This window comes from Aotus nancymaae, unplaced genomic scaffold (genome assembly GCF_030222135.1).
Source record: "Aotus nancymaae isolate 86718 unplaced genomic scaffold, 86718_ANA_hifiasm-v0.15.2.pri h1tg000014l, whole genome shotgun sequence".
In the NCBI taxonomy this organism is placed as follows: domain Eukaryota; kingdom Metazoa; phylum Chordata; class Mammalia; order Primates; family Aotidae; genus Aotus; species Aotus nancymaae.
Window position 1 is genome coordinate 84,799,446 of NW_026988425.1, and position 72,089 is coordinate 84,871,534.

At 34.5% G+C, this 72,089-nt stretch overlaps 1 long non-coding RNA gene across 2 annotated transcripts; it reads right to left on the reverse strand.

Moving 5' to 3' along the window:
- Positions 1 to 6,933: 6,933 nt before the first annotated feature.
- On the reverse strand, positions 6,934 to 57,544 carry LOC105734711 (uncharacterized). Of its 2 annotated transcripts, none has more exons than XR_001111600.2 (5): positions 57,458 to 57,544; positions 53,971 to 54,017; positions 49,711 to 49,796; positions 43,674 to 43,813; positions 6,934 to 10,055 (listed from the first exon to the last, which is right to left on the reverse strand). It is a non-coding gene; the product is annotated as an uncharacterized LOC105734711 (long non-coding RNA). The 2 variants fall into 2 exon arrangements; XR_001111601.2 differs by lacking the exon at positions 6,934 to 10,055 and adding an exon at positions 42,238 to 42,563.
- Positions 57,545 to 72,089: the final 14,545 nt, after the last annotated feature.

A 72,089-nucleotide genomic window follows, 5' to 3' on the forward strand; every position in this document is an offset into this window, starting at 1 on the left:
ATGGTACACTAGGAAACTGAAAATTCCAATACGTTTTGTCTTTGTAGGTTCACAACTGAGTCCAACAATAGGAAACATAGCTGGAAATATAAAGAACCAGCCTATCTGTATTCTAATTTGTGGTTTTAGATACAGTACCTCACACCTAGTAGCTCTTTGTTTTGTCTGTAAATATCCTGAATTTAAAACCCTCACTGTATTTATTGAGTTAAATAGCACAGAAACCTTCCATTTAATACTTTTGGAACCCCATCTCATGTTTATTTCTTTAGGAGTATACATAGTGCTATAAAATTGGTATTTTTACTGTCTAATTTTATCTGCTCTCCAAGTTCTAAAAGGTGCAGAAAAGATAAAGAGGGAAAAGGAGAGTTTCCTAGAGATGCATTTAAAGGAAAAAAAAGGAAAGAAAACTCTTGGTCATATTTCTCAAAGAGGAATGGAGTGAGAGAGATACATGAGGCCAGAATAGTCACAGAAACAGAAAACGAATTCTGATAGATTGAGAGTGAGTGGGAGAAAGAGAGAGAGTGACAAGAAGTAAGAAATCACTTCCTTGAATTAAGAGTGAGCGATGTAGCTGGAGAAGCAAAGAGACAGATAGATGGAGTTTTCTGCACAGATAAAGAGAGAGTTACACCATGAAAGCAGAGAGACTGTAAAAGCCCATTGCATAATAAAGAAGGCACGTTGCATGCCAAAGGGAACATTCATGGTGATATCTGTGACTTGAACCCATAAAAATCCCAATTATTTTGAAGCTGATGAATACTAACAAAAATAAATGAATGAAAGAAACAAAAATAAAAGACGTGATGGCTCTGAGTTCTAATCTTCACCACTGATTTTTTACCATTATTTATACAAATTTCAATATAACATGTGAACATCAATTCTTCTATTCTTTTCTGTAAAGTAGGATAGGCAAGGAAGTTTTGAAAAATTCTGAAATAGTTGCCAGACTGGCACTTTAATACAACATCTCACTAATTGTGCTGATTATTTAAGAAATCAGAATTCTTCAAAGGTGACAGAGAGGCATGTCTTGCCTATGCAATGAAGGTTGTAAAACAAAACCAGAATTGGCAAGAAGGACAGCTTTCTGGAAGGTGGAAATTTTAGAGCAGGTACTTAAAAGTCCTTGGAAAAGTTTTAGAGATGTTATGGAAGCAAAGTGATTCTCCCAACTCTACTTAAAATGAGCTAGTTTTCCATGCAAAGCTATTTTGGGCCATAAAAAGACAGTAATTCTAATCAAGTATATAGATTCATTAAGGACCATACTAGATCGAGGTCAAATATGTGACCCTCCAATCTGGGCACACTTAGCTGAGGCAATACTATCTCATGATTACTATCTTGAATTTATTGTCCGTGAAATAGGCTGTTGCCTGCTTTTCTATCAAAACAAATATAAAGACTAATCCAGCACGCAAAAATGTAAGTCAGACTATTGAATCTTTTTAGCTGGACTGGATATACTGCAGAGCCAAAGAAGTCTGCATAACATTGTTTTAATGTCGTCCATAAAATAATGTATTTTCTCTCCTAAGGACCTATTGCATACAGTGACTTTCATTAATTTCAGGATATGAAAACCAATCTTTGTATAGCTGCCTTTTCTTAAATGTTGTCTGTGTAGGAAAGTTTTAGAAAGCATCAATATTTTACCTATCCAGATCAAAATTATGCCTGAAAACAAGAACATAGAGTTCTGAGGAAAATATAAAACATTGAAAAATCAATATTGTCAAAAAGAATGAGTGAAAAATTGAATATAAATGATTTGGAGAAAATTTCAGCATATCTTAAAAGAAAATATTTATGATTTTTTCATAAAAGTTTAAGATCAACAACCCTCCTATCAAGTAGACTTCTTTCGACAAATGATGACTAAAAATTAATTCGACACTGATTTAATTAAAATGCTAGGTTTACAGATTTAACATTTTTGGATTTAATGTCTTCATAAGGCATGTATAGAAGGGTAAAAAAAAGAAGTAATTTAAGATAAGTGAAACATTAATTAAATTAAACCAAATCTTTAATTATTCTTAATTTTCTTTTTGCGTGAAGTTTGGCCTTTAAGAAAAACTTTTTGCCCTGTCTGTCACAGGTAAATATTTTTTGCTATAATTCAGACAGCTACAATTTGCTATTGTGCCAGAAAACTGTTCTGGCATTATCTAATAGCTGGTTGCTATTAGATAATGTATTTTACATAGATTAGCCTAAATTAAGAGTCAGAAAGAACATCTTTTTTCCATTTTTTTTTTCTTTTTCTGAATGATGAGTAACTGTCAGTGTGTGGACACCTCTTTCCAAGGAATGTGTGAAGCTGTCACCCTGCTATGTCGGCAGGACAATCCAGATGTTACACAATATTAAATCTGGGGCTCAGCATCGTGATGATTGTCAACTGAGAACAACCTAATCGTATGCCTGAGTCTTGGTAAAATGACAATTTTTGGAGAGTTAAAGGATGTCAATAGCTTTTTATATTTCAAACCAATATCTTTCTTTCTTGTGTTAAGTTTGCAATATTTCCTCCTAGGATAATATTAAAAATATTTCAAAATCTATTTTGGAAGAGAATTGGCTGTAACTCGTGATCAGATTTCATTAGTACTTACAGAATAAAAATTCTGGCATTTTCGAGGTTTTCTCTAATCATAGCTATTGAGTCTGAGGAATTCTGATCTGCAGACAATGTACGTGCCACACTGGCATCAGAACCTGTTTATGCAGGTAATGGCTGGTTTAGGATACCTCTGAACTGTCACGTACCATTTGAATTAATGAGGCCATACAGGTCTAAGGTCCCGAAAAAGGCCTCTGTAGATTAGGGTCTATTAAACCTGCCACAAGCTGCTTAGTGTTATAAAAGTGACAACAGAATCTCTTTGGTTTAGCATTTTTTTCTTTTCTTTTTTTTTTTTTTTCATTTTTTTAAATATTGAAAAAAATAGTTTCCCATTCTATAGTAAACACTCTACTAACCCACAGGAATTTCAGCTCTTATAGGATGAAATTCCTATAGATTTATTAGACACTCAACAAATCTTTTAAGAACATCAATACTCTACACAATAAAATATCAAAAATAAAAATTAGGTAGAAAAGCACATTTAAGAAACTGCACGGTAAGTTAATAAATGAGGCAGTTCATAACTTGCTTTCTTTGGTTTTTAAGATTATTAAAAGTTGCTAAATTTTAGCAAATTAAAATAATAGAAACCTTAACAAATTGGCCTGATTAATCAGGGATAAGCAGAAGCATTATTCGTTATTTCTGTTTAAGCATGATGCAGTATTTAGTTGGAAGAATAAAATATCATGCTACATTCGTGTTAAAAACACCAACATCAACAAATAAAGAAATGATAATTAGCATTCTTTAAAGATCACTGAAGTTAATATCATTCTCCTGATGGTAACTTTATTGTCACAATATTAGGTTCATATTTTGGTGTGCATTCTTTGTTTGCTTCCTGTATGTTTTTCAAACTCTCTTAAATGGCCACAGTTTTTCTGGACCATGAATATTATTCCATTAATAGACTTGTGTTTTTGCTTAGGAAAATTTGAGTGTAAAATCAATTTAATGCTCTCAAACCTATTAGGTGCTTAGTCTTTAATTTGCTGCACATTATCATTAAATGGTCAAAATATGAGGTTATTTTTGGAGTGATTATTATGATGGTGATAAGGCCTGACACTTGCGCCACTTCAAACACGCAACCACCAACAGTTCCATTACAACAAAAGAGCTCCCAGCATAACACATTTTAATAGTCAGAAGAGTTGTGAATTCACAGCTTTGCACAGCAGGTGTGGCTGCACATCTTTGCACCCCTAAATACACTTGCTCATCTAATCTGACAGATTAGACAATGGCACAAAACCCTCATCACCGATGTCTAAACAAAGACTTCATTTCAGAAGAAACAAAGCTTCATGCAGACTGTGTTGCCACTAATAACTTTTCTAAGCAGAAAATAATGTATATTTTACTAATGAAAAACAAATTGCAGCAGGGAAGATGAATGTCTTGGCTTTTCTGACATTTTAAATAATTTGCCCTCCCTTCCCTTTTGTGCCTTTAATATTTACCTTCATATCAATCTTTATGTAATTTTGTTAATTAGCCATGGTGCTGACATCAGAAAAATGGAAAGCATCACAATCACAGGCCAGGACCTTAAAACCCGTGTTGTAAGGGAAAGCCAATTTTGCTATTCTTTATGAGTTAAATATATTAGAAAGCAGCACCTTTCATTAGAATCAGAAGTAACTTGGACTTTGGGGTGCCCACACAATAGTGAAAATACACTCAAAGAGTCGTAACCTGATTTTCTATGCCATGTCATCACAGCTGAACGTTAAAAGTGAGAGTAGAGATGTGCATATTTACCATAAGGACCTAGACTGAGCATTAATGGACTCGGAAGGCTTATTTGGAGGCAGCTGCACTTATCATGAATCAGGAAAAGGAAATAGCAGCCCTGGTGTGCTGTAGGTCAGTCAGAAACGTCGACTTGAGAGATTCGTAAATCTCTAGCATGACTTCAGCCACTGACTTGTAGAACCTCCTTCTAGTGTTTTCCTATAATTTAAAGATTATATAAGGTATATCGTGAGTGTGTTCGATGAAAATATTAATTTAGAGATAAATCCTGTAAGTGCTCTGAAGCCGCGGCTTCGGCCGTGCAGTTACACTTCAAACAGGACAGGCTGCTAGTTTTGTCAACAGTAGGAGGTCATGGAAGGCTGCCAAAGAAAACAAACCTTTTTCAGTAAAATACTTTCAGTTCTAAGTAGTCACACAATGTCTCTTGTACTGTTTTACTGCTGATATTTAAACTTTGATAGATTGTCTTTTGCTGACAATTTCTTGAGTCAGAAATCTTAATCATAAAATGAAGTGTGGAACATACACTAGTGAGACAATTAATCACAGCAAAGTCTGTCTGGCAAGTTCAAATAATTTTTTGGTGTTTTTGCTTTGGCACCAAGAGGGGAGGGTTATGGCAGGAGGGAGTGGTGAAAGTTACAGGGTAAACTATTTCTCCGTCGTCTTTGTTGTTGTTGTTTTTCCCTGAAAGACCCTTGACATATTTTAGTAAGGAAAATCCTGAGCCTTTGAGGAAAATGACAGAATTTTTCCATTGAAGAAACAGTTTTTTTTTAATAATTATAATAAGGTGCAATGTCATTTTTATTGATTAATATGGCATAATTGATCCTAAAATAAAGGTATTCTACATCTGTCTCTGTGTAATTGGATACAAAATTTAAAATATGAGAGGAAATACATAATGTATATTCAGATTTGTCATATACTTGATAACTTAAATTGGAAATTAATTCACTGTAAAATATTGCCCAGGTAAGGAATGGTAAAATTTTATGAAATTGATTTCTAAAACCACCTCTCACCTTTAAGGCAAGCATTCTTCTGGATAATCAGTTACTGCAATTTTCATTTGCATTCTCTGACTCTCTTTGATTTGCAAAGATACCTCTTTTGAAAATAAAAATCCATTAAAGACCTTCTATCCTGTGGTTAGAAAATAAAAAACATGACTATAGTTATAAACACCAAATTCTATTAAATGGGTACAGGGTACTAGCAAGTACATATTCCATTTTCATCACTGTAATTCATAATGAGATTTTTGTTTAACTCTTTAATTTTTACATGTTAGTATTATTCAAGCCCTAAAGATATATAAGAATACGTGCAAATTTAAAATAATGTAAGTGGGGATTTCACATATTCTTAATGATATTCTGGAGTTGTAAGATACAATTAATATAATAGAGTGTACTCCAGGCAGAAACAAAATGAGAATTTAAGTCTCAGTATTACAAGAGTGTTGATGCCAAACTCACGGTTCTCTCTCTCCTTCTTTCTCTCCCTCTTTCTCACTTGCTCCTTATTTTTTTCAGAGTACGGTTCAAGTGTTTTAATACTTATCTTGGTATCTTGACTGGTTTTTAAAGTAACCTGTTCATGGAGAACTCTGACACCTTCTGTGTGGGCATTATCAGCACAGTGCTATCTGTAAGCTATGCATGGCCACCTTTATTGTTTTACTGTTTTAAAAGCTATGTTCTACTTTAAAATTACATTAAGAATATAAATTTCAACCTCAAAATTATGATTCTATACAACAGAGGTAGAATGTATGCTTTGTAGCACAAGATCCCTTTCATTTAATATTAAGCATTCATCCTCTCACATTTTTCTATTTTTGAAAACCATTTGAAATGAATAGACATACACCATAGGATTCTAGACCCTGTAGAATCCTAGGGCCTGTGGCAGACTGAAGCCTAGCAGCCTCTTGTACAGACACTGCCAGCAGAATATTTGAAGTTGATGCAGCTTAGGAAGAGGCTGATCTTCACAGAAAAGCCAGAATTTCTAAAAAAAAAAAAAAAAAAAAAAAAAAATTTTTAAAGCTATTTTACCCCTAATCATAGACAAGCATTAAAGATCTTAAAACATGGCTGTGATCAGGCAATTTTTTTTTCTGGCATACTTTTTAAGTGAAGACTAGTGTCTGCACAATTTAGGATGAAGGCTTGACATTCTCATACATCCCATATGGTCTTCTTTTGAAAGCTATCATCTATATGATGTTCCTGAGTACCAGCCTGTTCTGTTCATTAATATAGCTAACATTAATGGAAAAGCACAAAGATTATTCTGAATTGATGTGAAATATGCCTGGTCCTAGCTGTCTTATGGCTTGACTGAGATTGGCCATCATGTATCCGGATTCATCCCTTCATATTAGTTTACTGACAAACTCTTACTTTTTCTTCTACATTTTTATAAGTATCATTGCTTCTAACCACATATGAGAAAAAAAGTTATCACTAGGTACTAAGGAAACAGAAAGAATGAGAGATATAACATTCTTAACCATTTGTTTTCTTTAATAGAATTAGTTTAGAGCTTTAATTCAAGTTTTAGCTGTGAATCAACTCTACTTAGAATTTCACCATTTGGTCAGCACAAGATATTTAATATAAAGTTCCGATACCATTTATTTAGTGTTAAAGATATTGATTTCACAAATTGAAACTGAATTTTTAGTTGTTTACCATTAAGAAATATTACATTGATGTGACAGAAAATAGAGTTTTTGGATATTTCCCTTAATACAACTATAATACCAAAAATCTTCACTGTAAAAATTTTGCAATTGTTGATTTGGTGGATAATTAGCATTCTATGATTGCTATCATGTGACAGAACAAATATTGGGCCACAAAGAAAGGGATAGCAGAAGGGAAAACTACAGTGTGAGAGTTTGGGGATACAGCTGGCAAAATCAGAAAACAAGGAAGTTTATTTATCTGCTGATACCTGCGAATAAAAATCAATAATTTCTGCTGCCATCCTATCACATAGACGTACATTACCTCATATAGTAAATAGTTGTAGATCATTAATTAGATTTCAGGTACTGTGTTCTCTGCTGAGGTCAGCAGGCCAAGAAAGATATAGTCCTCATCTTCAAGAGAAACTTAGAGTTTAACTAGGAAAATTCACAGCAGTTCCTGGAGCCCCAATAAAGCGTTTATGACCCTCTGTGGTCATGGCCTGCAATCCCAATCAGGTCCACAGGGCTGCCTGAAAGTTCTTTGATTGTTCTGGTCAGCTCTCTCACCCATTCTTTACAACAAATGTTTCAAAGTCAGTCCCCTCTCTTCGAACCATTTACCCTAACCCCAATCCCTCAGCCTCAAGACATAACCTTTACTCCCACTCAGCAGGAAAAATAAAAGTCATCAAGAATCAACTCCTTTCACTTGCTGACATCCAGCAGATACCTATGCCAAGTCCTTTCCCCTCTCTCCTGCCACTTTCATTACTCGACCAAAATTGCTGTCACCAGTGCTGTACATGGATAAGTTTTAGTCTTTCTCTTATTTGACCTCTGTGTAAATTGACACTTGCAAGGACTCCATTGTTGTTGAAACATATTCTTCCCCTTGCCTCCTCCTTTCTCTCAGGCTTTTCTAAATGCTATACTCTTTCTCAAACTGCTTTGCACATTCCTTCTCTGGGAACTTTGCCTGGTTGCTTTCCTTTGCTTGTCTCTTAAATACAGATTTTTTAAAAAGTGTTTCTATCTTTAAAATGTATGAAAGAATTATTATAAAGCCTGGCATAGCAAGAGTGATCAAGATTTTTGTTTGTTTGTTTGTTTGTTAGGGGCTAAACAGACTTTTTTTTAAATCCTGTCACTTTTCCTCATATTTTTCACTGTATTTTAGGCAACCACAATATTTAGTTAATGACCATTGTGTACACAGCATCAAACTATGGAAGAACTTTCATTCCTGTCTACAGGATTAACTCTTTTCTGTGCATTAAGTGTGGCTCACACTAAGCCTTTGCAATCATTATTAGCATGCAAGAGTTCCTACCTGTTGTGCAACAAGGCAACTTTTCATTTAGTACCTTGTGGATCATAATCTGTGCTCTCTTCATACACTTTTTCATAAACCTTCCCAAGTATTATGACATGAGTACATCCACATCCCTCAGTATCAAGGTTAATACCTCAAGGATTTGTACAGATGCTTTGGAAACCATTGGCCCCTAAAGTTTTCCATAAAAACTAAAATATAATGTTACTTATTAAGTTCATTTTATCTGCAAGAGTAGCTTAGTCTGAAAAATATACTGAATATGTGTTAAGTGTCCCTACTTTAATATATGTAGCTTGGCCCTTTTCATTATGTTGAATATTAAAGATGTCACTTCTGTGCATGTTGCAGCCATGCTGCAGTGGCAGTTGGACTGGGCCATGGCATCCTGTAACACAGAAACTACCATAAAAGCTTTACTGAGAATGTTTGCATAATTGATTGTGAAGTATCTTCAGTTGCCATTGGTTTTTTACTTTATTTGTGAAGACAGGAGTTGTTAAATAAGTAAATAAAACCATCGTCTATACAGTAACTATTAAGACAAGGTAGTACAGATTTCAGGTAACATTAACTTTATGCTCAGGGCTTGCACGGCACCCAGGCAGGTTTGCTAAATTAAATAGGTTTTACTCTTTTACTCTTGAAATTTTCTCGATAGATTCATCATCAGGGTTATTTATGCTCCTTTGTGACAGCAAAATATTGAACTGTAAGCGTTAGTGGAAATAACATACATCGAAGAGATCATGAAAATGATGACTGGCTTCTCTACAGAACTAATGTTCTTGTGAATTATTTTCCTTACAGAAAATATTATTTTTCCATTAGTAAATTAAGAAAGGAAAAAATTAAGTTAAATTAAAAATTAATGGGGAATTTGATCTTTTGTAAATCTTTAGAAACGGGAGATTTACCCACTTGCACATGGCCCTCACTTGTTGATGAAGAAAGTCTTACAATTATGTGCTATGACGATGGAGTGAAAGGAAGACTCAGCTAAAATCACTCTACTCAATCACTCTACTCTTTTACAGGCAGTACCTATGTTTTACTCTCCTCATTCACCAGGGCCTGCCAGCAGAGAATGGAGCTGGGGAGGTGGGGGTGGTGGAGAAGTAAAGATATAACCTGCTGGAATGGAGGTATAGACATTAGAGAATGTGTTTTCCTGTCTGTAGTGGCATTTGACAGAAAAATTAGAGCAGGCACCATCTTCACTTTTATCCTTCCCCTCAAATAACCTCTTGTCACACTATCTTCACAGGGTATGGGGACAGAATAAAGAGGATGCAGGATGGTAGTGATGGGGGTTGGACAGGGTCTTGCTAGAGCTCCAGATATCAGCTTCACAGATCTTGCTGCTTTGCCCCCTTTGAAGATCTCTATCGTACAAAAGGCTTGTCAGTATCCCTGATAACTACTAGGTTGATCATTTAACCCTCTTACCACTTAAGAGCTATCTCTTCCTTCAATGCTGAATCATCATAGCGAGCAAGAACAAGACATGCCACGTACATGAAAAGGGGGCACAATAAATATGATGTTTAGAGGAAAGCAGGAAGTCGTAGTTTTCACTGATCTTCAGAGTTAGAACTATAAGCCTGAAAGGAAACAACAGAGATGTGAGAATTCTATTTTAATAGCTGTAAAATTTGAGACGTGATCACGTATTGAACAAGCTCTACTGCGAACTGAGAAATCTACTCTATTAGAAAGAAATTGTTAGGCATAATTTGGCAAATAATCAGCACTCTGGATAATTTAGGGGTTTGTAGATTCAAATTTTAGATTGTTAGAAATTATCTGCGTTCATTATACAAATTAAAAAATTGACTCAAAGAGGCCAAAATCCCAAACTACTCTAACAATTCAATGCCAGAGCTGAGAACACTTTCTCCATCTATCTTAGAACTCAGTCCACCATGTCACATCCCTTGTTTCTAAACCTCAACAAGGTGTCCTCTGAATTAAATCAAAATTATAACCTTTGCTTAGGAATGTATACTTAACCATGACATATTTTACATAGAGTACTAATAAATTATTTCATACAAATATTACTTTTCCTACCTTTTGACAAAATTATTATTGTAAAGTTGAATACCTTCAGAAAGTAGTTTCTTAAAGGCATGAAACCACTAAGCTACCTTTAAAAGTAAAGCGATAACTAGAAATAATTTATTCTTTTGTACAGTGTACTTCTATGTTATGAGATGCTATGAGACTTTGGGAAAAATGATTAGGTTCTACTTAAGAATAATCTATATACAGTGTAAGGGTACTCTAGCAATTTAGAAAAACCCTGGCATGGGGAGAAAGGGCAATGTATCTTACTCCCAGAGTTACTACATAACATGATTATACTAATAAATGTTTAGTTTTAACAACAACAAAAAAAATTGAAAGGCATGCGAAGAAACAGAAAACTGTGGTTCATAGACAGGAAAAAAGTAATCAATAGAAACTGTCTCTCAAAAACGCCCACATATTGGATTTACTAGACAAAGACTTTAAATAAGCGGTTTTAAATATTTTAAATGATCCAAAGGAAACCATGTCTAAGAATTTAATAAAAGTATAATATAAGAATGACATTTCACCAAGTAAAGAATATAAAAGAGATGTAATATATATATTACAATAATATATTACATTATTATATATTATATGATATATAATATATATTTATTATATAAGTAAATTATATAATAAATAAATTATATAATATATATTATTTATGTATGTGTGTATATATATATATACATACATAATACATAAAGAGATTCTAGGGTTAAAAATTACAAAGATTGAAATAAAAAATTGTTTACAGGTGCTCAATAGCAGATTAAAGCCAGCAGCAGAATAAATCAGTGAACGTGAAGATAAGTCAGTTGAAATTATCCATTCTGAAAAACAGAGAAAAAAGAATTTTTTAAAATATGAAAAGAGGTTAAGATACTTGTGGGACATCACCAGGCATAACAAATTATACATGATGTGAGTCCCAGAGAGGAAATAAAAGGGACAGAGTATTTAAATAAAATGATGGATGAAAAACATTAATTTACACATCCAAGAAGTCCAATAAACTCCAAATGTGATATATTGAAAAAGAGTCTCATATCATAATCAAACTCTTAAAGACAAGAAGAAAGAAAGAGTATTAAGAACAGCATGAATGATAAGAGAAGTGACTCAACACATACAAAGGATTATCAATAAGATCAAGAACTGATTTCGGCCAGGCACGGTGACTCACATCTGTAATCCCAGCACTCTGAGAGGCCAAGGTGGGCGGATCACCTGAAGTCAGGAGTTCAAGATCAGCCTGACCAACATGGAGAAACCCTGTCTCTACTAAAAATACAAAAATTAGCCACACATGGTGGTGCATGTCTGTAATCCCAGCTACTCAGGAGACTGAGTCTCAAAAAAAAAAAAAAAAAAAAAAAAATTCTCATCAGAAACCATGGAGGCTAGAAGGCAATGAAGCAACATACTAAAGAATTTCTGGGCTCAAACAGTCCTCCCACTTCAACCTCCTAAATAGCTGAGACTACAGGTGCACACCACTACACAAGGCTAAATTTTAATTTCTGGTAGAACCCAAGTTGGTCTTGAATTCCTTGTCTCAGGCAATCCTCCTGCTTTGGCCTCCCAAAATGCTGGCATTACAAGTATGAGTCATAGCACCCAGCCCAATTCCACTTATAATAGCATCAAAAGAAAAAATATACTTAGGAAAAACTTCAACCAAATAAGTGCAAGATCTGTACATGGAAATTTATAAAACATACGGAAAGATGCCCTTTGTTAGTAAATTGCAAGGCTTACTAAGATGGCAGTAGTCCCCAAATGATATACAGATCCAATGCAATCTTTTTCAAAATTCCGAGTGTCTTTCTTTGCAGAAAGGGACAGGTAATCTAAAAATTTATAATAAAATTCAGGTGATGCTAGATAGCTAAGACAATCTTGAAAAATAAGAATAGTTGGAAGACTCACACTTCCATATTTTGAAACTTACTACAAAGCTAGGTAATCAATACTGTATAGTGCAGGCATAAGGTTGGACATATAAATCAATGGCATAAAATTGAGATTCAAAAAATAAACCCATTCATCTATAGTCAATTAATTTTCTACAGAGGTACCAAGAATATTCAATGAAGAAAAATACATTTTCAACAAATGGTGTTGGAAAAACTGGATACTCCTGTGCAAAAGAATGAATTTGTACCACAACCTAACATAATATACAAAAATTATCTCAAAAAGTCACAGACCTAAATGTAAAGCCTAATATTATAAAATTTTTTAGAATTAATAGGCATACATCCACAGGATTATGGATTTGGCAAAGATTTCTTAGATATGACACCAAAAGCACAATCAACAAAAGAAAAATTAGATAAATTGGACTTCTACCTAAATATAAAAATTTTGTGCATCAGAAGACACCATCAATAAAGCAAAATGACCATAGAAATAGTGAAAATATGTATGTCATCTATCAGATAACAGTCTAATATCCAAAATATAAAAATAACTCTTACAACAGAGTTATATTTGCCCAATTATAAAATTGGCAAAGGACTTGAATAGGCCTTGCTTCAGTGAAGATAGGCAAATAGTCAATAAACACAAAAATGCTTTACATCATTAGTCATTTGGCAAATGCAAATCAAAGCCACAGTGAGATACCACCATACATCTCCAAAGATATGGTCACTTTAAAAAGAGAAAAAAACAATAAGTGTTGGTGAGGATGTAAAGTTGAAACCACCATTGCAGGTGGGAATGTAGAATGATGCAGCTGTGGAAAAGAGTTTGGCAATTCATCAAAAAGTTAACCAGAATTACTATATGTCACAGCTATTCTTTTTCTCTACATATATACCCAAGAGAATTAAAAACATATATGCACAAAAAATATGTACACAAATGCTGGTAGCAGCATTATTTCCAATGTGCAAAAAGTGGAAACAATCCAAATGTCCACCGACTAATTAATGAATAAATAAAATGTGATATATCCATGCAATGAAATATAATTTGGTCAAAATTAATGAAGTACTGATACACGATACAACATGGAGGAACCTTGAATGTATTATACTAAATTAAAGAAGCCAGTCACAAAAGACTACCTACTTTATGATTCTGTCGATATGAAATGTTCAGAATAAGCAAATGCATAGAGACAGGAAGAAAAGAATTGTTTGACAGGGGAGGGGGGAAATTGGGAATTGGGAATCGTTCATCATTGTTAATGGATATAGTGTACCTTTTAGGAGTGAAGGAATTAGTGGTAATGATTGCACAAAATTGCAAATATACTAAAATCCACTAAATTGTATAGTTTAAAATGCTGAATTCCATATTATATGAATGTTTTCTCAATAAAAAATATTTAAAAAGAATTATGGAGCCTTCATCCACCTGGATTCCCAAGTGACTATAAAAATCAAAATCTTCTTGCCAACTACATAAGAGGAAATTAAATTTGTTTTGAGCCACTGAAATTTGGAGTTGTTGTATTATCATAGCATAAATCAGTCTATCTTACTAATATAGCCAATGAGTAGGAAATGTCTACAAATTATTTTAGAAATCCGTGCCCTTGGTGGCATGCACCTATAATCCAGCTACTCAGGAGGTTGAGGCAGGAGAATCATTTGAACCCAGGAGGCAGAGTTTGCAGTGAGCCAAGATTGCTCCATTGCACTCCAGCCTGGGATACACAGCAAGACACAAAACCAGGCCTGGCGCGGTAGCTCAAGCCTGTAATCCCAGCACTGTGGGAGGTCGAGGCGGGCAGATCACAAGGTCAAGAGACTGAGACCATCCTGGCCAACATAGTGAAACCTCATCTCTACTAAAAATACAAAAATTATCTGGCCGTGGTGGCGTGTGCCTATAGTCCCAGCTACTAGGGAGGCTAAGGCAGGAGAATGGCCTGAACCTGGGAGGCCGAGGTTGCAGTGAGCCGAGATTGTGCCACTGCACTCCAGCCTGGCGCCTGGCAATAGAGTGAGATTCTGTGTCAAAAAAAAAAAAAAAGAAAAGACAGAAAACTATTAAAACACAAAAAGAAATCCATGCTGGTTAAAATCTCCAAAGTTTGATCATCTGACAATATATAAGACTACCAATTTGTTTAGCCTTTCAAAATGCAATTCTGGTTTGAGATCAACTGTAAATATTATTGAACATATGTAACTATTTAAAAATACCATAGAACTTAGTGAAGACCTTAAAACCAAAACACAACTAGAAAATATTTGGAAAATAAATCCGTAAGAAAATATTTGTCAGATGTTTCCAAACTTTATTTACTTACTTATTTTTTTATGACTTTACTTTTCTCATCATCTTAGGGGACCAAAGCAGGAAGATTAGATACTGAGTAATTACCTTTTTATACAACAAATCATTTTGCTATTTTGAAAAGTAAAGCTTTCAAATTAATATTAGGGTATTAATCCTAATATCCTTAATATTGATGTATGAATACCACTGTATGACATTTAAAGTGAATAAAATTGACACAAATTGAAATTGCAGCAGGTTGGTGAAAGACTTAATATATACATCTGCTGAACTTCAGTTTTTGCAAATCACTGATTTCAAAATACATCCTTTTTTCTACTTCCAAAATCTTTACCTGGCACAATAGTACTATTAACACATTATTTGTTTAAATTTTCTTAAGAATTATCATAGATGTAAGTGTGTTTATGTTAATTATGTGAGGTTCACTTGAGATTGATTTGTAGCTTAATTTCTTTCTTAAGGCTCACAGGAAGATTTCTTCTTGGACTGTATATATGTAGATGAGGATTCTATGCCTCAAGATGATCAAAATTCTGTCCCAGATTTTTCATATATCCTTGAAATGGCTTTGCCAGTGTCACAATTTTTATTCCCAACAAAGAATAAAATTTTCTTTATCTGCCATTAATATCCTAAATTATTGTTTTTGTAGTCATCTATTTGACAAAGCAACTGTAATGAGATATTTAAATATAAACTTGCAATAAATCAGTTTCTATTACTCTTTTGCTTAAAGCACTTCTACGTGCTTAGACTAATATCCACAAAACTTAACTTGGTCTACCCAAATCTGCGTGTTCTGGATCCTGCCTGTACTTCTGATCTTACTTTTCTCCAGAATCATGAGCTCATTCAGGCCTTAAAGCCATCCCTTTTCTAGTACATTGTTACCTTCATTCCAGATTTCACATTCCTGGCTCTCACCTTTGTTATCACCTTTTCAGAGAAAGAATTTTCTCTCGCAATCCCAGGAAAAATACTCCGATCACTTTAAATAGCATTATACTATTTAATCAGATTAATTTAGTTACATAAATTGCCTGAGTTATTAGTTTACTCATTTATTGTTGGTATTAATATTATGCCTCTAGACTAACATCAATGAGAGCAGATGATGTATACTATGTGCCTAGAAGAGTACTAAAATTGTGGAATGAATAAAATAAACAAATAATGCATTGGATAACTCTGACTTGTCACATTATGCATTAAGTTTGATGCTCCCCACACCACTATCTAACACATGCATAGCCTTACACACAACTTTCTCCAAGTTGTTCAGTAATTCCTTTGTGAAGATTAATCTTCGACATTCTCAGATTAAAGGAACCTCTACAATCCAAGTCACTTCTGAAATATATTAATAACCATTCATTTGTACCATTCATATTGTGCAAATCCTGACCAAAGTCTGATTTTGGACCATGGGTTGTTGCGTGGAATGTGCTTATTTTCCTGGACCTTAGTGAGCATTCCCTATGCTTATCTAAGGGCAGGATTGGCCATGTGTGGTTAGTTGATTACAACAAACATATGGGGAAAATGGCTGAGAATGCTCAAATATTGAAACCATATGTTACTGCATGAGAAACTATGCCTTATTAAAAAACAAAACAAAAATTGAAAATCCAGCTAGAAACATACAGTTCAGAGCTTTTGCTTTCAAAGCTAGTACTAGCACTCAATTTATTAGACTAAAGACTTTCTTTTAGATGGAACAGAATCTTTACATCTCAGACCAGCTACTTGAATAAAAATATTTCCTTTGACTACAGAAGATTACGAAAATCAGACATCTTGCAAAATTTTCAAAACTGTTTAAAAGTGCCTTGAATCCTGTGAGATTTTTAATATTCTATTTTAAATTTCATGAGGACTCCATAGATTTTATATATGCTGTTTATATAAATTGGATGTTTTAACTATTTTCTCAATTACTATGACAGCATCTTCATAAGAAAATGGAGCAGAACTTGCTGCTTGACTGTCATATTTAGAAAAGGTATTAGTCTTGTAATTAAAGACTAAAAAAATTTAGATCAGAATAGCATTTGTACCAGAAGTGATGTTGGGTATCAGTGGAAGACCTTAGACTCATGCACATTTTCTTCTGATCCTCAGATGAACCTTACTTACCATCCTTCATTAACTCTAAGGTGCCATTAATTGTAAAATACACCACCATTAAGAAATAAAAATGCTGCCAATTTAACTATGATATAATGCTAAAATATAATCTAAACTCCTGATTTCAAAGAGTTTAAAATGTGAAAACATATGCATGTTCAAATCAATAAAGTATGGTGGTTATACAAAGTTGAATTTTGGCTTATTGCCTTAAAATGAAACATCAAACCTAAATCACTGAAAGAAATTCAAAAAACTTGTTGTTTTTGGTGCTCTTACATTCTCATTTTCATTTTTATGTCTATATTCTTAGCTAAGAAGCTCAATGTTTCCACTTTATTTTCACCCCACACCACCTCCCTGCCCTCTCCACACTCACACAGCCCTGCCTGCAGACAGTGTTTTCTGAGCTTCCTACTCCAGGTAGGGCCAGTACTCCAGACTTTTCCATATAACTTCCTCCCTCTTTATTGTCACTGTTATGTATTGATCTGGTAGATTACTTTGCGCTAGAAAACTTGATAGTCAAAGATAACCGCATGTTAGCATTTTAACAATATTTGCATTTTAACTCTGGAATCCTAGATTCACAAATTTTAGCTCAAATAAACCAGTCTTTTATAGTGTGTTTTGAAGTATAATTTCAAGCTACATTTTGAAATATACAGACACTTAACCCATGCAAATTATATACTCATTTGCATTCATACATACAGGGAGACAATATATTATAATACAAAGAACATAATGTTTATGACTCACTGAGACCTTGTTTTAACATGTACTATGTGATTTAGAAGTTGCTTAATATCTTTTGAAGAAATGGCCAGTTAGGAGCAGCTCAGGATTGCAGCTCCCAGTGAAAGCACAGAGCTGCAAATGCGGTGAGTGGACGCCGCATTTCCAGACGGATTTTTATTGCCCACAGACCAGGAGATTCCCAGGCGGAGGAGCCTCATGGGTCGCCAGCGCGGCTGTTTTAGCCAGCGCAGCTGTTTTGCCTGCGCCCTGGCGCAGCGGTTCCCAGTGCAGAGTAAATGGGACTGTGTCCCCACTTAGCCAGCAAAGGGAGCTGAAACAGGGAGCCAGGCCAGGAGATTCCCGAGCAAAAAAGCACCATGAATCTCAGAGCCACGGTTTCAGCTGACACAGTGGGTCACTGCATGGGAAATCACACAGATCCTGGAACCTATTCAACAGGCGACCAGGACACTTGGGAGAGAGCTGACCATTCAACTAAAAAACAAAAGGCTCTGAGGCAGGGAACCAGGTGATCAGGCCTGGCTGGTCCCACCCCCACAAAAACAAAAACAAAAACAAAAAAATGGCAATTGGAAATGCTCTGGGTGGAGAGTTTCACAGCAAGCACAGCTGAACCCGGGACGGTCCAGCTCTGTGGGGGAGGGGCGTCTGCCATTACCGAGGCACTCCACCACTATGGAGGCAGTCTACCATTGCTAAGGTAGCCTGCCATTGCTGAGGCAACCCACCATTACAGAGAGAGTCTGTCATTACAATGGCGGGCCACCATTGCCGAGGCAATTCTAACTACACCCATATAAACAGGACTGCAGGGAAGTTCACACGGCAGCTGGGCAGAGCCCACAGCAGCTCAGGGAGGCCTCTGCAGGCTGAGAGTGATTAGGCTGCCTCCTTGTGGGCAGGGCAGCCCTGAAGAAAAAAAAAAGGCAGCATCACAGTGGAAACTCATAAAGCCCTAACTCCCTGGGACAGAATACCTGGGGAAAAAAAGAGGGTTATGAATTCTTCTGCTGCAGACTTAAACGTACCTGCCCAGCAGTTCTGAATGAACAACAGAGCTCACAGCTCAGCATTAGAGCTATGATAAAGGACAGACTGTCTCCTCAAGCAGCTCCCTAACCCCCATATAGCCAAAGAGTCACCTCATAAAGGAGAGCTCAGACTGACATTTGGCAGGTATCCTTCTGGGACAAAGCAGAAGAAGAAACTGGTAGCAACCTTTACTGTTCGGCAGCTGCTGCAAGTGATCCCCAGGCAAGCAGGGCCTGGAGTGGACCTCAGCAGTCCTACAGCAGAGAGGCCAGACAGTTAAAAGGAAAACTAAGAAACAGAAATAACTTCATCATCAACAAACAGGATGACCACTCAGAGACCCAATCAGAAAGTTAACAACTACAAAGTCGACAGGTGGATAAATCCACAAAGATGGGAAGAAACCAGCGCAAAAAGGACGAAAACACCCAAAACCAGAACACCTCTCCTCCTACAAGGGATCACAACTCCTCACCAGCAAGGGAACAAGACTGGATGGAGAATGAGTGTGATGAAATGACAGAATCAACCTTCAGAAAGTGGGTAATAAGAAACTTCCATGAGATAAAAGAACATGTTCTAACCCAATGCAAAGAAACTAAGAACCTTGAAAAAAGATTTGACAAAATGCTAATGAGAATGGACAACTTAGAGAGGAATATAAGTGAATTGATGGAGCTGAAAAACACAACATGAGAACTTCATGAAGCATGCACAAGTTTCAACAGCCGAATTGACCAAGCAGAAGAAAGGATATCAGAGGTCAAAGATCAACTGAATGAAATAAAACAAGAAGGCAAGATTAGAGAAAACAGGGTAAAAAGGAATGAACAAAGTCAACAAGAAATATGGGACTATGTGAAAAGACCTAATCTACATTTGATAGGTGTACCTGAATGTGATGAAGAGAATGAATCCAAGCTGGAAAATACTCTTCAGGATATCATCCAGGAAAACTTCCCCAAACTAGCAAGGCAGGCCAATATTCAAGTCCAGGAAATACAGAGAACACGACAAAGATATTCCTCAAGAAGAGCAACCCCAAGGCACATAATCATCAGATTCACCAGGGTTGAAATGAAGGAGAAAATGCTAAGGGCAGCCAGAGAGAAAGGTCGGATTACCCACAAAGGGAAGCCCATCAGACTCACAGCAGATCTCTCAGCAGAAACGCTACAAGCCAGAAGAGAGTGGGGGCCAATATTCAACATCCTTAAAGAAAAAGAACTTTCAACCCAGAATTTCATATCCAGCCAAACTAAGCTTCATAAGTGAAGGAAAAATAAAATCCTTTGTGAACAAGCAAGTACTCAGAAACTGCATCACCACCAGACCTGCTTTACAAAACCTCCTGAAAGAGGCACTACACATAGAAAAGAACAACCAGTACCAGTCACTCCAAAAACATACCAAATGGTAAAGAGCAGCAACACAATGAAGAATCTGCATCAACCAATGGGCAAAACAACCAGCTAGCATCAAAATGGCAGTATCAAATTCACACATAACAATATTAACCCTAAACATAAATGGACTAAATGCCCCAATCAAAAGACACAGACTGGCAAATTGGATAAAAAGCCAAAACCCATCAGTTTGCTGTAACCAGGAAACCCATCTCACATGCAAGGATACACAAAGGCTCAAAATAAAGGGATGGAGGAAGATTTACCAAGCAAATGGAGAGCACAAAAAGAAGGAGTTGCAATTCTCATCTCAGATAAAATAGACTTTAAAGCAACAAAGATCAAAAGAGACAAAGAAGGACATTACATAATGGTAAAAGGATCAATGCAACAAGAAGAGCTAACGATCGCAAATATATATGCACCTAATATAGGAACACCCAGATACATAAGGCAAGTTCTTAATGACTTACAAAGAAACTTAGACTCCCACACAATAATAGTGGGAGACTTTAACACACCATTGTCAGTATTAGACAGATCAACAAGACAGAAAATTAACAAGGATATCCAGGACTTGAACTCAGACCTGGAACAAGCAAACCTAATAGACATTTACAGAACTCTCCAGCCCAAATCCACAGAATATACATTCTTCTCAGCACCACCTCACACCTACTCTAAAACTGACCACATAATTGGAAGTAAATCACTCCTCTGCAAATGAAAAAGAACGGAAACCATAACAAACAGTCTCTCAGACCACAATGCAATCAAGTTAGAACTCAGAATTCAGAAACCAACCCAGAACCTCACAGCTTCATGGAAACTGAACAACTTTCTCTTGAATGTTGACTGGATAAACAATGAAATGAAGGCAGAAATAAAGATGTTCTTCGAAACCAATGAGAACAAAGACACCACATACCAGAATCTCTGGGACACATTTAAACCAGTCTAAAGAGGAAAATATATAGCAATAAGTGCCCACATGAGAAGCAAGGAGAAATCTAAAATTGACACCCTATAATCAAAATCAAAAGAGCTAGAAGAGCAAGATCAAAAAAACTCAAAAGCTAGCAGAAGACAAGAAATAACTAAGATCAGAGCAGAACTGAAGGAGATAGAGACATGAAAAACCCTTCAAAAAATCAATAAATACAGGAGCTGGTTTTTTGAAAAGATCAACAAAATAGACCACTAGCCAGATTAATAAAAAAGAAAAGAGAATAACCAAATAGATGCAATAAAAAATGATAAAGGGCATATCACCACAGATTCCTCAGAAATACAAACCACCATCAGAGATTACTACAAACAATTCTATGCACATAAACCAGTAAACCTGAAAGAAATGGATAAATTCCTGGACAGTTGCCTCCTCCCAAGCCTAAACCAGGAAGAAGTCAAAACCCTGAATAGACCAATAACAAGGTCTGAAGTCGAGGCAGCAATTAAGAGCCTACCACCCAAAAAAAGCCCAGGTCCAGATGGGTTCACAGCCGAATTCTACCAGACATACAAAGAGGAACTGGTACCATTCCTTCTGAAACTATTCCAAATAATCCAAAAAGAGAGAATCCTTCCCAAATCATTTTATGAGACCAACATCATCCTGATACCAAAACCTGGCAGAGACTCAACAGGAAAAGAAAATTACAGGCCAATATCTATGATGAACATAGATGCAAAAATCTTCAATAAAATACTGGCAAGCCAATTGCAACAGCACATCAAAAAGCTTATCCACCATGATCAAGTAGGATTCATCCCGGGGATGCAAGGCTGGTTCAACATACGCAAATGTATAAATGTAATTCACCACATAAACAGAACGAAAGACAAAAACCACATGATTATCTCAATTGATGCAGAGAAGGCCTTCGACAAAATTCAACAGCCCTTTATGCGAAAAACCCTAGTTAATAAACTAGGTATTGACGGAACATATCTCAAAATAATAAAAGCTATTTATGACAAACCAACAGCCAACATTATACTGAATGGGCAAAAACTGGAAGCATTCCCTTTGAAATCTGGCACTAGACAAGGATGCCCTCTCTCACCACTCCTATTCAATATAGTACTGGAAGTTCTAGCCAGAGCAATCAGGCAAGAAAAAGAAATAATGGGTATTCAATTAGGAAAGGAGGAAGTCAAATTGTCTCTATTTGCAGACAACATGATTGTATATCTAGAAGACCCTATCGTCTCAGCCCAAAATCTCCTGAAACTGATAAGCAACTTCAGTAAAGTCTCAGGATACAAAATCAATGTGCAAAAATCACAAGCATTCCTATACACCAAGAACAGACTTAAAGAGAGCCAAATCAAGAATGAACTGCCATTCACAATTGATACAAAGAGAATAAAATATCTAAGAATACAACTAACAAGGAACGTAAAGGACCTCTTCAAGGAGAACTACAAACCACTGCTCAATGAAATAAGAGAAGACACAAACAGATGGAGAAACATTCCATGTTCATGGTTAGGAAGAATCAATATTGTGAAAATGGCCATACTGCCCAAAGTAATTTACAGATTCAAAGCTATCCCCATCAAACTACCAATGACCTTCTTCACAGAACTGGAAAAAACCACCTTAAACATCATATGGAACCAAAAGAGAGCCCACATAGCCAAGTCAATTCTAAGCAAAAAGAATAAAGCGGGAGGCATCACACTACCGGACATCAAACTCTACTACAAGGCTACAGTAATCAAAACAGCATGGTACTGATACCAAAACAGAGATATAGACCAATGGAACAGAACAGAGGTGTTGGAGGCAATACAACATATCTACAACCATCCGATCTTTGACAAACCTGACAAAAACAAGCAAAGGGGAAAGGATTCCCTGTTTAATAAGTGGTGTTGGGAAAATTGGCTAGCCATATGCAGAAAGCAGAAACTGGACCCCTTCCTGACACTTTACACTAAAATTAACTCCAGATGGATTAAAGATCTAAACATAAGACCTAACACCATAAAAACCCTAGAAGAAAACCTAGGCAAAACCATTCAGGACATAGGCATAGGCAAGGACTTCATGACCAAAACACCAAAAGCATTGGCAACAAAAGCCAAAATAGACAAATGGGACCTAATCAAACTCCACAGCTTCTACATGGCAAAAGAAACAGTCATTAGAGTGAATCGGCAACCAACAGAATGGGAAAAAATTTTTGCAGCTTACCCATCTGATAAAAGGCTGATATCCAGAATTTACAACGAACTAAAACAGATTTATAAGAAAAAAACAAACAAGCCCATTCAAAAGTGGGTGAAGGATATGAACAGATACTTTACAAAAGAAGACATACATAAGGCCAACAAACATATGAAAAAATGCTCATCTTCACTGGTCATTAGAGAAATGCAAATCAAAACTACATTGAGATACCATCTCATGCCAGTTAGAATGGCGATCATTAAAAAATCTCGAGACAACAGATGCTGGAGAGGATGTGGAGAAATAGGAACACTTTTACACTGTTGGTGGGACTGTAAATTAGTTCCCATTGTGGAAGACAGTGTGGCAATTCCTCAAGGACCTAGAAATAGAAATTCCATTTGACCCAGCAATCCTATTACTGGGTATATATCCAAAGGATTATAAATCGTTCTACTCTAAGGACACATGCACACGAATGTTCATTGTAGCACAGTTTACAATAGTAAAGACCTGGAACCAACCCAAATGCCCATCGATGATAGACTGGACAGAGAAAATGTGGCACATATACACCATGGAATATTATGCAGCCATCAAAAATGATGAGTTCGTGTCCTTTGTAGGCACATGGATGAACCTGGAAACCATCATTCTCAGCAAACTGACACAAGAACACAAATTCAAACACCACATGTTCTCACTCAGAGTGTTGAACAATGAGAACACATGGACACAGGGAGGGGAGCACTATACACTGGAGTCTGTTGGGGGGAAATAGGGGAGGGACAGCGGGGGGTGGGGAGTTGGGGAGAGATAGCATGTGGAGAAATGCTACATATAGGTCAAGGGAAGGAAGGCAGCAAATCACACTGCCACATGTGCACCTATTCAACTATCTTGCATGTTCTTCACATGTACCCCAAAACCTAAAATGCAATAAAAATAAATAAATAAATAAAAATAAAAATAAAATAAATTAAAAAATATATATAAATATATATGAATATATATTATGCTGCTACAACACATTATATATTATATAAAGGCATAGTGTGTTTATAATATGTATTATATAAATTTATTATAATCTTAAATAAATATAACATATATAAATTAAAAAAAAGAAGTTGCTTAATATCTTTTAATTTTATTTCATCACTGTTAAAGTGAAAATCATAATAAACAGATTCCATAAATTTATAAGCATTAACAACATCTTAATTATGTAGGATATTTTCTAGCATATAACTATTCTTCAACAATGTAAAATGATATATAGTGATATAATTATATAACATAAGCACATATTATATACATGAATATATGATATATGCATATGTGTATTAGTCCATTCTCAGGCTGCTAATAAAGACATACCCGAGACTGGGTTATATATAAAGGAAAGTGGTTTAATTGACTCACAGTTCAGCATGTCTGGGGAGACCTCAGGAAACTTAAAATCATGGTGAAAGGGAAAGCAAACATGTCCTTCATCACATGGCAGTGGTAAGGAGAAGGGCAGTGCAAAGAGGGGAGAAAGTTCTCCACAAAGCCATCAGATCTCATGAGAACTCACTATCATGAGAACTGCATGGAGGTAACTGCTCTCATGATTTAATTACCTCCCACAGGGTCCTCCCACAACATGTGGAGATTATGGGAACTACAATTCAAGATGAGACTTGGTTGGGGACATGTCAATATCTTACAGGTAAATATATTTTCATATATACCTTCTCTCTTTTGAAACCTCCGTCATATTGTCAAATTATGCCTAAGCAACATTAAACACCTAACCTTGACTTACTTTAATGTAAATCACTAGCTGTCCTTCTGACGGTTTCCTATCTAACTTTGCATATGCTATTTGTGCACACATCAGAATCTTTACCTAAGGATGTAGGCAACCACATAACTATTTCGTGTCATGTCACTTTTTTTGAAATTATTTTATTTGTCCTCACATAAATGAAATCAATGCTCTATATCACTAACGTATTTTTGAGTATTTGGTTATTAAGCTTTTCTTTCTATGTGATTGTTCTCTTTTATTGTAATTCAAAACTGTATTGCTTTAGTAATAGCACAGCCCTACATGAGACTGTCAGACCTTATGAATCTGTTGATTTATTAATTTCTCTGATAATTCTCCTCTTTCCTAATTTGCTATTTTCCCTTTATTCTCCATGTCTTCTGTTTAACTTTGCCTTTAAAAAAAAAAAAAAAATTGGAACTCCCTTCTCACCTTTTCATCATCTCTCTTCAAAATTCCAGGATATCTTCTCTTGTTCCAGACTATAAATCCAATGAGCATGCACTTATTTCTAACTTGCATTTTTAGATAGTTAAGAATTAAAACATATTTATTGATTAAAAATTAATTTTTGTTCATCCCATAGTTACCTGTGTCTTTTCTGATAAAGTTCTACAAGTAAATTATTTTTTCAACATGTTGATGTTCTCCAAAATCTGAAGATGTTTAAGCAAATACAAATGCTGAACATTTTAAAAGAAACATATGGTCAATTGTAGCAAACTTCTATTGCATGGAAATCCTGCTACCTATGGAGAGGATATTAGATATTGAGACACAGGGGAATCACCAGAAATGAAGGAGATTGGTTTTGACCAGAGACAACAATCAGAACTCTCCCAACAAAACTGGCTGTTCAGTTGCTTTCTTTGGAATTAGACAAAGTAAGAAGAGAGCATAGGACACATGTTTAAAGTGTGATTTGATGGCCATTCTGGTCTATATGGAGGTAATTATCTCTACAGTTTATCATCCTGCTTTCTGATGTATCCCTTCTACTTTAAGTCTCAAACTGGTAAGAATAAGCTGACTAATAATATAGGAAAATACCTTCGTACATTTTTATGTATGTTCCTTAATCTACATAAATAAGTAAAACCTTTCGGCTTTCTTTGTATCCAAAACAATATTTGCCTAATTATCAGATATTTTAAAACACTTTTTGTAAAGAAGTGTAAGTCAGAGCTTTGTCTGCTAAGTGACATTAAAAAGCTATTTGAGAAGACAGGATATATCATTTTTAAGTTATATTTTAAATATGATGAAATTTAAATATCTGCAGTACATTTAAATAAATACACATAATAAGCAGATAGTGATGTATTATCAGAGCTGGAGGAATAAGAAAACAAAGCAGTTTATGTCGGTTAGGGAGGTATACATCTAGTGTTGAAATTCAGTTATAAGGCTATATGAAGTTTTTAAAGATGAGAGACTATAGAAAGATTAACAGGGAATTAATAACAGAATTTGAGCAATTATTCACATTTGATGGCAAAAACATAGAGAAAAACGTCAAGTTATTTAAAGAAAAACTAAAACTATATAGACGATAGGCAGAAAAATGAAACATTGTTAAGTAACATTGGAAAAAACAAAGCAAGAAAAATGCAAAAAAAATGGTAGTGGCCAATGGTGTCAGATTCTACTGTGAAGTGTAGAGGAATGAATACTGAAAAAATAGAAATGGATTTGTGATTGGTGACACTGGGGAATTCAAATTCAATGCAATTGTTGAGGTGAGATAATATGCTTAGTAAAAGTAAAGGAATTAAGAAAAAGAGAAATAAGACGAAGCGAGACTGCATAGTAAAGTGAAATCATTTAAAAAATGGACAATACTGGGAAACTATGTAGACAATGGTAAATGTGCAGTGATTAGGGAGGAATTCCACATTGTAAAAAGAAGAGGATAATTGATGGAGGAGAAAGGACAAAATTATGGACTTGACAGTCAGTTTAAATGTTAATGGAGAGTTCCTGAGTGTGTAGGAGCAGCTGCGGACGGGAGCTCAGGATATGTCAGTTTTAACTAGCACCCCAGGGCTGATGAGTCCCAAATACTGTCTCTTGTCTTGACCTCTCCCCTGAACTCCAGTTGAGTGGGTGGGCTTGTCACTCAGGGGAACACCACAAGTGATTCAACTATGTTCCTATCCGACTCATTCTGCTATTATTAGTCCACAGACACACATCTATTTCTGCCTGCCAATTTTTCTCTGTTAGCTTCACCATACCCCTACTTTTCTTTTCACACTTGCCTTCCAAAAATACATGACTTAATACATTGACAGTGTCACTGCATGTGATTTGAGACCTAGAACCTAGAAAAGGAAAAATGTTGAATGGATCAATGAACAAATGAATGGATAGATAGATGTTTAGGTGGGTGGGTGGATGGATAGATGACTACATCTATTGATCACTTATTATCTACCAAGTACTATTCTAGTCCATTTTTATGCAGGAGTGAACAAGAAACAATTTTTCTGCCTTAACTGCCAGTTATATACAAGACACATATATTGAATGTTCACTTCTAATAAGTGCTGAGAAGATAAATAAAGCCTAATGAGAGTACTGAGAATTTAAGACTGCAGGAGATATTTTCAACTGGTTGATCAGAAAAGACCTCCATGAAGAGCAGACATTTGAGCCTAAAACTAAATGAAATGGGAGAACAAACTATACTTGATACTTGGGTAAAGAGTTTAGCAGGTACAGAGAAGAGCGAGTGTAAAGTTCCCACAGTAAGAATATACTTTGCCTGTCTGAAAAGCAATGAAAAGGCCATGGTACCTTGATTAAGAAGCGTGAGGAGGAAAATGAGACCAGAGAGACAGTGGAAGCCCAGATCATGAAGCACCATTTTGACCAAGATGTAGGTTTGCTAGATTTAGGAAAAAGGACAGAATGTCCAGTTAAATCTGAATTTTAGATAAACAGCAAATATTTTCAATATATCTATGTCCCTCATATTGTATCCCACATAGGCATTAAAAAAAGTATTTGTTGTTCATTTGAAATTCTTATTTAACTAGATGTCCTGTATTTTATCTGGAAACTTTAACATGCTGACATCTTTGGATTTTACTCTAACAAGGAATTGTGCTGAAGTACTTTGAATTAAGAAGTAGAATAATTGCTTGTATGGCAAATAAATAATAAAGTGGTAAGGACAATTACATGAAGACTGGCAAGGGGGCTATTGTTAAGTCAAGGCAAGAGATGATGGCAGCTTGCCAGAGCTATAGTGAACAGAGGGTAGCAGTAGAAAGTAGTGAGGAAGTTACCAGTGACAGGCTAGATTTGCGATGAAAAAGAAAGAAAAGAGTCAAAAATTATTCCAAGATTTATTGCCTAAGTAGTAAAACAGAGCTGACATTTCCAGAAATGGAGAAGAAAAGAGGAGAAAAAATTGAGGCATAAGATCAAGAGTTAAATAATTTTATTGATGTATATTTTCCCTACTGTAAATTTCATCCATTTTAAGAACAGCATTTCATGATTTTTAGTAAATTTAGAGTTGTGCAACCACTAATACAATCTAATTGCAGAACATTTCCACCACCCCTCAAAAATTATTTTAGCCCATTTGCAGTAATTCCTTATATCCACCTCAGCGCCTTGGCAACCACTAAATTACTTTCTGTCTCTATAGATTTGTCTCTCCTGAACATTTCATGGAACTGGATCTACAATATATGGTCTTTTGTGCCTAGTTTCTTATACTAAGTCATGTTTTGAAGTTCATCCATGTTATAGCATATATCGGCTCCTGGGTCCTTTTGATTGCAGAATTGTATTCCATTGTATGGATGTATCACGAATTGGATTGTTTCCAGTTTGCAACTATTATAAATAATGCAACATTGAACATTCATATACAAGTCTGTGTATAGATGTATATATTTACTTTTCCTGGGTAGATTCCTTGGAGAAAAATTTCTGGGTTATAAGGTAAATTTATATCAAGACTTTGGTTTTGAACTAATCTCCAGTAGAGATTTTGAGCAGGTTCCTGCTATATGGATCTAGAGTTCAGAAAAAAAGGTAAATACAAAATTGGAACTTAACATTATAAACACGATTTTAAAGTCATTGGACTGAGAAAGGTAAAATAAGTATTGAATGTAATTAGAAAACAGAAAATGTCTAAAGATTCACTCCTAGCATACACTAATTTAAAGGTCGGAAAAAGAGGAAGCTTGATGAAAAGAGAAAAAGAGCAAACAGAGAAAGGGTCTATGCAGATGATTTTTGTGTCTTATCATATCTCCTTGACCAGTTTTTAGGCTCAGCCAAGCTGTGGTGGACACTTTCAGTACATGCTAATAGCCTTCCAGCTTTTTCTGCTTTACTGCCTCCAGATTTCTTCCAAAGTGAAAAAGCTTACTCAGCTCTGTGATGGTGTATGGAATCAAAGACCTCAGAGGTAATTCTTGGTAAAGAGAAAATGGAACACAAGGATTATAAAGGCCTCAGTCTCCTATTCTTTGGCAAGATAATTCTGAGATTGTCTTAGCCCATAAACAATCCTGGTGATTTTGCTGTAAGCAGTTTCAGAATAACAAAAAGGCTGACTGGAGTTGATTCAAGGAAAAATAATGGAAAGAAAAGAGAGGAAATTGAGATGCATCTAGGATCTATTTCTAGGAGTTTTGCTGCAAGGCAGAGGAAAGAAATGGCATGGTAAGTAGACAGAGATAGGCAGTGAAGACAGTTCAAAGGAAGGATTTGTGTTAAAGGCGGAGGATGTTACACTGCATTTGTACAGTTGAAGGGAACAGTAAAGATGCAGGAGATAGAGGGAGAATTGCTGGAGTGGTATCTTTGAATAGATGAGAGATGCGATGAGGGTGCAAGTGCAGAGTTTTACCTTAGGAGTACAGACTTTATCTGTTTTAACAGGGGAAGGCAGAGCTTTTAGATATAGTTATGAATATATTGGTACATTTAATAATGGAAACAGGTGCTTGCTTCTTGACTGGAAGAATAAATTCCTATCCAGATAGTGGATAGCCACTTTCTGTTTAAACCCACTAACAAGACTGAATTTTTATATTTTAAAATAACCCATTGTATTTCAGACAGTCCTAGGGTACCACAATTTTTTCTCCATAGTATTGAGCCAATGGGTAGACAGTAGAGGTATAAAGTCTTAGGAATAGGTGGTAGAGGCACGTTTGCTACATAATAAGAAACAGCAGTTACAGCAGATGAGGAGGGTAGGGCGAATATCATCTATCAGCAAACACTAAGATCAGAAAGTACTAATGCAGGAAAGCAAAATCCCCAGGGGAAAAGATAGTTTTGGCAGTCACAGGTGTTAACAGACAAATTTAACCACAAAGCAAGGTACAACATAACTTCTTCAGCATAGGTAAATCTATTTTATTTTATTTTGTATTTGAAATTCTCATTCACCTTTTTTGAGTTGGGTACTGACATAAAGATCTTGATCACGAGACTTATTGGAAAGATGTCTCAAGTAAAATCACACAGTAAATTGTTACAATAAAGATTGAAAAACTGATCACTTTAGTTCTGTTTCTGCCAGTATCAAGCTGTATAGTAATTCTTGTCAACTCTAAAGAAAATAATGACTTATGTTAACATTTAATGGGTACCTGCTGTGGTTTGACGTTGGTAGGAGATAGAGGCAAAAATGTTTCTTTTCTGATGGCATCATTTCAGCAAAGCATTCTTTAAAAACTCTAAGAAAAAGTGTATGACAGCATAATAGTATTTGATGACTTTATCTATGAGGAATCAGTGAGGTCATGAAGGAGCAGGAGTTCCAGGAAAGGGGTTTTAAAGTATAAAGAGGTTGTGTAAGGAGGAAAATGTCAGGCAAGAAGCCAAAGTCCCTTCACTCCCTGTAGACTTAGTCTTGTGTCTGTACAGTTGGACTATATCAGGGCTTTTTTCATAGAGTTCTTTGTAAGCCACATTAGCTGGAGAGAACATCAGGGAGAATTAGGTCAAGATTAGTGATCAGAGCCTTATTCTCTCACTTATACTTTAACCATAGATATCTTTGGAAAAGTAAAAGAGTTTTATTAATTTAAAAAAATTATTTATGGAAAAATCACTGTTTTATATGATTTCCAAATTTCCTGATCAAACATTCCATGGAAAGTCTCTAAGGGCCCATTGTATTCATTGGTGTGATCCAAAGCTGAAAATGTGTCCTGGGGACTACATCACAGATGCCAATTTTGATGATAGGTAGTGGGAAAAGGGCAAAAAGGCAGCAGTGGTCTTTGTAGGGACAAAGTAGACAAAGGCACTGGATGAGAGTAAGAGAATTTGCTGAAACGTAAAGGCAGAAAGGAAGTGAAAATATATTGCAGACAAGCTAAGATGCAGACAAATGCCTAAGATCACATTTTATCTCTGAAATGCCAATTAGAATATTAAAATAAAACACTATGAAGTTATAATTATAAAATATGTATACATCTATACAGACATATTCATGTATTTATGTGCATGTTTTACACAGGCGCCCATGATTTATAAAACTCTAATAAGAGAGAATAGTGAACATTTATCTAAATGTGTGGTCCATGCCCTCTAATAGTAGTTCAGACAAAATATAAGAAAAATAATTGTTCAACACAGCTTATGATACACACCCAGAAGAATAATGAGTATGGGTGATAATTCTAGTATTCCTTTTATTTATCATTTAATCCAATATGAAAAGTCAAATCTGCCAACTGAAACTTTGACTTTTCCTCACTGTACACAGTATTAAACCTAATTATAAGTTTGCTTTTTCTTGATAATCAATTCTCCTTTGAACAAGCTAGCATTTTACCTAAAGAAGTTCTCAAAGTGATGAATAATCTCTCTAATAAAACAAAGTTACAAAAGCTTTCTCATTAAAAAAAAATAGGCAAACCACTTTTTAGACACACATGGAAGTATGCTGTAGGTTTTGCTTGCATAAATAAATGCCTTAGTTTTCCATGGTTTTCTTGCTCAGATTCTAAGTTTTGATGCCAAAGACCATACAGTCTGTTTTACATGAATAAGTAAAAAAAAGGTGAGAAATTCTATTCTTAGAACTCCTAATTTTCCCAAAAGTAATGTTTTTTCATTGGTGTTGAAGGGAATCGAATCCACCATTTCCCTGCTTACCTTGCTGAATATCACTATCATGCTACAAATATCATTTCCTAATGAAAGTAAATAGTTTACTCCCAATTTTTATTGTACTTGTATAATAATTGAAGGCTGACTTAAAAGTGGCATGGCCACTGTTGTAGTTAGCTTACAGCATGTCTTCATACCCCACAGTATACCAGCTGTCTCTTTATAAAAGAAATGATGTCCTATCATGTGTGGCTCTAGGCATTTCTTCTATAAAGTACAATTTGCCACAGAAGCTTAGCAATTATTATATTAATTTATTCTCGGGTTCTGGTCTGCAGATCATTACCTTATATCAAGAGATCATAAATTTAAAATGCCTTGCATAGTTTTTATCATAATAAAATTTCATTGTACAGATTTATTTTGTATATATTCCTTACATCATTTTTTGATTAGATAGCAATAAAATAATTATCTTTACAAAAAATACAGAGATCTTTATACTAAATACAAGCTAATTTTGGTTTATCTTATGTGTATACAATTAATGTGTCTATCTTTGGAATTATGGTCCAAAAAGTGAATTTTTAATGTATTTTATAAAAAACATTTACACTTTAGCCTGCTCTGTATAAATTCAACTGGTGCTACTGTGTTTTGCAGCAAGACTAACTTCGTGACTTTGAAAAGTGTTCTTCACATTGCTTTTTATATGACATCAATTTCATTGTGCACCAGAGGTGACTGAGAAACATATTTTGTTGGTTAAAAATATTACAGTAAGTGACTGTCCTCCATGCAATTTTCAAATAAGAATCAATCAAATCTTGTGTGGCGATGTGCAAATTTTCAGTCAATTTTAACTGGCTTGGCTCTTCTGAAGGTTAAGGTAGTTTAATGGTTGAAAGCACATTGCAGTGCAGCTAGCTGCAAAAGTCAAAGGCTAGAGGATAAGGATTTTATTTCCTTTTAGCTGTTGCCATGTCTGTTTTCTGTCCAATCTGCCTCTTGCTGCCGTTTAACCCATGCTTTTAAAGACAAGAGGGGTTGAGAACTTGAGGGCCTCTGGCTTCATTTTAACAAGGCATCGCTAGTACTTTGGTACATAATTTGTCATAAATGTCAGAGGTCACTGGGTGTTCGAAACCTACAGCCAGCAGATGGGCATTATGACAGCAGTTATGTTTCAAAGGCAAAGGATGTTTTGTGCTATTTACTTTAGTGTGTTAGTGTTACACTCAGAGTATATCTGAGAAGATTCTAGTTTAAATCAAATCATACTTGTAGTCATCTGCCTAAGAAGCAGTAACAAAAAACAGATGAGCTTTCAACAGATATTCTATTTGGTTATTCTGATATAAAATGTAGACCGAATAGTTATTTTTCATTTTTACCTCATGTTCAAGTACTGATAATGAATTTCCCAGCTTCATATTTCTGAGAATTATAAAAATAAAATTAAGAAACAAATTAGTAAAATGTGCAAATGTGAATTTCTATATCTAGCCTAGATCATTGGAATTGTCTAAAATCATAACAGCTATAGATCAAAGATCTAACACTACAGCTAAAGATCATTATCTAATAGCATCATCAGATGGGACGAATAAAAGTAACAGATTAGATTTCTCTATACCTCTAAATTTAAATGTTAATAATTTGTTCATTATTTTACTCTATTTTTTACTTATGCTATTTCATACTAAACAATTTTCAACAGGATCTGACATCTAAAATTGAAAAACAAATCCAATCATTTTTTTATAGATATTCCCAGCAGAATTGGTGAAGAACTAAGCATTTATGTTAAATGAAGGGGTCCATGATTTCTCAAAACTCACTGAATTTTAAGGCATGAGTTTAGCAACAAGAACCCCTGTTCATAAACTAGTCAGGCATGTATGATAAAAAAGACAAAAACATTCTTAAAACTGATTGAATATAAAAAGTGAGAGAACTCTAGTGCTGCCCTGAGAGAAGCGTACTTCTGAACGTCTGAGCCTGCAGAGAATGTGAATGATTATTTCCTAATACAGCTGATAAAAAGGGCTGGGAAAAGATGCTGATATAGCTGTGGGGCCTGGATCTACCCACATCGCTGTGGGAGCACCAACTCTGTTAAAACTCAAACAAGCTTTTCCTGTGAGATTCTTCACTAATGTTGCTAATAATTTCATCTCACAAAAGATAGAAGGGGTAACAAGAATTGTTACTCTGAACTTCACTTTGAAATATAAGGAAGAATTGCTTAATGATCTAGCAATGACAGCAATCTTGGGGGAAATTAAGACATCCTATTGTTAGAATTAAGTTTAGCTGCATACAACAGAAAACCCAGAATAACTAGTTTAGTGCATGAGATTTCATTCTTTGCTAAAAATGTTCAGAGGTCAGCTCTCCAGGATTAATGTAGCAATATCACAAATTAGTGCAGATCCCACGCTCCTTTCAGCTTTTCATTCAGAACAGAACAGGTTAAGAGCACAGAAAGAGAACCCAACTTCACCAATTCCTAGTTATTTAATCTTTGACAAGTCACTTCATCTCCCTCTGCCTCAATTTCTACACCTGTAAATAGATTTATAATCACTAAAGGTAGATTACTTTAATGAAAATAGTTGGAACTGTGGAAAGTAATTTGTAATAACTCTCAAAAGTAATAGTAGATAATATTTAATGAGTGCTGCTTCTGTTCAGACTCTATTCTTAACCCTTTGCTTGCTAAGTAAGGTACCAATGGTAAAATGCAGGATCAAAACGCCAGTCTAGGCAATTTGTCTACTTGATTCCTGCACTTAAGTACTATTTAGGTTGAAGAAATTGAGACCCTACCTTGTATAATTGCTGTGAAGCATGTATAAATTAATACATGTAAAGTGTGAAGAAACATTCTTGCTACACAGTAAGTACTAAATATACTGCCGGCTATTAGTCATTATCTTCTTTATTACTACTGCATTTCTGATGTGTCCCTCTTCAACATAGTCCAAGATGGCTGCTAAAGCACCAACCATTTCATCCTCTTTAAAGAAACTTATGTCACCTTCCTTTAAGGACACTTTCTGCACACACATAATCTCAATTTACATCAAATTTGTCAAAATTTAGGCCCAGGAACATGCCTTGCTACAAGAGGCTGAAAAATATGGTCTTTATTATGTGTCCTGGTAAAATTTGTGGACTTTTTCACTCAGAAAATAAAGAAAAATATTAAATACTGGAGAGACACAAGCAGCAGTTTCTGCCATGTTACCTAGGAGTTCATAAAAGTATAAAAAATGGTCTATTGGAGATGCTCAGACAGACATAGGTTTTTAGGAGAGCATTTATTTAAAAAGTAGCAAAAGTATAGGCATGCTGTGATGTCTAGAACTTCCTCTTATGCCTTTCTGCCCCAAAAAATGTTTTTAGAGAAGAAAGGTTAAACAAAACAGAAATAAAACCTATGTATAAATAAAGAAGAAATATCTAAAGGAACAAATGAAGGAATATCTAAAAGAATCACATGAATTTTTTGAAGAGCTCATCTTTGCAAATAGAAGATAATGTCATAGACCTCTAAGACTAACACTATGAAATGAACCTCAAAGGAGAGAGAAAGTTTTAGAAATAATATTGAAAACAGGAAAGTCAGATTTAGCTGTGCTCGATATACAAAGATAAACAAAAAGAGAGAATCACTTGATTTAGGAAGATGATGGTGAAACTCACAACTCTCCATCTCTTATTCTTTATCTTCAACCTTCAGTGTAAAGACTTGATATTGAGAAGGGCATGACAAACATCATTAGGACAGTTCTAACTACCTATTGTGCCTTTCCTGCATGATGCTTTGCACCTGCTGTTTTTCCAGCCTGGAATACCTTTCTTATCTTCTTCACTCAGTTAACTCCCACACAACCTTCCAAGAAATCAAAAAGTTTTCTAGTTCTAGAAAGCTCAGAGTGAGTGGGAGAGTTTCAAGAAGACACTCTTGTGAGATGAGATCCAAGATGTTTTCCACACAGGGGCAGGTTAGGGCCAGTTGTTTTCCAAATTATGTAATTTAAAAATATGCAATAAGATGAAGTAAACTATTTGCCCCACACAATTTAAAACCATTTGCAAGACTTATATCAATACAAACCAACTTAATGAAATAAATATTTATATGTTTCCTTCCTTCTCCAAGGTAGTACAGCGTGACAAAAGTATTTTACAGTCTTGCCAGCCATATAGGACATTTAAAATTCTAGATTTTTACTTAGGAGTTATTTGAAAATGTATTTTAAGTTAACTGAGTAGGCAAAATGATAATATTTATAACCAGATTATGTTTTAATGTTAACAAGATTATTGGTAAAAGCAATCAAGCTCTGTGTTCAGAATATGATGAGTGCTTAACACAGTACAATTTTTAAAAGTTAAGCATAATGCTAAATCTGCAGAGATACAAAGAGTGAGGAACAGCTATTGTTGTCAGAAAACTTACAGCCCAGTTGAGAGAGGTTATCAATGTGATAAGAAAAAATGCACATATATTAGTACAAAGAGCTGAGTGTAATAAATCCCAGTGAAATTCAATGGGATTCAAAGCAGCGAGAATTCACATCAGTCTTGAGGAGAGGCACTAGTTGATTGTTCTTGAAAGGGACTTAAGGGCAATTGATTTGAGGGGAATTGGTGAAGACTTTTAAAGAGGGAGTTAAATGATTAGAGCTAAACTTTAATAAAACTCGACAGATAAACATGTGGGTTATATCATAGGTTTAGGGAGAGAAAGCCAGTTAAAAATATATTAAAATTGCATTTTTCTGTTACTTGACCCCTAAGCTGCATTTGAAGCTGTTGACCTTTACTTCTTTTTTGATTGTATTCTCATTCTCTTCTTTCTTCTTCAAGTTCCCTCTCTCTCAAGTTCTAGTCAAAAATCTTATTTTTCAGTCTTATTTCTAACCCTTTTCTCTACTCCTGTCTTAACCATTGATGTCTCCAAAGTTCTTTGCAAGTGTTCTTTCATATCATTTAACTCTTTTTACATAAACTCTTTTTACATAAATTTATCCAGATCAAGGCTTCAAATCCTGTCTATATCTCAGCAGTTCCCAACACTAAGTATCTTTGCAGAATATACTTTTGACGTAGAGATTTGCCTTTACCTGGCTCTTAAACTTCCACAATTGAATATTCAAACACCTCTAACTCAAGTAGAGTTAGTCACCATCTTTAAAATGAACTCTCATTCATTCATTTATTCCACAAATAGTTTCTGAGCTTGTATTTTGAGCTATGTGCCAGGTGAAGGCATTAGTATTTGGGCTTCCCAGCAAACAGAGAGATCAATCCTTCTAAAATTATGTTGAATTCACACAGCCAGTGGATTTTTAGCATTGTAATTCTGATCTTGACTCCCCTCTACTAACTTTTTTTTTTCTTTTTGAGACAGAGTTTCACTCTTGTTGCCCAGACTGGAGTGCAATGGCATGATCTCAGCTCACCACAACCTCTGCCTTACAGTTTCAAGCGATTCTTTTGTCTCAGCCTCCCAAGTATCTGGGATTACAGGCGACTGCCACCACGCCTGGCTAATTTTTGTATTTTTAGTAGAGATGGGGTTTCGCCATGTTGGCCAGGTTAGTCTCGAACTCATGACCTGGTGATCTGCCCACCTCAGCCTCCCAAAGTGCTGGGATTACAGGCGTGAGCCACTGCGCCTGGCCTACTAATGTTTTCTAATCCTTCATCTGCTCTCCAATGTCTTCAGGATAAAATTCAAACTTCTTAGAACAACGTTTTAGAAACCAGGACAAATAAGTGATCTAGCCCATCCTTACCTATTAAGATATTTTTTCCCCCCATATTTTGCAGTTTATGTAGCTTTCAATCACATACGAGCAATGCTCTGGCCCAGTCTTAACCTTTGCCCTTTCTATTTCCTCTATCTGAAAAGCTTTCTCCTCATGATTCCTTTCCCATCTGGCTAATGCCTACTCACTCTTTGAAACTCAGAGTTGGCTCTTCCAAAATCATTCTTTAATTTCTTTAACCTGTATTATGTGCCATCTCTAGATTCCTGTGAACATTTTGTATACTCCATCATAGCACTTGCCTAAATCTATGATAAATATCGACTTTTTAATTTCAGTCCAAGTCGTTTCTGAGCTAATGGAAAATGGGGACTTTGCTCTTCTTCTCTCATTCCCTGTGCTGCTTCTGCTATTCTTTCTCAGTTCTAAATCCATTCTTCTTTGCCCTGGTTTGTAATACTATATATAGCTGGACCATGTCAAACTTCCTCCTTTGCCCAGTGACTCAGTGTTAGACCTGCTAGTAGAGAGTTCTGCAGGGGCATAAGTAAATGTTAAAAATAGACTTTCCTTAGGTACCAGACCACTCATATCTCTGACTGTTTTCTTGGCCACTTGGTAAGCCTGTCGTAGGGACCATGTAGGGCCTGTACCCTCTAGCAAGTCTCTCAGCCACTCAATGGTACATTCCTAAGGCAGAGTGACATATTGCCCTACAGGTTTCTCAACTCTTTTATGGATCATTTTTTTCTTCAGCAAGTTTCTTAACCATCAGGAGGCCATGTGTTTCTGTGATAGTCATACTTTCTCCCATAAGGTCTGAGTCTTGGCGTTAAGAGAGGATTCCTCTTCTAAGTTCTTAGTTTCTTCTTGTTCCTTCTCCCTTAGCCCTAGATATAGTAGCTGCTTTCTACATTTACTATTTCACTTGGCTTGGAGTCCTTTTAAAGTCCTATTTATTAGTTAACAATTCTTTATTTTAAATATTCCCTGTTCAAATTACTGGTGTGGTTTTCATCTCCTGGCTGGACTCTGACTAACATATTTCTTGGCACAATGCTGAGTACAGATTGAGAGCCAAATAAATTGGGGTTTGGATTGCTGACATAATGATCATTGAAGGGTGCTAAAAGTCTAAACTGCTAAGTCAGCTGGAAGGGCTAGATGTGAGGATCATTGAGAATTCAGGCTTTACCGAAGATGGTAGCCACTTATAGTCGAGGGGCAAGATGGAGCCAGTGACAACCAGAACCAAGATATTGAGGCTGAGACACTGGGAGGATGGCCCTAAAGAGACAACTAAGTGGGGAAATTTCTTTAGAGAAAAAAAAGGCAATTTTCAGTGACTTATTTTTTAAACAACATGCTTATTTTTTGAGAGAATAGAGTGTTTTGGAGAGAATGGAGAATATGCGATCATATGAATCAAGTTACCCCAAATGCTAAAATACAATCTAAAAAGCTCAATAAATTTCTTATTGGGCAAGATGTCTCTTTCTTCTCACATAGCAGCTCAATGTCGGCTTTTGGTCAAAGAGCTCCCACATGGTGATTTAGGGACCCAGGCTCCCTTCATCTCATGGCTCTACTCTCTTTCTCTCTGGGAATCCTTGGTTAGTGCTTCTGCATCTGCTTGGAGATCAGGGAAGAGCGTGAGAAAGAAAAGTGGCCAAACTCAAATACCTGTGGCATGATGAACTGGGAAAATAAAGATGAAAGAAGAGCCCATACTGCTTCAGTCTTTTTTGATTATATTAAATATTCAGGTTTGTGTGAAGCAGTTCCAAATGATATTGATATCATTGTGCTATAAGCCATAAGAGAAATTTTTAAAATTTCCTATTTTAAGAAATAGTTTTTTCTTAATCATGTCTTATAATTTGGGCTTGTTTATAAAATTAGTTAATTATCTTGTTATCAAAGCAAGGGCTGTATTCAGTGATTGCCAGGTGTATTCCATGTAACTTAGAAGAGTTCACCTCTCTAAATAAATGGGTGCTACTGACAAGGACTACTCAACTTGTGAAAGTCCACCCTGCAAGCATCCTTAATATCATTTAAGGAGAAAAGTCACCTAGCCAAATTTTTACAACTCAAATGTATCAATAATACCACTTATTGAAACTTCACTACATGACACACCACGTCGTGAATGAAGTATATGGATTATTTTACTTGAGGCTTACAACTGCCATTAGAAATAGTTTTAGTCCTTACTATGACAGTTGGAAATGTACTTTTTTTCCAATGTTGAGAACAGACAGAACTTCAAATCTATATTCCACGTGAGCCTTTTTCCTTTCTCCACTTAACTCCGCATTCCACTATAGTTTATAGAGACTTCTCTGGAAAGTTACCATTTGGAGACAAGTTGTGGGAAAGAGCGTCACGACTTTTCCTACTGAGAACATGCTTTTGGTTTTGCAAGTAAAAATTCAAAGTTAATTTCCACAAATAAATAAAGACTAAAATAAAAAGTCATCTGCTGTATTACTGTCATAAATATAATATTTTAGCAGAATGAGATCTGATGAATATTTTATGTATAAATAGAAACAATAATGGCTAGTTCCTATAAAACATTGCATAGTTTCCCTTTGAATTTGGAATTAAATCTAAATTGTTTAAAAGGAATTTTTCTGTTTAATATGGCTCTTGAGCCATATCTCCAAATTTATTTTGAGTTGTTCTCTCATTTGCTTATTTTGCTTCAGTTGTAGTGGTTGTTTTGTTTCATTTTCCTATGAATTCTTGAATTTCCTAGCTCTTTTTCATTTCAGGGACTTATCACATAGCTGCTCCTTTTTCTTAGAAAGTTCACTCTTTCAATCTTCCCTTGCCTGTTCCTTCCCATCTTTCAGGCCTGACTTAAATTTCACTTCTGAAGAGAAATCTTCCCTGAGCACTAGATTCTTGTAGCATTTGTATTTCATAACACTCTTTTAGGTTACTTCATAGCATTTATCAAAATTTATTACAATATATTTATTTTGTGTATTTATTTACTTAATGTAAAAGCCTGTACTATTAATTCAATCTTATATTCACTCATTCAACAAATCTAGAGAAGGAATGAAAAGGATAAGATTATAATTGGATCCAAAAAGGCAAAAGTTTTAATATATGTAAAAAAAAAATTGAGCAGATTTGTTCTCATTTGTTCCAGCTTGTATCATTGTGTAATAGGTTATCTCATAAATTAGTGGCTTAAAACAACAACCACTTTATTATACCTCATGTTCTGTGGGTTGAGAAGTTGGATGCAGCCTGGCTAGGTGAATCTGTTTTTCCATGTTCCATGGATGGCTGTCACTTGGTAACATTCAGCTGATGGATGGGCTGGTCTAAAAGATCAAAAACGGCTTTACCTGCGTTTTTAGCACCTAGATTGGGGATAGAATATGGAGGACAAGGCTTAGCTGTGCTTGGTGGCTGAATCCTCTTTAACACAAAGGTCTCAGGTAAGTCAGACTTTTTATATGGCAGCACAAGGGTCCAAGGACAAGTGTTCCAGCAAATAGGACAGAAGCATCACTGCCTTTTGTAAACTAGTTTTGGAAGTCCTAAGTGTCATTTCTAGCATATTCAATTGTTTATAGTAGTTGAAAGCCCAGCCAGATTGGAAGGGAGGGGAAATTGACCCTACCTTTCCATTGGAAAGTGTCAAAGAATTTGCAAACATGTATCAAAACCTCAATAGGATTTATATTCTCAAATGCTATGGCAATTGAACTCTGGATAAAAGGCAATTTGAAATCATAGCCTTACTCCTAGGGTATAAGGGTATAAGAATAATGGGAAATTGTCCTATAACAGTTACAGTTCAAGAAAGAAAAATATATTCCACAGAGTGTAAATACATCTTTACATGGATATCAGGAATATTCAAGAAAGAACATCTCTTTCTCATTCTTGTCTACTCATAAAATATTCTTCATTTTCAGATTCCAGGTTAAATGTCAATCTTGTAATCTAAATTAATCATCAATCAAGATTAAATAGTAACATTTTTAATTTGAAGTCTTTCCTAAATCTACCAGTCAGAGCAAATCTACTGTTCTAATCTTCTTCTAGAATACTATGAAAGTATATTCACTATATGATTTATTATCATATATTCAGTGATTCCATATTTCTTTCTGCTAGATTGTGTGTGCATAATAATCATAGGGCAAGCTTTTGATGTGGCCAAGTACACACAATAAATGGATATTCAATAATGAGTACCTCTTTAAAAATTTTTTTAAGAACCAAGAGATAAAAGTGAAAATAATGAGTACTTCATAAAGCATAAAACACAGCAATTTTATCCATAAGTTTAGCACAGAAATATGAACCATTAGTTGAACAGATTTTTGTGAGCTATGGAGTATATTTATAACAGCATTACCAGGAGTTTGAGACCAGCCTGTGCAATATAGTGAGAATATCTCTAAAAAATAAAACAGATTAGCCAGATGTGGTGGCTTGCACCTGTAGTTTCAGCAATTCAGGAGGCTAAGGCAGGAGAATCACTTGAGCCCAGGCATTTGAGCTATGATCATGCTACTAGGAGATCTTGTCTACAAGCAAACAAACAAACAAACAAACTCTTAGAGCAGTAACTGACACATTGTAAGCATTTATCAAATATACTCCATGGTTCTTTGTACTTCAATCAGAACAACTGACACACTTAGATATGAATATGCCCGACTTTTTTCTGTATTTTGATATCTCAGAAGTCAGCCATCTTGTCTCATGCATCTTGCTATCCCCTATATCATTTTAACAATACTTCATAATTACAATTTGCATTTGGTTTACAGAGTTTTTTCATGTTTATCATTTATATTCTTTTTAAAGATGCTTAAAGGAATGGTCAGATGCTTCCACCATGTGATCTGAATATAGAATTGTCCATTCAAAAAGAATAACCTTTTAGGATATCTTTATCAAATAATTTCCCAAGTAATTTCTGAAATTTTGGGATTCTGGGAATTCTGTACAATTTTAAATAGGATATTCATTAAAACAAAATATATATACTAAAAAAGGCACAAATAATGCCACCTGACTAATTTTTATAATTTGAATGCAATTGTGTAACCAGAACTATATTACATACTAATAAATTATTTTATAATTAAAATATTTATTTGTGCTATCACATCTTTTCAAGTGTAAAATTACCTTTGTTTTGGCATTTACATTTTAAAGTCAAAGGCAAATGCTCTTCAAAAGTAAAATAACTAAATTACTAAAATATAGTAAGTATACCTGCACTTTCATAGTCTTACCATATGCATAATTGGGAAAGGTGTTTTGTGTCAGAGTTAAGTATTTGCTTTTTTAGGTTTATCAGTTGTTATCTCAGAAGAAAAATCTACCATTTCTATAAGGCCTTATCAAATAAGCTGTAAGCTATATAACACATGTATTAACACATAGTAATATAAATAATGATAAAAATATGCTTATATTCTACACTTGGATTTTCAGTAATTAAATCCACTCAATGTATTAATAGTGTCTTCCTAAGACTCTAATCACCACTCACAGCACTGAAAAAGTTAATAATGGAATTTAAATGACACTTCGAAATTGTGATTGAATCCCTCATGGACATTCAAGTTTTATTTCCCATCAAGACATCTACCTAGAGAATCTTCAAGATTATAAAACACACATACCTTGATATTTAGTGGGGGGGAAAACTATGTTTTTTTCTTTCTTTTTTCAATAGTTCCTCTTTCCAACCTGCATTTCGTCAATTTTTTTCTCCTCCGGTAGTAGACAGATTCTGAATGCTACTTCTTCAGACATGGATTTCCTTTTTCCACATAAGAGCAAGAAAAATAAAATGGTACTCAAAAAAGATATTCTGCCTAGAAATTTAAAGTTAAAGTCAGAGTAAATTGTGTTTGAGTTTGCATCTCACATGATGCACATGTTCTCTATACAGCATGAGTCTTATAAAATAAGACTTTTCTTCAGACTTAATTAAACAGGATCAGGTTTCAGCCATAGCATTCAGCCTTGGACTTCAGAATGCTTCTTGTAGAAAGTACTAGGGAAAGAGACTGTACAGAAAAACAAGGAATTGGAGGTAGGTAGCCACTAATTAATGAAAAAAGAGCCCTAAATAACTCTAAATATTTAGGCTTGATAGTTTAAATATGCTTACAGGGGTGGCTATTAGTCTGTTTGAGAGACGGTCAGTTCATTCAGGGGACAATGCATGTCCCTCAGAGCCACCGCTGTGAAGAGGAACAAAGAACCGGGGCAGCCTCACCCCAAACCCATTCTCTACTGCAACACCCCTTGTTCACAAAGCCCCTTTCAACTGTTCTTTATTCTAGATGTTTACTTTTTTTGATTCAGATCTCTTTTTGCTATCTCATGCATTGCATTTGTAACCCTCCAGCAGGCTGGACCCCAGACACAAGCTACCCGCAAAGCCTGCCATAGAAGAAAACAAATCTCAAGACACAGATTCAGTAATTTTGTATAAATGCTTTTTGAATTTTTCACTTTTTACAAAACAGTAACTAAAGGCACCCTTGTGCAAACTAAAATAAAGCACTTGGAGAGAAACATACTGTCATAACAAGGGAATGTTACAGTATAAGCATTTAGAGGATTCTTTCATCTTAATATTTCAAATAATCACATATGGGCAAATGTTACCACCTGAGTAATGTAAGAATGGTAGAGCCAATATTTGTTGTTATAAAGTTGCTTTGTTTGGTTTTGAGTTTGATTTTTAGGTTTTTGATTTTGTAATTCTAAAATTCTTAAATCTTTGAATGTGAAATAAATGAATGTATATATTATATTACACTATGGAATTATTTGTACATATAATATTTTCCTAGAATATGTGGTATATACATAAAGTTATACCTGAAAAGGAGTGGAGTGTGGATTTTCAGTTAAGGTTTCTTCTAAGTTATTAATTTAAAAAAGAACCAATAAAGCAATGAATTTCAATTTTTTGAAAAATATAATCTGGTCAAAAAATATCTACAATGATATCGTCATTTACAGTTGGAAATGTCAACACTTGCAAAGATTTATTACACAATTATCTGGGACATTTATATAAAATAGAATAGATTCTATTCATTTTCAATGTTTGAGAAGAAACTACGGTATAATTTAAAAGGCATATTAAATAAGAAAACTAAGTAGTGGTAAAACCTATGAGAAAACTTTATTTTTAATTTGAATTAAATTACATGGCATTGAATCTAATAAAAATTACTGACTTACTATTTCATATTGTTATTTTATAAAAAATTGCTAGTTTAAATTTGTTTTAATAAAAGGCATATTTCAAGCCTTATAAGAATCCATATCATAGTTATCAAGATTTATAATAGCATTATGCAACTTTAATGCTGTGGATTTTTTTCAGGCCCTTTGATGTAAAAAGTAAAATAGGGATTTTCTCGTATCAAGGGGAAATGTTACTATTTCCCAGACTACAACCTTTACTTTAGCAACATGCTCATGTTCAATCTACTATTTACACTTTTGTTTTAAAATTGCTTAAAATTTTATCTCCCTAATCGGTAACAAAAAGAGTTACATAAACACATTTTAAAATTTCTTCATTTCCTTTAAACGTGTAGCTCATGTATGTATTTTTAATTGGGACAATCCCGCTCTTCCAAATCTCAAATACTTTCAATAAAGTGCATGCGCATGCAAGTGATGATGACCCTTAAAAGCAGTCATAAATTTAGTCGCTGGGAAATGAGAAGGCTTCACAGATGACTTAATTTGCTGTGGGAACCTGTGCTTCCTCCATGTGTAACCTCTGCATTTTGCTGCCTGTGACCTTCAGCAACATCCACCTGCTGGAAGCCATGTTTGATTCTCTGACCAGGGAAACGCCTGCTTGACAGCAGAATGGTATCATAGGACAGTGTGATGGAATTTTTCTTTCTCTGTCATCATTAAGGGGGTTCCCCCTATGGTGAGGGGAATGAAAAGTACGATTTAATGTTCTCTGGAGAGTGGCGGGGGGAAGAAAGGCTCAAAGCTTCACATGCTGCTTTCAGAGTGGGTCATTTCAGTCCTTGTGGCGAATGGGATGTCCCAGTGGAATTTGCCATAGACTGGTCTGAAAAGAAAGGGATTAAGACCCTTTTAAGGATGGAAATGTAACAAAAGGACCACTTTTATGATGTAGCAGCATAAAATAAGGGCTCTATTGTACAACTGATTGCTAAAGATTTTTGAATTGGGTAGCCTAGCCTGGTAGGCCCTGTGTCCTGAGGGTTTAGAGGCTTGTACAAATGATATGTCTATACTAGAATCAGAGTTCTGCTCTCATTTAGGGGCAAGTAAGAGATTATCAGTTTGTTCCTACATGATTTTTTTCCACACCTACCGAAAAGTGGCCTGTAGGGAGATTATACTCTAGTGAAAGTTGCTGCTAATTAAAACAAGTAATTAGTGTTCCTCCAGGCTTTGCGGTTTCACTCACTTTTGCCCGCCAGACAGCATTAGTTTAAAAGCAATCCAATTTCTAGCAATAACAGACTGTAAAAAAAGTCATTTAACAAGTATATAAGTGTAAGGTTACAGTTCAGGCATTGATTTATCTTTTCTGGGCTATTCAGAAATACTGTAGCAAAGTTGAAGAGTAAGAAAGTTAAATAGCTTTAAAAAAATTAATGTTAAGGAAAGAAAAAAGACCACATGTCTCAGTCCATTCACAAAAAAAAAAAAAAAAAGACAAGCAAAAACTGGGAGCATATAAGACTTCCTAAATTGCATTAGGAAACCAAAATTGGATTTAATGCTGTTTTCTCATAGAACCCTCACTTAGCATTTTGTAAACAGATCATTTCATTAAGTCCTTTTGTTTCTTCTCCCGCCTTTGCTGAAACAGGGACTTTTTATTGACTGATTCTCATTGAAATGAATTGGAGCAGTAGAGTTGAACACAACACGCTATTACCTCCTTTTTTTCACAATTCCAAAATGACTAGCATGGTTTTATTTTGCATATCTGGTGGGAGGATTTAGTTAAACTAGAGAGATCTTGAGAGAGATTAAAATATTTAATTATAAAAAGATATAACAGAAATTAATATTAAAAAAAACCCATACCTACATTGAATCATGCCCTGATAATTTCTTGTCTAATTGCTCAGTTTTTGTAACCTGACATCCTTCTATAATTGCTGCCTTTGCTGCTTAAAATGATCTATTTCTGAGGTTGGTATCATCAAAGACATGTGTGCTATTGTGCAAGCAATTCAATATAGCTCATCATTAAAATCAGCTGTAACTCTACTCTCCCTTTAACAAATGAATTCATACTTTAATTAATGCAAAATTTTCAGATTTGTGGGTTCTCCAATGCTTATTTTTTTTTAAATGCTGACTATTCCTCTATAAGACAAAACTTTGCTATGCATTTCAAAGAGTTCTATTCATATAAATAATATTGTATGTGTGAAAAGTCACTTATTATAAACTGTTAATGCTACAAAAATATTGCTATTATCCCCTTTTCAACTAGTGGATTCCAAATTTAGTAATCTTTATAAATTGATTACAATTAATTATTAAGTAGCCTGAATTTTATCATTACAGATTAAGACTGTACACTTATTATATTTTAAATATCAACTTTTAGAATATAAAGATGGTTTTTATAAAATCTGACAGCTTTTTAAAATTAGTAAAATAAATTTTCATCATATGACTTATAAACTCTTAATTGTATTTTAGAGTTTCAATATATGATTTTCCTTTCCTCAAATTTATTTTCTATATTATTTAAAGAAGACTTTGGGGTGCCAACCTTAAAAAAAGAAATTTTGCACGTAAGGGTCAGTAAGTAGACTTTATCTGAGTCTCTGCTTAACTTTTAAACATATATGTGAGAAGAAAAAATACTTGCTGATAACTTATTTTCCTAGGAAGGAATATGTGAAATAATGAAGAGGACTGTCATTAATAAGTGCATTCCCTGTATAGATCATTTTCCCAATAGAAACTTACAGTTTCAGAAATTCTAAAATCAGTTTATAATCTTTGCAGAATGTCAATCATAGTATACTGAAAATGTTTTCTTTATATTATACCTTTTTCCTGATAATGCCAGAGCTATGCTCAACTGGCATTTTAGGAGAGTTTTGTTTTTGTATTTTGTTTAATGGTAGAAAACCTTCTTTCAAAATTAGTCTTTGACATATTTGATTTTCTGAAATTGAATTCAGACTATATCTATCAAGTTTACTTTTGAGCTAAGAACTTGTTTTTTATTTCAGAGTTGATGAACTGGAGAACGTGACTGGTAGCACAGGCCTAGGGCACCAGAGGGCAGACTGTACAGAGACCTGTAAGAATGGTCAGAACTCTTCATGGATCGTGATGGAGCCATCAGGGACACTGTAATAGCATTCATTTTATGTATTAAGCCAGATTTGCACAACAATTCCATTATAATACAAATACAATCTTTAGAAGTAATTTTAAAGCAGCAAATGTATAAATGCCAAGTCTCAAGTAACAGAAAACAATTTTCCTAAGCCAAATGTCTTTTGTAAGAGATTTCAATGGTCATTTGATTTTGGTTTAAAGACAATTTGACCTTATGATTCACCCGATTCTTAAACGTACATCTCAAATATAATTGTCTTCATTTAGAGTTGGAGTTTAAAAAATAAAAACAGTGAAATAACCCTTTGTGGTTTGTTCTACTGCTGTGCAGTGCTTCTGTCTAACTACAAGAAACCCTAAGTACACAATTATTACTATTAAAACTGATGTCTCCAAGAGCTCAATGTTAATTTTACTTAAAAAATTACATAATGAAAAAATGGCTTCTCTATATTCCTTGTAATATGGCTATTTAATCTAAGTTCACCAAGCTCAGCCATACAGCCTTTTGAAAAGAGAGATGATATGATCTTTATATAACGTAATAAAGATCAATAGTGTTTATGAAATTTGATAAAAATTAAATTTCTTTGAATTTCATCAATATTTTACTAGATATAAGAGTAAGTATAAACTTTTATTGTAACAATAATTTAGGAGTTTCTATAAGTGATAAAATATGTAAAAGATTGGACAATCTGGCCGGGCGCGGTGGCTCATGCCTGTAATCCCAGCACTTTGGGAGGCCGAGGCGGGTGGATCACAAGGTCAAGAGATCGAGACCATCCTGGTCAACATGGTGAAACCCCGTCTCTACTAAAATACAAAAAACTAGCTTGGTGCGGTGGCGCGTGCCTGTAATCCCAGCTATTCAGGAGCCTGAGGCAGGAGAATTGCCTGAACCCAGGAGGCGGAGGTTGTGGTGAGCCGAGATCGCGCCATTGCACTCCAGCCTGGGTAACAAGAGTGAAACTCTGTCTCAAAAAAAAAAAAAAAAAAAAAAAAAAAATTGGACAATCTATTGAAGTATGCTATTTAAAAATTACTCTTGTGTCATTCCATACCAGAAAACACCTCTGCCATCTGTAGGATTTATCCTCTACATAGAACTGAGCAGAAAGAGTAGAATTAGCATTTATGAAAAGCTGCAAAATGCCAGATATCAGGCCAAGCACTTTACATATATTGTCTCATTAATTATAACAATTTTGGAGATAAACACTCAGCAGCTAAGACAGATTAAGTAACGTGCCCCACAAAAGTTAAGTATAGGAAATGTATTTTAAAAATCAACATATTTGTTGAAAACTATTTACGAAGTACCTGCAGTGTACCAGCATTGTGAGCAGCACATTGTGGGCAGCTGTGGACAAGACGCATGAGCACCCTGCTGTCTGGAAATGTACATCCTGGTGAGGAAAGAGATGCCATATACATGTAAACAAATAGGTAAATAAATATGCAATATAATGATACTTACTATTAAGATATTTAATTGGTTAAATAAATTTGTTAACAAAGTAATGCTAAATTTCTCCAGATTATTTTGACTTTTTGAGCCTAAATTTGGACTTTTACATTTGGTTGTATTGAATTCTGTACATTTTAGTCACTTTTTCTCATACTTTAACCTCTTTTTGATTCCTGATATTTTCATTCTCTGAAAAGGTATGGTCATGCAGACCCATGCCAAATTGTACTCACCTTTTCCAGGTAAACTTTATTCTTAAGAGACTTTGAAAGCTACTTCAACCCTCACTTTAGAGAAAATTTTTGATGCCAATTGGTTCCACTGGCCTTTGTCCCATTCTGTCTTGACTTGCCCCTTTTTCTCCTATGTTACTCATCTGATTCTGTTTTATGATTAACCCTTTGGTTCCTTGCATTTCTTCATCTTCAGTATTACAACTACCATTCGCTAATGCATTTTTTTACAATTGCATGTCATGTAATCCTTCAATTGACATACAAGAAAAAGTACTGCTGTTATCACCATTTTACAAATTAGGAAAATGAGGTGCAGAGAGGTCATGTTCCCATGATCATTCATCCAGTAAGTGATAAAGTCAGGATATTTAGAAGGAGCCAGCTCAGTGATGTTACTCTTAATTTCATATTTCAGAGTCTTTATAGCACTGAATCCACCTTCCATTTTAAAATGAATGGCCATGGAATCAAAACTCTTTTTCTCTCAAAATTTTTAAAATGTTACCCTAAAGTTTAGGGTGTGGGTTAAATTCTGTTCAATGCTTGTTTCCATAGTTGTTATAAATTCTGTGTTAATAATATAATAGCCTCTTGCATTTCCAAACACAACCTTTCCAAATCATTTTTCAATAGAAGGAAGAATGACAGAGTAGAAAGGGCATGGGCTGTGCAGTCAGCTAGGGTTGCATTCAAATCTAGCTCTTTTGTTTTAGCTATGGAACTCTTGGCAATTTATTTAATTTCCCTTAGGCTCAGTCACTTTTTCTTCTCATTAAGGATAATATCTGCCTGGGGGGATTGCTATGGGAATCAACTTAACACAATTAAAATGGTTTGGCACACGCTTTGCACTCAATAATTTTGACTTTATGTTTACTTAAAATTAAAATTGAACTTGTGATTCTTTTTATTATTCTGTAGAAGTTTGAGAGAGATTTTTTTCCCAAAAGTTGAGTCATTTTATCAGATGCTCTGTTTTTAGCTCCATGACTTACCATAGTCTGCATAAAGTCTGCCATATATTCATTCATCATTCATTCACTCATTTATTTAGCAAGCAAGGCAGCAATCAAGCATATATAATAGAATGATTATGCCAGACTCTGTGCTAAACAGTGACTCAGAGATATGTGAGAGTAATCTAGAAGTTCACATTCATATAGTGACAGACGTATGGGAGAAGTGCACAAGGGAGTGAAGTTTATATTAAAATCTGAATGGAGACAGCATTATCCAGAACTTCTCTCTGCTAAGGTGATCTGTACTCAACAGTTCCTTACATTTGGTTTCATCTACAAAGTTACCTAAATGTCTTAATAAGATCCATTTCTTCTCTGAAATTCTGTGCCACTATAATTGTGTCACGGTTGGTTCTCTTTTTTAATTCTTACTTAAATGACATGGACCACATTTCTTCTGTAAGGTTTACAGAATTTATTGGAAATAAATTAGAATCAGAATTTGCAATCAATATCACTTTGCATCCTTTGTAATAGGTCAGGTTTGTACATAATATAATGTTTTCAGTGCTGGTCGATTTACCTGATATCTAGCTGGAAGTGTAAATTTTGTAACAGATCATTTGCCTTATTTTTTTCTAATAATTCTTGGGGACATCCTCTAACCCCTTTTCTTTTTTCTTCATTATTCCCTTTGTTACTCAAAATATATAATAGTATATTTGGGTGTTCCCCCACAAAAATTTTGTATTAAAGTAATGTTTTGTAAGACATATCACGTTGACCTGAATATGCTTGGATATATACAGCAGAATACTCAAGCGGCTGCAATGTGAGACACATTAACACACACCTGAAGACACAGTAGAACTTCAACCATGATATTCTTGGGTTACAACAATTTGGTATACTGTTGCTTGCTGGGAATAACATTGCATAAGCACAGACAGAGCTTTGGTGGCAAACTACCGCAGTCAAACTTACAGATGACGTAAGAAGGCTTCAAGTGTTGACCTTTTCTAGCATTTTCTATTTCCAATGTCTGTTATTCTTTTCTTTCAGTGCATTTGTACCACATTCTTTTTTTTATTATCACCTGCCTCTATCCTAGTTTGTAAGTCTCATGAAAAGAAGAAAGTTCAGTAACTATTGTGTAATCAGGATGTTCCTCAAATAATGAATGAATGACATGAACTGGTAATATAGCACTGAAAATATAATAAAATTTAAATGCTTTACTTAGTATCATATGGCATTTGGAGAGACAATTTCTAAAAGAGCTATGAGACTGGCATTCTAGAGCAAAGGGGTTTTACAATTGCATGACTTTAAGTTGGAGGCAAGAGTCCTAATTCCCATATGTGGCTCTAATTTAGAAAACATCTTTTTGCCTTGAAAAAATGTTTACTATCATGGAAAATTTATTGCTGTAGCTGTAAAATAGTGATCAAGCTGTAGAATGAAGACTAGGAAACTCAAATTTTCTTTCATTCCAGTCTTTACAACAATGACTTTAGTTATTTATGAGTGGAAGGCTATGGCACTGAGAATAGAGATATAGATGCAGAAAAGAAAAAGGTATAATCATTGCTCTTGAGCATGCTCTGGCAAAATAGGATAAGAAAACCTACAATTGAAGCAGAATGTGTGAAGGACTAGTATCTAACTAAATGTAGCACAGAATTATGCTCCTAACAGAGATTGGAGCAAGGGAGGAAAAATGAATCAAAGTAAGTCTCCATATGGAGACAATTAATAATTTGAGTTTTTAAAAAGTAAAGAGGAATACTGCAGGATGATCAAAATGATGAAATTCCAACATGCTCACAATAATCCTTTTATCATATGGACTAGAACTTTCAATGAATTAATGTTGATTCAAGCAATTTAATTCCTGATTAATTTATGTGCTTTTTCTCCTATACTAAAGAACAACCTGCAACTTATGAACTTTAAGTGTAAATGCAAATAATACTCTTGTTTCTTATTTAGTTCATGTAACTATTTCAGCAGCACAATGAGAGCAATGAACCATATTTTGAAGCCTCTGCTCCCTACAGGTAAGATTTTTCTCTTTATTTCCTTAATGATTTCAAACCTGCAAAAGTATCATCTGTGTTACTGATGACCAGCTTCTCTTGGCTAAATTCAAACTCTTTCCTATATAAACTGTTATTAGCATAGCCAACAAAATTGTACTCAAAAGAGATTCAGTATTCCTCCACATTTTCCTATTTTTAGTACTTTGCTTGCTCTACACACAATTGACCACAATCTCCTCATGGACAATTTTTATAGTCTTACCTTTAACAACTTCCTTGTTTTCCTGATGTTTTCTAATTGATTCTCACTAGAATTTAAGCTCTAAGAAAGCAGTATTCTCACTTTTTTTGTTCACTGACATATCCCAAACTCTGAAACAGTGCCAGATGCATATAGGCACTCAATAAATAATTGAAAAAAACACAAGTTCATTTCCCACTTTGTGGGAAAACAAGTAGAGACTACTAAAAAATGAAAATGTATTTTTTATTCTTTCTGTCCTTTTCACTAGATGTCAATTTTTTTTCAATGACATTACATGAGAAAGACTGTTTAACATTACGATAGAGATACATGTTCGTTGCAAAAAATATTATAAATAAAAATGTATAATTTCACTCTACCAAGATAATACTGTTGATATGTGAATATATATACTTTTAGGGTTTTTTCTATGTACACAGATTGAATTAATATTTAATTAGATAACAGGTATACAGCTGGCAACATGATAGAATAAACAGTGAATACAGAAAAGTTTAACTGAGATCAAAGAAAGAGACATACTTTTTCACATGCTAAGTGAGATTTTAAAAAGATCCATTTTAACCTTGTTAATTCAGATTGTAAAGATATTAAAATCTGGTTACTTTACCTAACTTTCCTGGTAGGATGTATGACCTCATTAATCACTTCAGGAATCTGAAAATGGATTTGAGAGGCTGTCTTAGAAAGGCTGTCTTAGTTTAGGTTACTTTAACAAATTACCTTAGGCTGAGTAGTTTAAACAACAAACATTTATTTCTCACAGTTCTGGAAGCTGGAAATCTGAGATCAGGGTGCCAGCATCATCTGGCCGTGAGGGCCATCTTCTGCTGCAGAAAGCCAACTTCACCTTGAATGCTTCCGCTAGTTCTCTGGTCTTTGGATCTAAGGGCACTAATCCCATTCATGAGGACTCCACCCTCATGACGTAATCACCACCCATAGGCCCTACCTCCAAAAAGCATCACTTTGGGGATTATATTTCAACATATGAAATTTGGGTGGTGGGGAAACATTTAGTCTGTAACAAAGATGAAGCAACACCTTAATTTATCCTTCCCACTTAGGATGATAGGGTTAACAAAGAAAATAGTGTGCCTGATTTTCTAAAAAAGATTTTTAATTTGCTGTTATAGTTTAAAAGCCATTAACCAGTTATTCTTGTCTCATAATCATTAGAATTGTTGTTTATTAATCAATGAATGCATATTGTTTTAAAAATAAATAAGCCCACTTGATCACTTTTCAACATAATTTATAAAAATTGTGTTTATGAACTTGCTGGGCCCTATAACTATAGAGACTTACCTACCAATTTAGTGAGTTGATAAAGACCTTGATTTTTTTTCTAATATATTTGTTAATAAAAATATGTGGTTTTTAATCATCATTTTGTTCTTAATTCTCAGTCTCAATAACAATCTATATCTTAATAGTGGTTATTTCAGTAAAAGTAAAATCTCAGAACATAAGTTTTAAGTGTCCAACAAGTCCACTTTCTTTCTTACATCAAACATTTAACTTTCCTCCCATGTAAATATTTACTATCTTCTAAAATAACTCACATCTTTTTCAAACTTCCCAAAAATGTATTTTTCTTCTTATTTCTATGAAAGCACCAATAGTTACCTTGAAAGCATGACTGAAGCTCGCTTGGCATAAAGAGCACTGCAATTGAAACCCACAGGCCAAGATCCAATGCCTTGTTCTCTATTTTTTCACCACATGACATTAAACAAACAACTCATTTTTCCAAGTTTCCCTGGGCCTGGGACTTGACCAATGAGAAAAGTAGATGAGATCAACTCTAAAGACCCTATCGTTCTTACAGTTTATAATCCTATTATAAATCACTTTGTACTACAAAAATCTTTATGGTTCTGTGTAGTTAAATGTATTTTGTGCTTTAAAATTGTGTTGTCATTATTTTTTTTCTGCGTGTTTTTCTAACCACTTTGCATGACAGAGCCTTTTTACCTGTCCTTTGCAATGTGCATAATCTTTAGCAATTAAGTTACTCAAATATATAAATCATGACTTCCTTCTTACTAGAAATTTTGATGTGAAACTTCCTTCTTACTAGAAATTTTGATGTGAAATTTGTACAACTAGAAATCTGGCTATGAAAGTTTCATAAAATTCAATTTTTCCATTATAATTGGCAATCTATTTACTTTAGAATTTTTCTAGTGGTTTAGACTTTGCCTGAACCAACAATTTAGAGCAGCCTTTAAAAAATAAAGAAGGTGGCATTTATATTTGTGCTGGACTCCAATTCACACTGTGTGTCTCACAGTGAGTCTTAGCATGAGACATGTGATTGAAGGATACTCCTGTGAAACAACTGCTCAGAGGGAAGTGGGTATAATCTGAGTCCTGTTCAGAAAAGACAGCTGTCCACCTGGAAAAACCCTCAGCCTAGTAGAAATGGTCATCCTGTGTGTTGCTGTGTCATCCAAGAAGTTCAAAACTGAATGTACATACAGACAATATTAATCCTTTGAAGCTTCAAAGGGGCCACTGCTGATTAAAGATAGACCCTAGTCACCTGGTCCCATTAGTTCATGAATGATGACCTTTTTAACAAGACCCTGGAGTCAGCTTTAAAATAGAGCACTAAAATAGAATTTAATAAAACACAGAACCTAGAAAATTGAAAACAGGAAAAAGCTAAGGCACTCTAACATTACAGGACTTGAAAGCATTATTCTTCTTCCACCATATTGAGCAATCTGGTTCTAAATGATCCAGTAAAGAGAAAAATATCAATGATAAGGTAATGAATATTTTTGTGGAATGGGTTACTGTACTTTAGAAAATGTTTTGAGGTCTTTAAAAGATCAAAACAGAATAATTCAGTTTTAATGTCATAACAAATATTACATTAATAAATGTAAGTTATGACAAGGTGTAGCTTTGTATAATTTGTGGGTGCTTAATACATACTTAGTGAGAATGATGAGAATAGTGATCATTTTGATTATGATAATATATAAAAATAGAACATATCCCTTCTCTTTATGTGATACTTATATACCACATTTTTAAAATCTCAGTATTTTAATTAAGAAATACATGTTAACTTAGATCACCAGAATAAAACTATAAATCTAACCTAATTTTTGAGATTACCAATATGAAGAAAAACTTGGTTGAGGGCTTATTTTATTCCCTAAAATTTAGAAGATTAAAACCAATGGTGATTTAATGTGGTCATATTATTTCCAACCCGAATTTCAAGTAAATTATATGACCTATTTCAAGACATACACAGTTGTTTGAAACACACTTTGAAACAATTAAATAGAAAGTTTATCTGTGTATTCTTCGAGTAATCAAGTGTATGTTTCCTTTTTGTTAGTTTAAAATTATGCCCATGATTCAAAATAAACAAATAAAACTTCTAGATTTTAGTTTAGTAAACAACTGTGAAGATTAACCTCTCAGAACTATTTTAGATTTTTCCTTGCTTTAATTCTTTCCTTCTGTTGCTCTTTCTTTTCTTCATTCTCTTACTTTCAATTGCATGATAAATTCTGGATTATGTCACACTAAGGCTTCAACACTACATTAATGAAGTTCTTGAACTTTTAACCTTTGAGTTCAACAGACTTGAAAACTACCACCAATATCTATTGCACTTTTTTTTCTGAAGTTCTGTGTCAAATAGAGTGAGGGTCTTTAAGTGTAGGGGACTATTTGCCCAGGCTCTTTGCAAAAACAAATGGAAGGCATTTCAGTTTTTACTGGTCTTTTTTAAAATCCTGGAAGAAAAACATGCTGGTGTTCCCTAGAACAACCCAATCCCCTATCCTGCTCCTCTATTGGTAAATGGTCTACAAATAAAAAGCTCCTGAGTGTCAGCTTCCATTGAAAAGTCATTTATTCATGACCAGGTATGCAGCTTCCCAACAGAAAGGATTGTTTTTTCCAGATCATCTTATATCTTTCAAACTCATCCTGTCTATTCAGCCATGCATTCTGCCTGCAAGGCAGCACAAGCAGCATTTCTTAGTTTCATAACCAAACAGTAGCAATGCTTTAAAAGGAATCAAAAGGAAGGAACTTTTTTTTTTAAATGCAGGATTTATACTTACCTTTTCTTCTTTGTGTCATTAAACAGTTATAAATGTTGGCTTAAGCTCCGTCCTTCGATAGGGAATCAAAAAACAGGCAGTTCTCTGTCTTATTTGTTGGAGGAATAATTTGATGAGCAGTGAACACTAGAGGGGGAGCTTACCCGTTCAGGAGCCTGAAAGCTTCAGACCCTTTGGGAGAGGATCAGAAAGATACTAGAGCTACTGACTTAAACAAGGCAAGCTAAGATTTGGTCAGCAGTGATTCAGAAGTCAAAAGGTCAAGAATGGTAGGTAGCCAATTTATTGTCAGTTTCCAAAAAGGCAAGAAATCACAGTGAAATTGAGAAGTTTAGCTGCTGCTTATACAGTGATATAGAATATTTTAAAAATCTCTCCAGAGGCAGCTGTACCATAAGGAGTAGGATTACAGAAGCTTTCCCCCGCTTGACTAGGACTCTGTCATTTAAATGTCTAAGGAATGATAAAATGAATTATCTTAAAATTTTGACAAATTTGATGGCTCAAGCAAAAGAGGGAAATAGGCATTCCGATTATTAGGTTGTAATAAGACATGACATTTAAAATGAGTTTACATGGCAGTTAGACCTTTGCTTTTTACCCCTTGATTTAAAAACACTGGAATCCTTTTCTTTGGAAAGGAATTAACTTATTTCAGTTTCTCTTCTCTCTAGCTTAATGATCATGAATCCTATTATACCAATTATACATCTCCATCCTCTGTAACTATAGTCTAATTGCTTTTCACAATTTGCCTAAATTTGAAAAAAAAAGTAATTTGAAAGCTGGTAGAATATTTAAGTAGAGAAATTTAGTATAATTTTGGTAGACACAATGCAAGTTGCTCTTTCATTTGTTATCAGGCTATTTTTTTTTCCGTATCATCTTATAATACAGTAATAAGATGTATTGATTTAGAAGAACAAACTGTACTTTTCAAAAAGAAATAAAGCAATAAGAAGTGATTAACCAAAAAACTGAAAAACAACATTGATTTTCTCTAATGCCACTCACCCCTACTTCTTCACCAAATACAAACTTCTCTTTCAAGTAATCTATCTGTTTAGCCACATGAGCAATCCAAATTATTATGTTTATATTATTTACTAAAAATGTTTGGCTTTACAAAGATAATTCAATCACAATTAGCTCTTTGGAAACATCCTGAACTTCTAGTTAGAAATTAGCGGAGTCTGTGGCATTTTAAAACTATGTTACTATTAATAATATTAGAAAACAGATATTTCTGTAAAAAAAATCAAGAAGAGAAAATAAAGAGGTCTTTAAGAAATATGCTTAGCATGATTTTAACTTTGTCAGATTCCAACTACTAACTGGAAAGAAGTCACCTGACTTTAGAAAGTGAGTTCTGTATAGATGACCTGATAACTGATCATTTGACTTTACCTAAAATTACTTGAATTATACAAACAGAATAATGTTTTTTAATGAATTTTTTCCCCAGCAATACATAAAAATGTGAGTGTTTCTTTGCTTTCTAAGGGATTTCCTAGAACTGTGATGACTAGATGACTAGATCTTTAGAATTTTCTTCTGATTCTAGTAGTGTGATCCCCAGAGGTTAGTCAAAAGCTATTAGTCATCTCCCAGAGACCTGGATAGCAACAATTACTTAGACAGTTAGAGCAGAGGAGTGTGAATTAAATGAAGTTATTCTAGGGTTTATTTCTGTAAGTTTCTATATATATATATTTTTTTTTTTAATTCCTGATATTCTAAAAGTTTTTTTTTTTTTTTTTTTTTTTAAAGAGAAAGAGAGAGAGAGAATAGGAAGGAGGAAAAAGGAAGAGAAAGAGAGAGAGAGAATGGGGAGGAGGGAGAAGGAAAAGAAAGAGGGAGAGAGAATGGGAGTATTGCTTTCTTGCCCAGGCTAGAATGCAATTTAGTAATGGGTATTGAAAACCTCTTTTATACTGATAATTATACTTAATGATGTAGTCAGGAAGGAATAAGGGAAGAAGATAACAAACAAACAGCCAACCAATATTTAATTTAAACCTATGAAATGCTATGCGATTACTGAGGAGTGATTTACTTCCAATTATATAGTCACCTTTGGAATAGGTGTGAGGTGGTAATGTATGTTTTGTGTATTTGAAGTGGAGAGTTCTATAAATGTTTATTAAGTTTACTTGTTCCGGGTCTGAGTTCAAGTTCTGAATATCCTTGTTAATTTTCTATCTCGTTGATCTGTAGAATTGTTAGCTCTTCTTGCTGCATTGATCCTTTTGCCATTATGTAATGTCATTCCTCGCCTCTTTTGATCTTTGTTGCTTTAAAGTCTACTTTATCAGAGGCGAGAATTGCATCTCCTGCTTTTTGTTTATTAGTTTATTTTTACTCTCTGTTTGATTGGTAAATCTTCCTCCTTCTCTCTGAGTCTTTGTGTATTGTTGCATGTAAGATGGGCCCGGATGCAGCATACCGATGGGTTTTGGCTTTTTATCCAATTAAAATATATATAAGTTTAATACCGGCGTTTGATGCTAGCTGGCTGTTTTGCCCATTAGTTGATGTAAATTTTTTATTGTGTTAAAGTTCTTTGCTTTTTGATATATTTTTGGAAAGGCTGATATTGGTTGTTCCTTTATATGTATAGTGCTTCTTTCAGAAGCTCTTGTAAAGCAGGCCTGGTGGTGGTGAACTCTCTAAGTACTTGTTTGTTCGCAAAAGATTTAATTTTTCCTTTGCTCATAAAGTTTAGTTTGGCTGGATAGGAAATTCTGGGTTGAAAGTTCTTTTCTTTAAGGATGTTAAATATTGGTCCCCACTCTTTTCTGGCTTGTAGGGTTTCTGCTGAGAGATCTGCTGTAAGTCTGATAGGTTTCCCTTTATGGGTAACCTGACCTTTCTCTCTGGCTGCCCTTAGTATTTTCTCCTTCATTTCAACCCTAATAAATCTGGCGATTATGTGCCTTGGGGTTGGTCTTCTTGAAGAATATCTTTGTGGTGTTCTCTGTATTACCTGGAGTTGAATATTACCCTGCCTTGCCAGGTTGGGAAAATTTTCCTGAATGATATCCTGAAGAGTATTTTCCAACTTGGATTCATTCTCTTCATCACATTCAGGTACACCTATCAAACGTAAATTAGGTCTTTTCACATAGTCCCATATTTCCTGGAGACTTTGCTCATTCCTTTTCATCCTTTTTTCTGCATTCTTGTCTTCTCGTTTCATTTCACTGAGCTGGTCCTCGACTTCTGATATCCTTCCTTCTGCTTGATCAATTCGAAGTTTCTATATTTTATATCATGGAAGCCAACTGTTGAATTACTAATGAAATTCTAGTTTGAGACTGCTAATCTAGCCCTCTAATGAATTCTTTATGCTCTGCCCACAGGTAACTGCAAATTATGTAGGTGACCAAGCAATGGAGACATACCTTGAGCTTGGAGTATGCAGTTTTGGGGTTAAGCAATTTGGAAGGAGCAGGAACTGGCCAAATAAATGTAATGTTTCCTTTGTATCATTGGAACTAGAGTCATTTTGATCACCCAATAGAAATGTCTAGCTAATAATTTTGGTCTCATCAAGAAAAGAAAAAAAAAAAAGGCTACCTGTAAAAAAATATATTTCTAAATCATCTGTGAATACTAATTAAATTGTACTGGAACATGTCAATTCCTAAGTCAGATCCAAAAATAGAATGCAAAGAGAAAGGGGACAGGGCCTATGAGTAAACATAATATGCTTAGAAATTATTTCCAACATTAATCAGATTTTTCCTGAGTCCCTTGACCTGTGCAGTGCTTGAAATCTTTCTGACAAATCATTTCCTTTAATACCGGAAACATTTTTTTCTTTTAATTTTTAAAATTAAATGTACCTAAATTTAGAATTTTTCTCTTATTCTAACTTTATTCCTATTCAATTTCAGTTTCTCCATTTTCATTTTATTTTGGGAAGTTGAAAATAATTAAAATAGAAAACAAGATATCTCCAGGGTGTGATAGCTGATGTCTGTAATCCCAGAATTTTGGGAGGTCGAGGCTGGTGGATCACCTGAGGTCAAGAGTTAAAGACCAACCATGCCAACACTGTGATACCCAGTCTCCACTAAAAATACAAAACTGGTAGGTGCCTGTTATCCCAGTTACTTGGGAGGATGAAGCAGGAAAATCCGTTGAAACCTGGGAGGTGGAGATTGCAGTGAGCCAAGATAGTGCCACTGCACTCCAGCCTGGGTGACAGAGTGAGACTCCATCTAAAAGAATAAAAAAGAAAACAAGATATCTGGCATATTTATTTTATGCATTTTATTTATTATATTAAATATGTTTCTCCTTATACTTTGTTGTGCCACAATTGCAGAGATGAAAATATTACAAACAAATTATTAGTTAAGTCTCTAAACATCATTTTAGACACATAAATAAGTTTGAGACCCAGAAGTATAAAATGGAGAAAATACAAATGATTGCTGTTCTCATAAATTGCCTAATAGAAAATTAGCTAAGTATTATGTTTAGTTAACAAAGAAAAAGTAATAACTTTTCCTACAGATGTTATTTAGAAGAATATATCAGTGTAAATGTCTCTGATAATGGCTAGCAGTCCAGAATGAGAATTCATGTCAACATTCTTTCTTCAAGGTTTTTGAAATATCATTATCAACATTTCATGAAAACAACCTTCTTTTTTTTTCTGTGGATTACTAACAACATATTTTACTTGGAAACACAAAATGAAAGAGAGAGAGAGAGGAAGGGATGTATTTATAAAGGAGAAAAGTAACAAAAATATTCAGAATCTACAAAAAACTTACATTTACAAGAAAAAAACAACACCATCAAAAAGTGGGCAAAGGATATGAACAGACACTTATCAAAAAAAAAGACATTTATGTGGCCAAAAAACATATGAAAAAGAGCTCATCACCATCACTAGTCATTAGAGAAATGCAAATCAAAACCACAGTGAGATACCATCTCATGCCAGTTAGAATGGAGGTCATTAAAAAGTCAGGAAACAACAGATACTGGAGAAGATGTAGACAAATAGCAACACTTATACACTGTTGGTAGGAGTGTAAATTAGTTCAACCATTGTGGAAGACAGTGTGGTGATTCCTCAAGGATCAAGAACAAGAAATACCATTTGACCCAGCAATCTCATTACTGGGTATATATATACCCAAAGGATTATAAATCATTCTACTATAAAGACACATGCACACATACGTTTATTGCAGCACTGTTCACAATAGCAAAGACTAGAAACCGACCCAATTGCCCATCAATGATAGACTGGATAAAGAAAATTCAGCACATATACATCATGGAATACTACGCAGCAATAAAAAAGGATGAATTCATGTCCTTTGCAGGGCCATCAATGAAGCTGGAAACCATCATTCTTAGCAAATTAATAGAGAAACAGAAAACTAAACACCACATGTTTTCATTCATAAGTGAGAAGTGAACAATGAGAACACATGGACACAGGGAGGGGAACATTACACACCTGGGTCTGCCCAGGGGTGGTGGGCTAGGGGAGGGATAGCCTTGGGAGAAATACCTAATGTAGATGATGGGTTGATGAGTGTAGCAAACCACCATGGCACATGTATACCTATGTAACAAACCTGCACATTCTGCACATGTATCCCAGAACTTAAAGTATTTTTTAAAAGAAAAAAAATGTATGTATGTGTATATATATATATATATATATATACAAATTTACTAAAGATTTGAAATCAAATGACGAGTTTGTTTCTTTCCATAAAATTGTGTTAAGAAATGTGGTTCACAAAGTGGAAACGCATATGTCTTTAATAGTAAATTCTTCTCACAGAGGTCAATACATATTTCATTGATTGATTCAATACATAAATATTGAACACCTACTACATAGTAAATGCTATATTCTACTGTGTCTTATTTTTCCGAACATGGCAAGAAAAGTGAGCAATTTTACAAAGCTTAAAACATAGTAGAGATTCAGGTAAACAAAAAGGTATGAGAAAGCAAGAGAAGGTTACTATTGGATATAGAAGGGACCCCTTCACCCAGATTTCATTAATCTTGGAAGACAGTCAGGATAAGTAGTAAAACTAGCCTGAATGAACAAAAAAAAAAATGCGGAAGAAAAGAGGAGAGGATATGGAAAAAAAAAAGACCATAATTAAAGGGAAAATGAATGAGAATGCAATAGAGGAAAGAAAAAGGAATGGGGTGAAAGTAATAGATCTCCAAAGGCCATAATATAAAAGGAAGTTGTTAACCATGTTATGAGTGTGACTTTATCCAGAAGTAATGGAGAGCTATTGAATGGTTTTAAACAGCAGAATGATCAAACCAGATTTGCATTTCAGAAAGTTTGCTCTCATAACCATGTGGGGAACAAAGAGGGACAAAGCTTAACGCAAGGAGTTCATACAGGAGAGATGACTATAGTCTGAACTAACACGGTGACAGTGATTATACATAGAAGCAGTCCTGTCTGATAGCTATTTAGAAGGCAGAATGGGCAGAGGCTAGTTCTGGCTTGGATGTAAGAGAAAAGGGAAAAGTGGCAGTCAAAGATAAGCTGTATATAAATCATACCAAATTATTTCAATACTACACTTAATTTACTTATATGTGCTAATCTACTACATACCCAAATATAAGATAGCATAAAGAAGAACATGGCAAAAGCAGAAGTTTACTCATCAAAATATTCTCCATAATATCAAACACCATGATGATACTTTGACATGCAATCAGTTTTTCTCATTTTTCTGGGAGGAAAATTTTTTTAACCATTTTTTTTTTTACAGATACTTTTCAAGTTTAAAGAAAATTGCTATGTTTTATATAAAATTACAAGGAACAAAAATGTCCAAAAATATGAAAAATTATGGCCTATATACTATCATCAATGCTTGCCAAATGATGAATTACATTAAAAATACCCAATAACTTACTTAAGATTGAGAAAAAAAAAATAAACTTTTTTTCTCAATCTTAATAATGACAGGGGTGAACCCAAAACAGCATTTTATGGAGAAATATTACAATATTTAGAAATTTTTGATTGCATAATTATTTATGTAAGTATATATTGGGAAAAACAGCTAAGGAAAAAGTACTTACAGAATGCCTACATAAATTGGTTATGAGTAACATATAAACAAGGAACAACAAACTGTGGAAGGCTGCAGGAGGCCTCTGAGGAGGAAGGCCTCTCCATGCCTCATGTTCCAGTGCAGGGTGACCTAGGCTCTGTTACCATAAACATTGTGCTCAAGGACGTAAAATCCCTTCATAGCACCATGACGTGACCAGACTTGTAGTCTCCTTGTAAGCACTGCATTCCATCAGCTGCACATAGATAATAGTTTAAAGATAACCAAATGTTCTTGTTTTGTGAAACTCCCAAACCACCACTGTTATCAATCCTTAGGATGACACACCAGTTCCGGCCCACTGATTCACTTCTGACTCACTGATTCACTCCACCATCACTCCACCATCTCTCCATCCCTACCCTATAGATCAAAGTGATTGTAATCAATAAATAGTGTGGATGATCAGAGCTCGGGGCCTTCACTGTTTCCTCCAGAGTAGTAAAGTGATGGCCCCTGGTCCCACTGTCTTTCTTAATCTGTCTTTTTCTCATTCCTTTGTCGCCACCGAACTCGGGATACTCACGGGTGATGAAGGGCTGGCTCCCCACAAGTATACATTAAAATGTGTGCATTAATCTTTTAATTTGGTTCTATTTATCTATTGACTCATTCAAAAACTATCATTTTATGAAACATAACATTTATGCAAATTTTTTATGAAATTATAAAAATCAACAGAATTACAGGCTTACAACATTCCCTTATTCCAGGTTTATTATTTTTAAACGTTGCTGGAGAGAGAAAAAGAGAGAGACAGAGACAGAGACAGAGTCAGAGACAGAGAAACAATTTAGTTAGTACCAAAAAACTGACCTGTGGAAAAGATGAGAATAACCAGGCAATAGTGAAAGTAGAAATTTGCCTAGAACGTTTGATCCCAACTTATACAGTTTGACAGCAGTATGTTTTTGGTTCTGTGAGAAGAAAAGTGAGGGCAGAATCCGCTGATCTGGCAGTTTCTTTGATTTCATAAGAAACATCTCAGTGGTTTAAGCAAAAAGTAGGAGTAGAGCATGGGGCAGGAGGCAGGATGGGAGTGTGGAATATTGTTTCCTGCTCTTGATTTGGGTGTCTAATACTCACTTTTATAAATTTAAAAAAGTGTTTTCAATGCCCTAAAGTCAGAGCAAAATCAGTATCCTTTGAACAACTTTTGTCACCCTAGATCCTCCAGGAATCAAGATGATTATGGACAGGTGGGGTTTACCATGGACTTGCTAGTTGGCCGGTTGTTGACGTTTTATAAGACTCTTAAATACAATTACATCTGAAATTTTAATTTATAAATATTTATAAAATATAGAGCCAAGTATCTCTAGAGTGCTGGTAGGAAGAAAGTTAGCTGGAGACTACTGGCTTTGAAAAATAATACGGAATATTTGTCTCGTGGAGGAATTATCTAAACTTTATTAGGACAACTTCTGTATTATATAAACAAAGTTCCTTATAGGTAAGATAACATATGTCCTCACTTTTCCAGTATATTTCACATTATTCCTGTTTCTTGGTCTTATTAGTAACAGTACCATTTTGTTCTTAAACAGTCTAAGTTTGGTTGATAAAACATATGGTTACTCTACTAATAGAACTTCAGCATTATAGATGCTTGGGTAACATTAGCATGTAGTATTCTAGGGTGAACCTCATATTTTCAGATATGATAAAATGACATAGGGTTCAATATCAAACAGTCATGTCATACATTTTGATATTCAACTGCTTCTAAAAATGATATTAATAAAGATAAGAAAATCACAAGATAAGAAAATTATATAAAAATTGTGTGAACAAGGCATTAAGGATGTATGCTTTGTGTAACTGGTGAAAATAAACCTTGGACTACATAACCTTTATCGGTTATTTTCATGATTGCATTGCATTTTAAAAATTAGAAAAAGTAAGGTCCAAAACTTTCTCTGACTTGAGTCTCCATGATTGGTGAGTATTAGGGATTTCTAGTCTCATAAAAAGTAAGATTAATGTTTGACCATCAGCACACTATCTTCTGTCATTCTGCACACAACTTTTAACTTCGTAATATAGTTTTGCACTAGTAAACTATTGGGAGCTTGTAATCACATTACTCTCAGCTCATCCAAATGAGATCACTTGGTTAAATGGTCCAAATTAGGAAGCAAGTTTTATAAAATTTGAAAATCTTAAGTGAAATTGATAAAGAAATAAATGAAGGTGCCCAGCAAAAGACCCAGTGAAATCAGTGGCTTGCAAAGTGTTAAATGTGTTTATTTGCACTTTCAAAGTTCAAATTTCCTCATACATTTTCATACTGATGGAGATAAAATGCTAAAGTCTTAAATCCCTCTATGCCATGCTGAGTTGCTAAGGGCTGTTGAGTTTTTGTTATTTCTCCTCTCGAGTTAGCTCTGATTACGCCTGCTGAGTGAAAAATTTGTATTTGCCGACAGAAATAGGAACCACCCCACGTGCACTTGCACTCAGCAAATGCTCCAATACATCACAAAGATTTGCTCAACCCACCTTCAGAGGCCAAATCGAGCATGTTATTTTCTGTTTAGATCTGATTCTGGAGCCTATCAGTCAGGAGTGTTTTCCAATCTCTGATTAAAGCAAGGCCTACAAAGCTGGAAGTGTTCACACACAGTCTCATTAGAGCACTGGATGGAATGACCCAGGCCTTCTAGCACAAAGCTCTGAGTGAACTTCAAATATGAGAGTGCATCAATCAAATCCAAGCAAAGCTTTTATGTCATTTTTCTACTTTGCCTTTAAAGTCCTATAGGAATGCCCTTTCCAGCTGTACAGCTGAAACGCATTCAATAGAAACAAAAAAGCAAAGACCCCCCCAACCCCCTGACCCCTCCAAATGGATATAATTTTTACCTCCCCCACAAAGCATTAGAGAGTCTTCTGGCATTCTAAATTATTTAGCATGTTCAACAATACAACGGAAAATATATTCGCATCACTCAGTGGCTCTGTATTAATTATTAGTGCCCATTTGAAAGGGAAACCAATAAGGTCAAAGGCAATGAGACTGCATATTGTATGTTTTAAAGCAATGCTGATGGAGCTTTTTTATGCCCTGCCCCCAATTCTTGCTTTTTTGATGTTGTCTTATATCATTAAGAAAACAAAAAAAGTAACAGAATAAAATTAAAAAAGGATCACCAAAAATCTTGGCAAGAAAGATGATAAGGCATAAGTCTGAGTAAAAGGAGTGAGACACTTAATGTGTGTTTTACATGCTGCTCAGGGCACTAGAGTCATTTTCAAAAATACATTTTTTAATGATACACATAAAGCCAAACAATATAAATTTATCCACTAATATCATTAGAGGAAAATGCATGGGTGCAGTTAGTAGTGATTATTAAATTTAAGAACTTTTGCTACAAACATTGAGCCAAAAAGCTTTATACCACAACATCAGTATCAATTGAATAAAATGTGCTTATGAATCCTGAAAAACAAAATAATTTAAAAGAAGAAAATAAATCTTCACTACAGAGTAGATAAAGTGTCCCGAATTTTATACCTCTTTGTGAATAAGTGAATGATTCAATTAGGGAAAATAATCTATCTTGATCCAATTAGGAAAGCAACATACCAAAAATGTAGTGTATGTTGTAACACAGGGCAAGTATATCATTTATTCAAGGGAATTCCCTGTATGTGTGCATTTGTTTCCATTTCTAGTATTTTTAGGCAAATACTAACCACAAATAGCATTTCACCCACTCAAATATATTGCAGCATGTAAAAGAGTGTTTGAATTTAGAGCAATATATATATTTTTTAATTTAGCATGTGTTTCTTTATAGGGCTTCAGATGTTTGGAAGAATTATGCAGATTTTATAAATGAGTAGTAGAGCATTATGCTACTTGATAGTGTCCCATCTGTGCTTCCCCTGTAGTGTTTGACGGGGCATCTGTGTAAATTGCTTTTTTTTTAGTTAATTAGTTTATTGCATAAAACTTAATGCGCTACCTGATAAAAACTTTTGTTCATTTCAGCACTTTTCCCCTCTGGAGCTGATGTTCATCTTTAGCTCTCATCAGGCCTAACTTCTTCCTTTGTAGATTCCGAAACTGAAATAATAAAATAATGCTGTTTTCTCCCTATTTTATAGAGCATATTGGATTCTGTTTGTGTAATAATAAATATTAAGATTGTAACTAATAATTTAAGTTGATTACCTGAACGTTTTACATATTTTAACATAGCCTCCCAACAAAAATATTTTCTAATATATTTTAAATGACATTTTAAGAAATTTTTTTTAAAAAAGGAAACCAACTTCCCAGAGAATATACAGTCAAGAAGTGTGCACAACCAATCCTTTTATCTGGAGGGTATTCCTGCCTCCATTTAAACTACTTAAGTTATGTCAGTATAGGACCACAAATCTTGTTGAAATGTAATAAACAAGAAAAACAAAGAGATTATAAAATCAGCTTGTCATTTGTATCTTGTTTAGGGAAAAATAACAAAAATATTAAACAATTATTTATATTAAACTATTAATATTAAAAATATTAAACAAAAATATTAAACTACATTTTTAACTTTCATCTCAATATTTGCCCTCTGGAGAAACAATGCTAACTGGGGGAAAGAGGAATCCAGGACAGGAAAGAAAAATACCCAAAAATGTTATAGCCAATATCAACCACTGGGTGAGGGAATAAGTTTTGAATCAACATATATGAGCTATGTGACACTGGGATTTTTGGGTTTTTTTACAACTCTATACTCCACTTTCCTTATCTTTGAAATGATCTCACAATGGTATTTACCACATAGAACACTTGTGAGTATGAAATTTGTTTATATTTGTCAGTGCATAAATAGTATCTGGCATGTAACAAAAAAAATTGTTAAAAGAAAACATTGGCTATTACTGGGTTTTTAGTAAGTACAGCTATTTTGCTACAAACATAGGTAACAATAGTTAACTTGATATATCTGAAAGAAGTAACAGATACTTTTTCAAAAATTAAAATACCTATTTTTATGTAAGATATAATATTTAATTCCAGGAGACTAATCTTAGATATTTTGTAAGGTATATCCTCTTTTAAGAATAACCAAGAGGACAATGCTTTAGAAATAAATTCTGTTTTATAAATCTTTCAAATTAAAGATCTGCCAGTTTTGAATTACATAATAACTTTGATGTAGCACTTTTTATTTTCCTGTCATGATAGTTATTGTATAGGCGAGATCCTTATGTCTTAAATAGCATATAGGCAGACATTTTTTGCACTTATAAGGCCATATAAATTATTTGTCCAGTGATATTAATCATTTATTTAGTGGACCCTGATATTAAAATTGATCTATAATATGATGTGCTAATATTTGTGCTCCATCGTGCTCTTAGTCCAATAGATTATATATCTAGGTTATATATATTATATAGAGAGAGATTATATATAATCTATTGGACTAAAATTATAATAATATAGATTTGGGTTTGATCTTGAACTTATCTTACCTAAAAACTTGGAAAGCCTGTCAATGAGGTGTGCTCTTGTTCATCTAAAAAAGTCAGTGCAAGTGAACCAGCTAGGAAGTAGAATCTGGAAAAACTTTTCAATATGTGAATGTCAAAATCAAAATGTCAACTACTCTGACTTGGAGAAAATTGAGTTATAGACTAAACCCTCAACTATATAAATGGATAAGAATTCAGTAAACTCCAAGAATGTTCTGAAACTCACATATTATATCTATTCTGTCCAATAGTATAAAAAGTGTAAAAGTTGCTTCATAGGATGAAAATACTTGTAATCATCTTGCCTCAAGGTTTAAAATATAAAGTGTTCCAATAGTTGCTTAACACCCCCCCAAAAAAATAAAATATAATTTGATACCAATAATAAAATCTATTGAAGAAAGAGTATTTGTAGTCATAGCTTGCCTTTCCTGTGTGGAAAATGATACATAATACAATCTTAATTGAGAAGCAATAGTGATTATTCACATTAAGTGTACCAAATAGTCTAAAAGTTGGTCTCTACATTTTTCTTCTCTTGTTGGTAATATCACCTTAACAAACACCAGAAAATGAAAATCACACACACACACACACACACACACACACACACACTCCATTATGAAATGTTAAAATCAAATTAAATATTCCTAAAGTTTGGGGAGATTTAAGTAATAAGAAATATTTTATGGAAATCAAATCTATATATGACTTCCCAACCATTGATGATTCTTAATGGCATATAAGATTGACAGTTACTCAGTTTTCCCTTGATAGAATAAAAGCAGTTATTAATCACATGCCTTTGCTTGGCATTCCACATTGTACTATAAGATCTACTTGAGATGTCTGGATTCCATCTTTACAATTTATATATTAGAAACAAATACTGTTTTGGAAAAGTTGGACCAACTTATTTTTTCTGAGCTTTATTCTGTCTGTTTGGCAAGATGTTCAAGCTCCTTGGTAAATACCTTAAAGATAATGTCCTCTAAAAGTAAAATAAGTCATAATCACAGGTCTGAGATAATTTCCACGTATTAGCCAACTTGATTAACTTCCCTTTGTTTAATAAAATTCCACCATCATTTTTTAAGATGGCATACCTTTTTTAAAGTAATACTTCTTAATTTTATATTTGTGAAAACATATAATTCTGTGTCTCTCTACAGTATTGTCACTATGAATTTTTTATCCAAAAGAGAAGAAAAAAGACTAGTTTTTCAAAAAAAATAAACTGGAATAGAGTAATTGGAAGTGGTTAAATGAGAAATCAAATATACACGCCGCCAGTAGCACTGACAAAGCAAAAAGTATCTAGCCAAAGTTAAAGAATTTCCTAAATTTGCTAATCATTATTTTTTAGACCAAGTTTCCACCCACCTACCCCCACCATTATATCAGGTTGAAGAGTCTAAAAGAAGATAGACCCAAAAGAGCAGTTTAAAATGCTTTAATTTTTTTTAATGTGATACTGTTCTTTTTAAGGGTTCTTTCATATGTGATCAGTCAGAGATACTGACTTTTGTGAGTTAACACAAAAGTGAAATCGCACTTTTAAGTGCTGTCTCTCTTTGGAGATTTAATGTGCTTTGTAATATCTCTGAGATCAGTCAGGGAGAGACGAGAAGAAAGAAATTTGATTTTGAGTCTGGACCAAAGCTCGGTGACTTGAGAGGCACCTAAACATAATGAAAAGGAAGAAGTTTCAAAGAGAAAGTTGGCAGCTATGACCAGAATCCACAGGGCTAGCAGGACTGACATCAACCAGAGGCAGATTTAGAGGGGTACCCTATGATCTCTCTTGATACCATTGACACTTCAAGACCCAGTTTCATTGGGGAACAGTCCAGTAAAAGAACATCTCCAAAGAACACAGCATGGTTGCAGTATTGAGAAAGACATGAAAATGCAGGCACCAAGGACCTAACGCTGTCCTTTTCTCCTCCAAAGATCACATACATCTGGGGAAAGCAAAAGTCAACATCTGAAACGTGCTTTTTTCAAGCTTGACT